This window comes from Elephas maximus, chromosome 14, assembly GCF_024166365.1.
Source record: "Elephas maximus indicus isolate mEleMax1 chromosome 14, mEleMax1 primary haplotype, whole genome shotgun sequence".
NCBI classification, from domain to species: Eukaryota; Metazoa; Chordata; class Mammalia; order Proboscidea; family Elephantidae; genus Elephas; species Elephas maximus.
Genome location: NC_064832.1, coordinates 28032147 through 28104235, shown reverse-complemented (window position 1 = coordinate 28104235; position 72089 = coordinate 28032147).

Below are 72089 nucleotides of genomic sequence, written 5' to 3'. Positions count from 1 at the left end.
GGATCACAGCAGTCTGATCTGCCACCAATCACAGGGATGGTATAGGACCAGGCAGTGTTTGGCTCTGTTGTGCATTAAGTTGCCATGAGTTGGGGGCCAACTTGATAGCAGCTAAAAATAACAACAAGCTAGGCTCTGCGGAAAGAAAACTCCATAGTCATGGTCCTTGCCCTTTAAAGGTGGGAAGCATGGAAACTCTTGTGAGCATTTGTGGTAACGTGAACCTTTTTAATTTTTTAAAATAGACTTTATATTATTATTATTTAAAATAATATTTAGTGTATCTTTGGTGGAAGTGTACACAGCAAAACAGGTCCTCATTAAATATTTTCCCCACATATTGTTCTGTGTTATTGGTTACGTTCTTCACATTGTATCGACATTGTCATTATTTCCATTCTAGTTGTTTTTCCGTTTAACCTAGTCTCACAGCCCCACAACCTTCTTATCTATGCTTTAGAGTATTTGTTGACCATTTGGTCTTTTATATATATATGTATTTTTAAGAGTTCAGTACTCAAGGGTGATAGTCCCTTCTTTATGAGCTAACCTGCTGTTTAGCTAAAAGATGACTTGAGAGGATAGTTTTGGCTCAAGGCTTAAAGAATATCTCAGGGCAATGATCTTAGAGATTCTTCCGGTCTCGGTGGGTCCAGTAAGTATGAATTTTTTGAAAACTTGAACTTCTGTTCCACATTTTTCTCCCATTCTGTCAGGATCCATATGTTGTGGTCCTGGTCAGAACATACGGTAGTGGTAGCTGGCCACCATCTAGGTCTTCTAGTCTCAGGGTAGAGGAGGCCTTGGTTCATGTAGACAGTCCTGTAGAATGCTTCCTTCTCTGTGTCTTGGGTTTTCTTCTTTCTCCTTTGCTCCAGATGTGTAGAGACCAATAATTGTATCTTAGATGGCTGCTCACAAGCTTTTAAGACTACAGATGCTACTCATCAGACCATGATGTGGAACATAAACTTTATGAACTATATTATGCCAGTTGGCTGAATTGTCCCATGGGACTATGAACCTAAGTCTTCAAACCAAGAAAATTAATCCTGTGAGGTGATTGGTTATGTCTAAGAAGTGTCAGTTTCTGCGACCCTTATTTGTTTTATTGCAGACACACACACACACGTATACATATATACATACGCACACTTATTTTGGTTGTTGTTGTTGGCACAAAATTATATATAACATAGCATTTATCAAAACATTTCTTGTGTGTGTGTGTACAAGCTAGTGGCATCAGTTACCTTGGTTAAGCTGTGCACACTTTTCCCACATTCACTACTACCTTTTCATCACCATAAAGTGGTGGCTATTATCTAGAGAGTGGTTCCCCTTCTTCCTCTCACCCCCCCCCCCCCCGGTAACCACCAATGAACGTTGGTCACTGTATATGCAGCTGCTCTTGTCACTTTATAAAAGTGCAGTCATACAATATTTATCTTTTTGTGACTGACTTATTTCATTCAGCGTAGGTTACCCATGTTTCAAAATGTTTTGGGAACTCATTTTTCTTTATGGTTGCATTGTTTGTATGTACCACATTCTGTTTATCCATTCATCCACTGATGGGCCTTAGGTTGTTCCCATCTTTTGGCTATTGTGAACAGTGCTGAAATGAACATGGATCTGCATATCTCTGTTCATGTCTCTTCTGTTAGATCTCTAGGAGTGGAATTGTTTGATCATAAGGTGGTTCTATTTCTAATTTTTTGAGGCATCCCCATGCAGTTTTCTATAATGATTGTACCATTTTACATTCCCATCAACAGTGAATAAGGGTTCCAATCTCTTCACTTCCTCACCAACATTTGTTGTTTTCTGTTTATTTTTAACCATTTCCATTTTAGCAGGGACAAGATGGTATCTCATTATACTTTTGATTTGCATCTCTCTAATGGCTAATGGTCATGAACATCTTTTCATGTGTTTGTTGGCTGCTTGAATGTCTTTAGTGAAGTGTCTGTTCATGTCCTTTGCCAATTTTTTAATTGGATTATTTGTCTTTTTGTTGAGTTGTGGAAGTTTTATATATATTTTTGAAATTAGACCCTTATCGGATATGTCATTCTTGAAGATTTTTTTCCTGGCCTGTAGGTTGTCTTTTTGCTCTTTTGATGAAGTCTTCTGATGAGCATAAATATTTAATTTTTATGGAGTCCCAGTTATCTAATTTGTCTTCTTGCTGTTCATGCATTTGTAGTCATGTTTGATAATCTATCTTTAAAAAAAATTAGGTCCCATAGTTTTGTCCTTATGTTTTCTTCCAAGAACTTGATAGTTTTAGCTTTAACATTGAGGCCTTTGATCCATCTTGAGTTAATTTGAGTACGGTGTGAGGTATAGGTCCTGTTTCATTTTTCTGCAAGTGATATCTAATTTTGCCAGCACAGTTTGTCAAAGAGACTATTTCTTCCTATTGAATGGACTTTGACCCCTTGTCAAAAATCAGTTGTCGTAAGTGGATGAATTTATTTCTGGATTCTCAATTCTATTTCACTAGTGTAGCATCTAGCATTGAATGAGTACCAGGCTGTCTTGATTACTGTAGCTGTATAGTATGTTTTGATATCAGTGAGTGTGAGGCCTCCTTTTTTTCTCTTTTTAAAAAAAAAATAAAAATAAAATAAAAATTATTTATTATTATTTTTTTTGGCTATTCTGGGCCTACCCCCCCCCCCCCCCCCACTTAAATTTGGTGATTAGTTTTTCCATTTCAGTAAAGAATGCTATTGGAATTTTGATTGGGATTGCATTGTCTGTATAGATCATTTTGGGTAGTATTGACATTTTCACAATATTGAGTCTTCCAGTCCATGAGCATGGAATGTCTTTCCACTTATGTAGATCTCTTTTAGTCTCTTATAGTAATGTTTTATAGCTTTCATTGTATAAGTCTTTTACATCCCTGCTTAGGTTTACTTCTAGGCATTTTATCTTTTGGGGGCTATTGTAAATGGTATCGTTTTCTTGATTTCCTTGTCAGATTTCTCCTTGTTAGTGTAAAGAAACTTAACTAATTTTCATGTGCTGATCCTGTATGCTACAATGTTGCTAAATTCTTCTATTAGATCCAGCTGTTTTCTTGTGGCATCTTTGTAATTTTCTATGTATAGGATCATGTCACCTGCGAATAGGGATAGTTTAATTTCTTCCTTTCCGATTTGGATATAATTTATTTCTCTTTCTTGTCTTGTTGCTCTGACCAGGACTTCTAGTACAATAGTGAATAAGCATGGTGACAGTAGGCATGCTTGTCTTATTCCTGTTCTCAAGGGAGGGCTTTCGGTCTTTCTCCATTGACTAGGATGCTGGTTGTTGGCTCTGCTGCATATGTGCCTTTAATTATGTTGAGAAATTTCCCTTCTATTCCTATTTTGCTGAGAGTTTTTATCAGGAAACAGTACTGAATTTTATCAGATGCCTTTTCTGCACCAGTGAAGACGATCATGTAGTTCTTTTCCTTTGTTTTATGTATGTGGTGAATTACATTGATTAATTTTCTATTGTTGAACTACCCCTGCATTCCTGGTATGAATCCCACTTGGTCCTAGTGTATAATTTTTTAAATATATTGTTGAATTCTGTTTGCTAGTATTTTGTTGAGAATTTTTACATCAATATTCATGAGGGATTTTGGTGTGTAATTTTCTTTTCTTGTAATGTCTTTACCAGGCTTTGGTATTAGGGTGATGCTGGCTTCATAGAATGAGTTAGGGAGTATTCTTTCCTCTTCTACGTTTTGGAAGAGTTTGAGTAGAATTGGTGTCAAGTCTTCTCTGAATGTTTGCTAAAATTCCCCAGGGAAGCCATGGGGGCCAGGGCTTTTTTTTTTCCTGTTGGGAGTTATTTGATATCATCTTCAGTCTCTTCTTTTGTTATGGGTCTGCTTAGGTTTTTCTCTGTCTGTGTTAGTTTAGATAGGTAGTGTGCTTTGCAGGAATTTGGCCATTTCTGTTAGGTTTTCAAATTTGCTGGAGTACACTTTTTCATAGTATTCTGTTACGATCCTGTTTATCTCAATTGGATCTGTAGTATTGTCTCCAATTTAATTTCTTATTTTACTTGCATCTTCTTATTTTTTTCTTTTGTCGGTTTAGCCAGTGGTTAGTTCACTTTATTGATTCTTCAAAGAACCAATTTCCAGTCTTGTTGATTCTATTATTTTTTTTGTTTTCTATTTCATTTATTTCTGCTCTGATCTTTATCATTTCTTTTCTTCTGGTAGCTTTTGGCTTCTTTTGCTCTTCCTTTTCTATTTGTTCAAGTTGTCAGGTTAAGTTATTGATTTTGGCTCTTCTTTTTAATGTAGACATGTATTGCCATGAATTTCCCTCTGAACACTGCTTTTGCTGCATCCCAGTGGTTTTGGTAGGTTAGGTTTTCATTTTTGTTTGACTCTAAGTATATTGTAATTTCATTTTTGATCTCTTCTGACCCAGTCTCCCTATTCTGGGAGGAACTGGCTTCTCTCTTCTTTGTTCCAACATTATGCCAACACACATTAAAGCTATAGCATTTATTCTGTATTACTCTTTTTTTTGGCATGACTGTGTCATCTACTGAGTATTCACTGTGGGTCAGAATTTTGTGTTTTTAATTTTTATATTCTTAGGTATAGTCCAGTGCTCTCAATAAATGTTTTTGAATGAATGAATGAAAATATAATGATTTAATTTCTGGCATAGCACTAAAGATGTAAAAAAGTTACCGTATGTGTGTCTGAAACACTCTTTGAAATGGCTTTCTGGGTAGTGATGGAAGTGGAAGGTGAGGTCAGAGGATTCCTTGTGTCCTGTGGTGAATGTCTGTAGTTAGACATGGTATGAATCATGTTGCGTTTAGTTTAAATTAACTCATCTAATTAAGAGATGCTAATTAGATTGACCTGCCAGCAAGGGGATTAGGACTGGTGTTATGGTTACTGGTCTTCTGCACCGTAAAATGGTTAGCTTGCATAGTATTTTGACAGTAATGAAGTGAAATTTGTGCAGCAGCCCGGGGATGATTGAATTGGCAAAACTTCAAGTACATTTTTAAAAATGTGGCTCTCATGGCTTCTTAGTACTTCATAAATTTTAATTGAGAAAATAATTTAATATCAGAATTAAAGAAAGATTTAGTAAAGAAATAAAATCACTGATGAATCTGTCGTCCTAAGAAACAGGTATTTTCATTGCTGCCTATTACCATCACAGGCATACGTATTTTTATATGGTTGTCATCATGGTACGTGTTCATTTTTCTGTAGGCTTCATATATATGATTATTTTGAATGGAGGACGTATAGCAATATTTACCAAAGATATTTTACAGAACGCCAGTTTATTTGGATTTTAATTGATGTCCCTTGGAGAAAATAAAACATTTCAGAGATCAAATATTGTAGAAGTAAACAAATTCCATTGCTGTAGGATTTCTGGAGGCCTATAATATTATCAAATGCTTTTTAAAAAAGGATGGAAATATGATATATTTTCTGCAATTTAATTTTAATGTGAAACTTTTTTTTTTTTTAAACCCATGTTTAGAAAATACTTTGGGAACCAGTGATGTGTAGTATTCTGTGGTGTTGCTGTGACCTGATTTACTGACCCGTTCCTCTGCTGTTTGACAAGGATTTCAGTCACGCTTAGGATAAAGCCCAAGATTCTGACCAGTCCGAAAATCACTGAGTGGTCTGGTCCCTGTTGCCCTCCGTGGACCGTTTTCTCATCACTTTTGCCCCTTGCTCACTGTACTCTCACCACTCTGGTTTCCTTCATGTTCTTGAGCTCACTGAGCTCTTTCCCATTTCAGGCAGGGCTTTTGCACGTGCTGCTTTTTGGCCCTCATAGGTTAACAGTAACCAGTAATCAATCGGTTGCTATTGAATCAATTCTGATTCATTGTGACCCATGTGTGTCAGAGTAGAACTGTGCTCCTTAGGGTTTTCAGTGGGTGATTTTTTGGGAAGTAAATTGCCAGGCCTTTCTTGCGAGGTGCCTCTGGGTGGACTTGATACTTCAGTCTTTTGGTTAGTAGCCGAGTGTATTAACCATTTGCACCACCCAGGGACTCTGTAGATAACAGTACATTGATCATATTTCCTTTTGTTAAATCATTTTCCAATCTACCACCTGTTTCAGTTTTCTAGGGCTGCCATGACAAAATACCACAAGTGGGCGGCTCTAAAGAAAGGAAATTAATTTTTCTCACAGTTCTGGAGGCTAAAAGCCCAAATCAGGATCTTGGCCATGTCAGTTCCTTCCGTGGGCTTCTCTTTAGTTTCTGGTGGCTGCTGTCAACCCTTGGCATTCCTCTGCTGCTTGGAGATGCATCTGTCTTCATTGTCATTGTCAATGGCATCTACCCCTGTGTGTCTATGTCTGTTCTTCTCTTTTTATAAGATACCACTCAGAAGTAGCTAGGTTTAGGACCTGCCTTATTCTAGCATGCCCTCATTAATGTAATAAAAAAAACCCTGTTTTCCAACAGAGTCATATTTTAGAGGCACAGGGGTGAGGACTTCAACGTAACTTTTGGAGTACACAATCCAACCCATAACGCCACCCATTTTCAGGAGACATAATTAGTAACTTAGAGAAATACACTACTACTGGTTTCCTCTTCCACAAACATTATATGCTGTGTGGATTTTCCCTGTCTTTCCAGGAACAGCCAATCACAGTTCACTACTATGGATGTTAGCCTAAGGAAAACTGAAAGAGAAGGACAGTGCCTAGTGCTAGTGACTTTGAGACCAGTTATTCTATTCCCTTGGTTAATAAGAATGATTGTCAGCCAGCTTTCTTCTTTCCGGACTTTTCAGAATATGTTTCACGTTGGAACACATCGTAGCTCACGAAGATTTTGCTCAGTGTGAAAAGGAAGTGGCAATTTGCTTGCTCTCTTCCACACTCTTGACAGCCTCTGGTCTATAAAGGAAGTGAAGGATGACTGGTGACCTACTTATAGCAGCCTCCCAAGAATGCAAAATGAGACCCTGGTACACACATGCTTCTCTGCATTTTGCTCCCAGTCAATAATTTTATCAGTAAGTTGGATGAAACCATAGAAAGGATATTTATTAAACATATAAGTGACCCCAAATCATAGAATTTTAGGTTTTGGATCAACCCACTGATTTTACAGATGAGGAACTGCAGATCCAGAGATAGGACGACTGCAGAATTTTAGGAGGCGCCAGTGAGGTGTGAATGGTGCCCCCTGAAGTTGTTCACTATGGCATCCTTGTTCAGAGAAGTTAAGGGATTTGCCCAAGGTCACTTTGTAGTGTCAAGCTTACCAGTTGCTGACGAGTTGACTCTGACTCATGTGACTCCATGTGTGTCAGAGTAGCACTGTGACTGTTTTCAATCACTGATTTTTCTGCCGAGGCATCTCTGGGTGGATTCAAGCAGCCAAGCTTGTTAACTGTTTGCAACACTGAGAGACTCCAGGCTTCAAGCTTCTAGTCTTATATGTTTAATGATAGAATTGAGAATTAAAAATCTTAACAGGCTAGAAAGATAGTCTGAAATCAATGTAAAGCAAAAAGGATAAAGTACTGAATTTAGGTTTAGAAGTCAGTTGACCCAGTCCAGGTTGGGAAAAGCTTGACTTGACAGAATTTCAATTAAAAAGGTATTGGTGAGGAGTTAGTTGACCATAAGCACAGGGTGACCCAGTAACCAGCACAGGGTTAGGTAACCTAAAGGCTGCAACTGTGAAATTGTCTGTTGGATCCTGGGCTGAGGTAATAGAGATAGAGCATCCCAAACTCCTGCATTGGCCAGAACACAACTGAAATACCGTGTTTGGTACTAAGAGTCATAATTTTCAAATGAGCATTAACAAAACTTTGATCCCCAGGGTCATGTGCCCTAGTGGCAACTCATTGAATATTTATTAAGTTAGGTTGTTGTTGAACAAACTGTACTGTATGTAAAGCATCTGGCACATAGTAGGTGCTCAGAATTGTTCTTTCTTCTCTTTTCCCAAGGAGGGCAACCAGAATGCTATAAGATATGGCAAATGTGCTCACTAATGAACTTTTGCAGAGATTGAGAAATTTAGCCTGGAGACGAGAACACTTAGTGGGGATGCTGTATAATGTCAGTCTATTCTACTTCTCTGACACCAATTAAAACGAAATAACTGAATTCCAGTTCACATCTGTTCAATTCAGTTTCAGTTCAGCTGCACATGCTGTACTTCTTCATCCGATCCTAACCACCGGAGCTAGGTCAGATCTCACAAATTAAAAGGGCACAGCCTCCAAAGAGCCTAGCCTACTCAAGTCTTCCGATGCTGGTCATTAGCTTGGGGTTACCCATGACACCCTCACTTCTGACCTGCTGTTTATGATTCTGGGGTTCCCTCTACCTCCTCAGGATACCAGCTATAAGTGTGGGAGATCCCATGACCCCCCTCATTTCTGGCCTGCTGGCTCCTATTATGCCCTCAGGTTTGATAATTCACTAGAACAATTCACAGAACTCAGGAAAGAACTATGTTTATGATTACAGTTTTATTATAGCAAAAATGATACAAACTGAGATGCATATGATGAGGTCTAGGAGGGTTCCCAATGTGAAGCTTCCAAGTCCTAAAAAAGGTGTGCACTACCCTCCCACGTCCGTGTCTTTCATCAGCCAGGAAGCTTGTGGAGCTTCTGTGTCCAGAACCTTTATTGGGGCCTCCTATGTAGGTGTGACTGATTGAGTCAGCTCCTTCCTCCCCTGAGATAAGCTGATAATGCACAGTGACTTAGTTCACCCAAGTCACCTCATTAGGATAACCTCTTAGGTTAGGTGTGGTCTGGAGCCACCATCAGACACTTCAGTCACTGGGGAATTTCCAAGGTTTTAGAGGTTATTTCTCAAAACACAGGGACAAAGATGAAATTCTTTGGGTAAAGTTAAATTCTTTACCCCACAGGTGTCAATAGTTGGCTTCACGTATCTGGAGAGCTATCTAATAGAGGAGGTAAGAAGAGTATTATTTTCTAGCACCAGAGAAGGATCATCAAGTGAATGTTTTTTCAGTTTTTAATGTTAGAGTTCTGAGACTCTAGGGAGCCAGGGTTTCCTTTTCTGAAAAATAAAATGGATGGACTAAGCATCAGTTAGTATTGCACTGGGTTGCATGTTACAGAAACTAGCCTAATGAAATTGAGAATTTATTTTTCTCACATAACAAGAAGTCTAGAGGTAGCATCTGGTGGCTCTGTGATGACGTCAGGGGCCAGGGTCTTTGTAAATTTCTGCTCTAGCATCCTCAGTATGTGACCTTTATCGCTATGATCGTAAGATGACTATGATCTAGGAAGAAAGGGAGAGGGACAAAGGGCAAAAGGCATGAGCCAGCCCATTCTGCGCTTTTTATCGGGAAAACAATTGCTTTTCCAGAATCCTTACCCAGTAAACTTCTGTTCACCTCTCTGGTCAAAACTAAATCCATGGTATCTTAGTTATCTAGTCATCTCATGCTGCTATAACAGAAATACCACAAGTGGATGGCATTAACGAAGAGAAATTTATTTTCTCACAGTCTAGTAGGATAGAAGTCCCAATTTAGGGTGTCAGCTCCAGGGGAAGGCTTTCTCTTTCTTTCAGTCCTGGAGGAAAGTCCTTGTCATCAGTCTTTCCTTGGACTGGGAGCATCTCAGCACAGGAACCTCAGGTCCAAAGGACGCACTCTGCTCCTGGCACTGCTTTCTCTGTGGTATGAGGTCCCCATGTCTCTCTGCTGACTTCTTTCTTTTATATCTCGGAAGAGATTGGCTCAAGACACTGATCTTGTAGATCTCGTCAATATAACTAACAGTAATCCATCTTATTACATCATAGAGATAGGATTTACAACACATAAGGAAATCACATCAGATGATAAAATGGTAGACAATCATGCAAGGAAATCATGACCTAGCCAAGTTGACAGATATTTTTGGGGGACACAGTTCAACCCATGACAGCTGCTATAACAGAAATACTACAAATGGATGGCTTTAACAAACAGAAATTTATTTTCTCACAGTCTAGTACTCCAAATTCAGGGTGCCAGCTCCCAGGGAAGGCTTTCTTTCTCTGTTGGTTTTGGGGAAGGTCCTTGTCATTAATCTTCCCCTGGTCAAGGAGCTTCTCAGTGCAGGGACTCTTGCTCTAGCTGTTCATGTTTGGTGGTAATGAGGTGGTTCCCCCCTTCCTTGCCACCTCTTGTCTCTCTGCTGGCTTTTCTCTTATATATCTTAAAAGATATTGACTCAAGATACAATCTAATCTTGTAGATTGAGTCCTGCCTCATTCACATAACTGCCTCTCATCCTGCCTCATTAACATCATAGAGGTAGGATTTACAACAAATAGGAAAATCATATCAGATGACAAAATGAATCACTCAATACTGGGAATCAAGGCCTAGGCAAGTTGACAGACATTTTTGGGGGACATAATTCAATCCATGATACATGGCTAGGGCTAAAACTAGTTGCAGTGGAGACTTGGAGACTGAGAAGGTGGTTTTGTTTTTTTTTTCTTTATAATTTTTATTGTGCTTTAAGTGGAAGCTTACAAATCAAGTCAGTCTCTCACACAAAAACCCATATACACCTTGCTACACACTCTCAATTACTCTCCCCCTAATGAGACAGCCCACTCTCGTCCTCCACTCTCTTTTTTCGTGTCTATTTCGCCAGCTTCTAACCCCCTCCACACTCTCATCTCTCCTCCAGGCAGGAGATGCCAACATAGTCTCAAGTGTCCACATGATGCAAGAAGCTCACTCCTCACCAGCATCCCTCTCCAACCCATTGTCCAGTCCAATCCATGTCTGAAGACTTGGCTTCGGGAATGGTTCCTGTCCTGGGCCAACAGAAGGCCTGGGGGCCATGACCACTGGGGTCCTTCTAGTCTCAGTCAGACCATTAAGTCTGGTCTTATGAGAATTTGGGATCTGCATCCCTCTGCTCTCCTGCTCCCTCAGGGGTTCTCTGTTGTGTTCCCTGTCAGGGCGGCCATCGGTTGTAGCCGGGCACCATCTAGTTCTTCTGGTCTCAGGATGATGTAGTCTCTGGTTCATGTGCCCCTTTCTCTCTCTTGGGCTAGTAATTGCCTTGTGTCCTTGGTGTTCTTCATTCTCCGTTGATCCAGGTGGGTTGAGACCAATTGATGCCTCTTAGACGGCTGCTTGCTAGCGTTTAAGACCCCAGATGCCACTCTTCAAAGAGGGATGCAGAATGTTTTCCTAATAGATTTTATTATGTCAATTGACATAGATGTCCCCTGAAACCATGGTCCCCAGACCCCTGCCCCTCCTACGATGGCCTTCAAAGCATTCAGTTTATTCAGGAAACTTCTTTGCTTTTGGTTTAGTCCAATTGTGCAGACCTCCCCTGTATTGTGTGTGGGCTGTCTTTCCCTTCACCTAAAGTAGTTCTTATCTACTATCTAATTGGTGAATGCCCCTCTCCCACCCTCCCTCCCTCCCCCTCTCGTAACCACGAAAGAATGTTTCCTTCTCAGTTTAAACTATTTCTCAAGTTCTTATAATAGTGGTCTTAGGTGGGATACAATATTTGTCCTTTTGCATCTGACTAATTTCACTCAGCATAATGTCTTCCAGGTTCCTCCAAGTTATGAAATGTTTCACAGATTCCTCACTGTTCTTTATTGATGCATAGTATTCCATTGTGTGAATATACCATAATTTATTTATCCATTCATCCATTGATGGGCACCTTGGTTGCTTCCATCTTTTTGCTATTGTAAACAGTGCTGCAATAAACATGGGTGTGCATGTATCTTTTCTTGTAAAGGCTCTCATTTCTCTAGGATATATTCCAAGGAGTGGGATTGCTGGATCGTATGGTAGTTCTATTTCTAGCTTTTTAAGGAAGCACGAAATCAATTTCCAAAGTGGTTGTACCATTTTGCATTCCCACCAGCGGTTTATAAGTGTTCCAATCTCTCTGCAGCCTCTACAACATTTATTATTTTGTGTTTTCTGGATTAATGCCAGCCTCGTTGGAGTGAGATGAAATCTCATTGTAGTTTTGATCTGCATTTCTCTAATGGCTAATGATCGCGAACATTTCCTCATATATCTGTTCGCTACCTGAATGTCCTCTTTACTGAAGTGTCTCTTCATATCTTTTGCCCATTTTTTAATTCGGTTATTTGTCTTTTTGCAGTTGAGTTTTTGCAGTATCATGTAGATTTTAGAGACCAGGCGCCAATCAGAAATGTTACAGCTAAAAACTTTTTCCAAGTCTGTAGGTAGTCTTTTTACTCTTTTGGTGAAGTCTTTGGATGAGCATAGGTGTTTGATTTTTAGGAGCTCCCAGTTATCTAGTTTTTCTTGTACATTCTTTATAATGTTTTGTATACTGTTTATGCCATGTATTAGGGTTCCTAACGTTGTCCCTATTTTTTTTTCCATGATCTTTATAGAATTAGATTTTATGTTTAGGTCTTTGATCCATTTTGAGTTAGTTTTTGTGCATGGAGTGAGGTATGGGTCTTGTTTCATTTTTTTGCAGATGGATATCCAGTTATGCCAGCACCATTCGTTAAAAAGACTCTTTTCCCCATTTAACTATTTTGGGGCCTTTGTCAAATGTCAACTGCTCATATGTGGATGGATTTATGTCTGGATTCTCAATTCTGTTCCATTGGTCCATGTATCTGTTGTTGTACCAGTACCAGGCTGTTTTGACTACTGTGGCAGTATAATAAGTTCTAAAATCAGGTAAAGTAAGGCCTCCCGCTTTGTTCTCCTTTTTCAGTAATGCCTTATTTATCCGGGGCCTCTTTCCCTTCCTATGAAGTTGGTGATTTGTTTCTCCATCTCATTAAAGAATGTCGTTGGGATTTGGATCAGGGTTGCATTAAATGTATGGATCGCTTTTGGTAGAATAGACTTTTTTACAATGTTAAGTCTTCCTATCCACGAGCAAGGTGTGTTCTTCCACTTACGTAAGTCTCTTTTGGTTTCTCGCAGAAGTGTACTCTAGTTTTCTTTGTATAAGGCTTTTACATCTCTGTTAAGATTTCTTCCTAAGTATTTTATCTTCTTGGGGGCTACTGTAAATGGCATTGATTTGGTGATTTCCTCTTCGATGTTCTTTTTGTTGGTATAGAGGAATCCAACTGATTTTTGTATGTTTATCTTGTATCCTGATACTCTGCTGAACTCTTCTATTAGTTGCAGTAGTTTTCTGGAGGATTTCTTAGGGTTTTCTGTGTATAAGATCATGTCATCTGCAAATAGAGATACTTTGACTTCTTCCTTGCCAATCTGGATGTGCCTTATTTCTTTATCTAGCCTAATTGTTCTGGCTAGGACTTCCAGCACAATGTTGAATAAGAGCGGTGATAAAGGGCATCCTTGTCTGGTTCCCAGTCTCAAGGGGAATGCTTTCAGGCTGTTGGCTTTGTATAAATGCCTTTTATTATGTTGAGGAATTTTCCTTCTATTCCTATTTTGCTGAGAGTTTTTATCATGAGTGAGTGTTGAACTTTGTCAAATGCCTTTTCTGTATCAGTTGATAAAATCATGTGATTCTTGTCTTTTGTTTTATTTATGTGATGGATTACATTAATTGTTTTAATTAATTGTTTTTCTAATGTTGAACCATCCCTGCATACCTGGTATGAATCCCACTTGGCCATGGGGAATTATTTTTTTTGATATGTTGTTGAATTCTATTGGCTAGAATTTTGTTGAGGATTTTTGCATCTACATTCATGAGGGATATAGGTCTATAATTTTCTTTTCTTGTGGTGTCTTTACCTGGTTTTGGTATCAGGGATATGGTGGCTTCATAGAATGAGTTTGGTAGTATTCCATCCTTTTCTATGCTCTGAAATACCTTTAGTAGTAGTGGTGTTAACTCTTCTCTGAAAGTTTGGTAGAACTCTGCAGTGAAGCTGTCCAGACCAGGGCTTTTTTTTTGTTGGGAGTTTTTTGATTACCTTTTCAATGTCTTCTTTTGTTATGGGCCTATTTAGTTGTTCTACCTCTGTTTGTGTTAGTTTAGGTAGGTAGTGTGTTTCTAGGAATTCATCCATTTCTTCTAGATTTTCAAATTTGTTTGAGTATAGTTTTCATAGTAATCTGATATGATTCTTTTAATTTCAGTTGGGTCTGTTGTAATATCACCCCTCTCATTTCTTATTTGGGTTATTTGCTTCCTCTCCTGTTTTTCTTTTGTCGTTTTAGCCAGTGGTTTATCAATTTTGTTGATTTTTTTCAAAAAACCAGTTTTTGATCTTGTTAATTCTTTCAATTGTTTTTCTGTTTTCTAGTTCAGCTCTACTTTGTATTCTTTGTTTTCTTCTGGTGCCTGTGTATTTCTTTTGTTGCTCTCTTTGTATTTGTTCAAGTTGTAGGGATAATTCTTTGATTTTGGCCCTTTCTTCTTTTTGGATGTGTGCATTTATTGATATAAATTGGCCTCTGAGCACCACTTTTGCTGTGTCCCTAAGGTTCTGATAGGAAGTGTTTTCATTCTCATTGGATTCTCTGAATTTCTTTATTCCATCCTTACTGTCTTCTATAATCCAGTCTTTTTTTGAGCAGGGTATTGTTCAGTTTCCAAGTGTTTGATTTCTTTTCCCTGCTTTCTCTGTTATTGATTTCCACTTTTATGGTCTTATGGTCAGAAAGGATGCTTTGTAATATTTCAATGTTTTGGATTCTGCTAAGGCTTGCTTTATGACCTAATAAGTGATCTATTCTAGAGAATGTCCCATGTGCACTAGAAAAGAAAGTATAGTTGGTTGCTCTTGGGTGGAGTGTTCTGTATATGTCTACGAGGTCAAGTTGGTTGCTTGTGGCATTTAGATCTTCCGTGTCTTTATTGAGCTTCTTTCTGGATGTCCTGCCCTTCACCAAAAGTGGTGTGTTGAAGTCTTCTACTATTATTGTCGAGTTGTCTATCTCACTTTTCAGTTCTGTTAAAATTTGATTTATGTATCTTACAGCCCTGTCATTGGGTGCATAAATATTTAATATGGTTATATCTTCCTGGTCAATTGTCCCTTTTATCATTATGTAGTGTCCTTCTTTATCCTTTGTGGTGGATTTAACTTTAAAGTCTATTTTGTCAGAAATGAATATTACCACTCCTGCTCTTTTTTGATTGTTGTTTGCTTGATATATTTTTTTCCATCCTTTGAGTTTTAGTTTGTTTGTGTCTCTAAGTCTAAGGTGTGTCTCTTGTAGGCAGCATATAGACAGATCTTGTTTTTTAATCCATTCTGTCACTCTCTGTCTCTTTATTGGTGCATTTAGTCCATTTACATTCAGGGTAATTATGGATAGGTATGAATTTAGTGCTATCATTTTGATGTCTTTTTTTATGTGTTTTCAGTTTGTTTTTCCCACTTGATTATACGTGCTGAGTAGATTTTCTTTACATACTGTCCTTTCCTCATATTTGTTGTTGATTTTGTTTCTGCCGAGTCTGTATTTTTCCCTTGTATTTTCTTTTGTTGAGTAGGATAGCTTGTCTCCTTTGTGGTTACCTTATTATTTACCCCTATTTTCCTAAATTTAAAACTAACTTTTATTTCTTTGTATCGTTGTATCTTCCTCTCCATATGGAAGGTGTATGATTACATATCTTAGTTCCTCTTTATTATTTTAATATTGTATTCTTTTATATAATAACATCACTGTTACCCTGTTTTGGGCTTTTTTTTGGTTACTATTATCTTCCTTTTTTTTTTTGGATTTCCCTTTCTGGGTTGACTTCTGGTTGCTCTGCCCAGTGTTCTAGTCTTGGGTTGATGCCTGATATTATTGGTTTTCTATCCAAAGAACTCCCTTTGGTATTTTGTGAAGTTTTGGCTTGCTTTTTATGAATTCCCTATACTTGTGTTTATCTGGAAATGTCTTAATTTTACCTTCATATTTAAGAGACAGTTTTGCTAGATATATGATTCTTGGCAGGCAATTTTTTTCCTTCAATTTTTAAAATATGTCATCCCATTGCCTTCTTTCCTGCATGGTTTCTGCTGAGTAGTCCGAGCTTATTCTTATTGGCTCTCCTTTGTAGGTGACTTTTCGTTTATCCCTTGCTGCTCTTATAATCCTCTCTTTATCTTTGGTTTTGGCAAGTTTGATTATTAACATCTACCTTATGTGGAGTTCGATGAGCACCTTGGATAGATATCTTCTTTTTTCATCTTTCACAATATCAGGGAAGTTTTCTGCCAACAAAGCTTCAACAATTTCCTCTGTATTTTCTGTTATCCCTCCCTGTTCTGGTACTCCAATCACTCGTAGGTTATTTCTCTTGATAGAGTCCCACATGATTCTTCAGGTTTCTTCATTTTTCAAAATTCTTTTTTCTGATTTTGCTTCAAATATATTAGTGCCAAGTGATTTATCTTCAGGTTCAGAAATTTTAGCTTCTACTTGCTCAATTCTGCTCCTCTGGCTTTCTATTGAGTTGTCTAATTCTGTAATTTTTATTGTTAATCTTCTGAATTTCTGATTGCTGTCTGTCTATGGATTTTTCCAGCTTATTAAACTTTTCATTATGTTCCTGAATAATCTTTCTAATTTCTTCAGTTGCTTTACCTGTGTGTTCCTTGGCTTGTTCTGCATATTGCCTCATTTCCTTCCTGATGTCTTGAAGGGTTCTGTATATTAAACTTTTGTATTCTGCATCTGGTAATTCCAGGAATGCACTTTCATCTAGAAGATCCCTGGATCCTTCTTTCTGAAAGCCTGTTGAGGTGATCATGGTCTGTTTCTTTATGTGACTTGATATGGACTGTTGTCTCCGAGCCATTCATAATTTATTGTATAAGTTTATGCTTACTTAGTGTGTCATAGCTGCTTGCTTTGTTTTGTTTTGATATACCACTGTGGGTTGCTTGAGTGAGCTAACTTGATTACTTTTGCCTTTGAAGCTCTGTGTCCTGTCCCCAGCTGGCTAGAGCTATCATCAGGTATATCAGTCTAGGAGTCCATTCAGTTTTCTTGTTTGAATTCAGCTCAGGTTTCTAGGTAGCTGATCATCAAGTGTGTGGTACAGGTTCTGTCCTACAGTGTTAGAGGGGCAGAGGTGATTGGCATATATAGCAGTATCTGATTGCAGCAGGGGGCCACTCTGTGAACAAGGCAGGGAGCTGAGAACCAACTCCCAAGTGTCTCTGAGGAAAGTGCATCTCTGTTTCCTAGATCGTGCTGGTGGGTGGGTTCTGCAGAGGGACCATGGGCACCCAAAGTTTTTGGTTTTAAGGACTGGGAGGTACCGGTTATCTCTGGACCCCTGTTGCGGGTAGCTGGTTGACCTGAGTGGAGCTACCAGTCCGCAGGTCCCCGAAGTGGGTAGGTGAGGACTTCGTTTAATAGGCAAAGCAATGTCAAACATCAAACACCCACCTTTCCACCCCACAGCTGAAATGGTTAGAGTTTGCCAGCAAATGCCTATTCTCCTGAAATAGGCCCACACAGGTCCACGCAGATGGGAAAGGTGCTCAAGGTCCATGGACGGTTTATGCCTGGACAGGAGCCGCTTCTGTCCTGAGCTCCCCCGGTTAGTGGAGCTACCAAATTATCTTTTCCCCCCATTTGCAAATTTTTTTCTTCTCCAAGGCTGGAAGGGTGGCTCTAGGTGCTCATCAGGGTCTTTCTCAGGCCCAGGGATTCAGTCACTGATGCTGGTTTGGGGGTGGGGGGGGGCGTGGTGAAATACACTCAAGTACTTAGCTTTTGCCGAGAGCGCCGTTCTCCTCAGGTTCCGGAGGTGTGAGTAGGCTGTGTGGCTGGCTGCTTCTCCAGGAGGAAACTGCGGCCGAAGGCTAGTACCAGCCCACCGCCGCCCCTGCTGCCGCTCTGGGAATGGTGTCTGAGGGTTCCCTGTGATTCAGGTCCCGTAAGTCCTCTCCACTTCTGAAGGTCTCTTTCTCCCCCTGCCCCTCAGTTCGTTGTCTGAGCTTGCCTTTGATGCTCAGGGCTTCCAGCTTGTCACAAATACACTCGTTTCACTTGTTTTTTTGGGTCTTTGTTGTAAAGAGGGCTTGCCAGAAGCATGTGTCTATTCTGCTATCTTGGCTCCTCGAGAAGGTGTTTTTAACTGGGCAGATTGCTATCTCCTATCTCATCATGTTTATATCACTAGGGGTCAGGAGAGAATGGTTGCTGGGTAGGCACCTGGTGCTTTGCAGCTCTAATCATCTCTGAATCTTTGAGTCTTTTGGTACTGAGAACCTGATTCTCCATTTTTAAAACCATTTTTGCTGAGATTCTTTATAGACGTATGGGGTTGTTGTTATTAAGACTATATTAGAATTTTAGAAATGTCAAACAATGAGACCCTCCCTCCCTCCCTCCCTCCCTCCCTCCCTCCCTCCCTCCCTCCCTCCCTCCCTCCCTCCCTCCCTCCCTCCCTCCATCCCTTTCTTCTTCCCTCCCTCCCTCCCTCCTTCCCTCTCTTTCACTGTCCCTCCCTCCAGCATTTATTGATGGCCATGGCAATGTACTAGAGTCAGGGAATGAAAAGATGAATATTTGAAGATTGCTTTTAAGGAACTTGCTTAACAGAAATAGATAGACATGGAAACAAATAAATTACGATACATGTAATGGTAGCATCAGTACAAGCACGTGGAAGGTCCAGGTATAGCAATTTCATTCAGTAAATGCTGGCTTGGAAGGTCTGTGTACAAGGCACTGTGTTAAGCCCTGGGGATACCACTGAAAATCAGACAGACAGGTCTGTTGGGGAGACAGACGTTAAACAAGTAATTACACATTTGGTGACTGCTCTGGAAGGGGAAGCATAGGATACTATGAGAGTGAGTGTCAGGAAAGGCTTGAGCTGAGGCTGAATGAAGTTGTAGGAGTTGGCCAGCATAGCTGCCAGGGGAAAGCATTCCGGGCAAATGGCACAGATGAGCTAAGTGTTCTCAGGTTTTCCTTGAAATGTACATAATATCTTTCAAAACTGGTAACATTCTTTTTCAAAGGTAGTGTGTGATAATTCCTTCAAGTTGCACTCACATTTGCTACAAAGAGAAATAACCCAAGAAGCACATGCAGTTAGCAACCTCGGAAAGTCATGCTTGTTTTGGCAGGATTGGCCTTACTGCTAGGCAGAATAGGAGGCTGTCTGTTGCTGTGAACTAAAGGGTTTGGAGCAGACCTTCCATTCTTATATGGAGATTCATTTCTTAGGGTAGAGATTTCTCTCAAGGACTTGTTACAAAGTTCACCTAGTCTAAGAAGACATAATTTTAACACATCAGCAGAAGTAAGTGTAACATTACCTTTCTAAGAAAGGGAAAGGCGAGAATGGACAGAAGTCTTGGGGCGGCGAGTGAACAAAGTAAAGGAGAGTGAAAAGTTTAAATGATTGTGAGTCCATAGACAGGGAGGCCATGAAAGTGGGCAGCAGGGTCTCCAGATTCCAAGTGTCCAGGCCAGCTTTAGGGTTGAGTTAAAAGAAAATATTTAAAATGCAGGCAATTGTACAAATGCTCTGAATATAGGAATAGGTTAAGAGAAAGTAAAAGCAAAAAACCTGCCTTGTGACTGCCTACATAATGTAACTCCTCTGACTGCCCCCAGCTAGAGGGAGTTAATCATTTCTCCTGTGTTTGTCGACTGTCGTGGCTTTCGCGTTGCTGTGATCCCGGAGGCTATCCAATATCAGCAGAGTCATCCATAGTGGACAAGCTTCAGTGGAGCTTCTAGACTAAGACAGACTAGGAAAAGAGGCCTGAAGATATACCTCTGAAAATTTGCCAATGAGAGCTTTGTGGGTCACAACTGGGCATTATCTAACACTGCTTGCTTTGAGCATGTCTTTAAGAGGGATCAATCACTGGAGGAGGGCATCATGTTTGAAGAAGTAGAGTGCCAGCAAGGGCGAGGGAGACCCTCAGTGAGTTGGACTGGCATGGTAGCTGCAAAAATGGACTCAAACATGCCGGCAGTTGTAAGGATGACACAGGATGGGGTGACATTCTGTTCTGTTGTACATAAGGTCACCACGAGTCAGTCAGTTCAGCAGCTGTCTATCTGTCTGTCTGTTCATACATCTATCCATCTACCCATCCATCCATCCACCCATCCATCCATCCATCCGTCTGGCCATCCATCTGTCCGTCTGTCCATCTGTCCATCCATCCATCCACCCATCCACCCACTTACCCACCTACCTATCTCCTGTTGTCTCCCTTCTTTTATACATTTCTATTTTTGCAGGTGTTACATACTGTTGGAAGCCCTGGTGGTTAAGTGCTACAGCTGCTAGCCAAAGGGTCAGCAGTTCGAATCCACCAGGAGCTCCTTGGAAACTCTATGGGACAGTTCTGCTCTGTCCTATAGGGTCACTATAAGTTGGCATTGACTCGACGGCACTGGGTTGGGACTGGGTTACATACTGTATTGTAAATGACTTGCATGTCTCTGCCTCCTACTCTTCTCTGAACTACTTGAGGCAGGACCATGTCTTATTCTCTCAGGATCCTCACCGCCTAGCTCACTACCTGGGAGTTGGAAGCCCTCAAATATTTTTGGATGAATTAACGAACAATTTTGGGGACTGGTAGAGTAAAGAATGATTAAGGTAGAGGTTGAACAAAAGGTAAAAATGTGGAGAATGGAAGGGGAAAATAGTCTCAAGTGAAAAGAGTTATGATAGCACCTAAAGGGCCTTACTCAGTTGGAGCAGCAGCGGAGATTTCCCTGAGGAAGTGATATGGAGTTGAGATCTGAAAGATGAACAGGCATTAACTAAAGAGAGGGGAATCTGAGCAAGCAACTTGGACAAGGCAGCTGGAAAGGGATGGAGATGGTTTAAGAGATGGATAGAAGATATAATGAATAAAAAAACCCACTGCCGTCTAGTTGATTTCGACTTATAGTGAGCCTATAGGACAGAGTAAACCTGCCCCATAGAGTTTCCAAGGAATGTCTGGTGGATTTGAACTGCTGACCTTTCAGTTAGCAGCTGTCACACTTAACCGCTATGCCACCAGGGTTTCTGATATAATGAATAGGACTTCATTATTTCACTCAACAAATTTTATATTCCAGACATTCCTCCAGGCTCAGGAGACAGAATAGTGAATGAGAGAAATTCCGGCATTCGAGGGCCTAACATTTTAGTGGAAGGAGACAGATAACAAGCATACAGATAATTTGTTGATGAATCCAGAGAGGGAAGTGGCAAGGATGCCTTTCAGGTTTCTAAGATGGGCAACTGCATGGACGCTGATGCCATTCACGGAGGTAGGGCACACTGAAGGGGGTCCAGATTTGTCCAGAAAAGGCCTGCGTTAAGTTTTGAATGTGTCATTTAAGTGCTTTTGAGATGATCAGGTGGATCTGAAGTAGTCAATTGTACATGTGGGTTTGAGTTTCAAAGGTGTTGTCTGGGCCTGAGATATGCATTTTGGAGTCAGAAGTGTAAAGATGAAATCCCTGGGTGATGCAAATGGTTAACACTCTCAGTTGCTAACCAAAAAGTTGGAGCTTTGAGTCCACCCAGAGGCACCTTGAAAGAAAAGCCTAGTGATCTATTTCCGAAAAATCAGCCATTGAAAACCCGATGGAGTTACAGTTCTACTATGACATACGTGGGTTTGGCACAAGTCAGAGTTGACTCGACAATTGCCTTTTTTTTTTAATGTGTACATGATAACTAAAGTCACAGGAGAGGATAAGAGGATAGAGCTACCCTTATGACCACATAGCCATAAACTGTACAACTCTAAACCAAAACCAAAACCAAACCAAACCCGTTGCCATCGAGTTCTTCCAACTCATAGTGACCTTGTAGGACAGAGTAGAACTGCCTCATAGGGTTTCCAAGTCTGTATGTAAATCTTTACAGAAGCAAACTGCAACATCTTTCTCCCACAGAGTGGCAGGTGTATTCGAACTGCTGACCTTTCAGTTAGCAGCTAAGCACTTAACCACCGTGCCACCAGGGCTCCTCTGTACAACTCTAGGGAAAGCCATTTCACCGTGAGGCCCAGTCGACCCAGTGGCAACTAACAACAACAGCAAGAGCAACAGCAACAAGTGTCTCCTGGAATTACGCAGTGTTGGCCACAGGTGTGGAAAAGATGACCCAGAGAAAGGGGTATAGAGTGAGAAGAAAAGTGAGCTTTCAGTACCAAATTGTGAATAACTTCAACATTTAAGGGCCAGGCCGACAGGAAAGAGCTAGTGAAGGCGAGGAAGGAGGAGCAGCAGAGAGCTTGGAAGAAAACCAAAAGAGGGATGCCACGGAAACCAGGGAAAAAGATGGTTTCGAGGGAGGGCTGGTCAACAGCATCAGCCACTGCTGAGAAGTCTCCGAAGATGAGGACTGGACCTTTACTCAGGTCCTTGGTGACCTTAGTAAAAGCTGCATTGGTAGAATAACAAGGGTGGAAATCAGATTGGAATGGGTTGAGGCGTGAGTTGGAGGCGAAGAAATGTAGACAACTGATGTGTCCTGTGGTGTGATATTTGAAAAATGTCCTCATCTAGCCATGCAGGAGAGGAAGTCTAGCCCCATGTTGAGGCAATTCAGCTCAGAGAGAGGTGGCAACTTTGCAAGAGTCCTAATTTGGAGTTGTTGGGCTTGCAAGTGGTTATGTTTCTAAGGAATTGGCTTTTCTTCTTCCTCTTCTTATGCCATTTTATTCTCTGGAATATGATATTGATTAGAATGCCAGTGTCTGGGGTGATGACGAGAGTGTTTTTGAAAAGGGGCTGGAAATTCCATCACACACATTGAGTTGATTCTACTGTAATATTTGAACAGCATTAATAAATTGAGAAAACATGCTCCAGACCACACACAACTTTTGGAAGGTGCCAGATTGATGCAAGACCATACTCCCCAAACCCTTTTATTTAAATGCACTCTTCGCCATCCTTACCCAGTTCATCCATTGTTTGTGAAGAGTATCAACCTTCTGATCACTCCTAGGCTTGCCATGTTTCTCAGCCTCTTTAGATGGAAACACATGTGGGAACTAGTGTTCCCTAGGGTGTGGATTACTTTGGCGGGGGTGAGGGGTGTCTAGAAAATGCAGGGGAGACCCTGGATGGTGCAAATGGTTAATATGCTTGACTGGTAACCGAAAGGTTGGAGGTTTGAGTCTACCCAGAGGTGCCTCAGAAGAAAGTCCGGGTGAACCACTTCCAAACACTCAGCCATTGAAAACACTGTGGAACACAGTTCTGCTCTGACAGACATGGGGTCGCCATGAGCTGCAATCAACCTGACGGCTGGCTGGTTGGCTGCTAGAAAGCTCAGGAACTTTAGGGTAACTCGTTGGGGCCACAGGCCCTCCTCCTGCCCTTGTCATTACAGTCAGTGGCATCACTAGGGAGGGCGGGGCGTGCAGATTGAACCAGGTTACAGTGTCAAAGGGGGTGACACCAGGATGAGTGTCTATAAAATATTCGTGCAGTATTTCTGCAGAAATTTATTATTTTTTATAAAAATATCCCTGTAGTTAGTTATAATAACACAGAAGTTTTTCATAAGCCCGGCTTACATGTATCGATATACCTACAAGGCAAAAACTCTGTCGTAATTTGTTCTTTGAACCTTCTAATACACTCCAGTCGAAGCTGCCATTATTACCCAGTTACAGTAACCCTTCGAATCACATGGTTTCATCAGCGTGCGCTAAAGCACGTGCTCTTGTTTTCATTGCTGCTGATATTTTTATAGTCACTGATTTTGTCAAATTTTCTGTTGTTTTAGCTACCGTATTATGGTAATTATCATGGGGTGGTGATACCATGAGTTACCACACCAGGTGACACCAACCCTAGTGATGCCACTGTTCATGGTTTCTGAATTGTTGCGTTCTGTATGGGACCAGCACTCTGGATCTGCAGCATGGAGCTGCCTTCCACAATGCTCTTTAGAAAGAACTCCCAGGATTGGGATTTATGCGAGTTCAGAAAAGGGCCTTAGAAGAGATATTTCCCAGAAAATTGAAAAATATAGAAAAAATTGTCTTGCCCTTCATGTAGACTTGAGATAACTCACTGTCAAAATTCAGTGTATATTACAGTATAATTCACTGGAAGGAAAATATGCTAGCAACAGCATTTCCAGGGAAAAAAAGGGAGCCTCATACTAATTATTGCCTTCTCTTTAATGCCTTTATCTGCCAGATCTAACATGTTTTAACCTTATACAGCATAGCTCTACCATCAAACGTCAACTTATTCATACAAAACCCATGTACTCAGGAAATTACTAAGCACATCCAAGCAATGTTAAAAGAGTGAATGGACACATGTCTACTCATCTAATGTAACTTTGCACACAGAAAGAGCGGGTAACCTGTCAAAGTGGAGGATATATGTAATGGTTTTGCAAAACAAAATATTCATCCTGAGGGGAGTGTTGTTACGCTGTCCAAAAGGAGGGTAAGGGTCAGTAGAATCTCTAATCTCACACACAGGTTCATTGGAGACAGTTCTGCCCAGCTAGCACACCCTCAATTTGGAATGAATTGGTGTTGGCAAAAGTCATCAGGGTGGGACCCCCTCTGATACTTTTAGAGCAACCGGGAGGCTCCTGAGAAAGCGATAGCTCTTGCCTTGAAGGAATTCTGTTGACAATATACCTAATAGAATAAAGATCAACATATATTTAGTCTTGAGTCTCTGAATTTCAACTTCCATCTGTTTTAGACTCTGTATTCCTATCTGCATTCTCTATTTTTAGAATGGAAATTTCTCTCAAGGGTAAAGTATTTTTTATTTTTTTAAATGAAGGTTTACAGAGCAAATTAGTTTCTCATTAAGTACTACACATATTGTTTTCTGACATACGTTGCCAACCCAGCAATGTGTCAGCACTCTCCCTTTCTTGACCTTGGGTTCCCCATTTCCATTTGTTCAGCTTTCCTGTCCCCTCCTATTTTCTCATCCTTCCCCCTGGGCTGTTGTGCCCATTTAGTCTCGTATACATGGCTAAGATATATATTATGGTTTGTTTAATGGGTCTGTCTAACCTGTGGCTGAAGGGTGGACCTCAGGAGTGACTTCAGTACAGAGTTAAAAGGGATTCTGGGGGCCATACTCTCTTGGTTTCTCCAGTCTCTGTCAGAACAGTAACTCTGGTCTTCTTTTGTGAGTTATAATTTTGTTCTACATTTTTCTCCAGCTCTGTGTGGGACCCTCTATTACGACCCCTGTCAGAGCAGTTGTTGGTGGTAGCCAGGCACCATCTAGTTGTGTTGTACTCAGTCTAGTGGAGGCTGTGGTAGTCACGATCTGTTAGTCCTTTGGACTAATCTTTAACTTGTGTCTTTTATTTTCTTCATTCTCCTTTGCTTCAGATGGGGTGGGACCAGTAGACATATCTTAGATGGCCACCCACAAGCTTTTAAGACCCCAGACACTACTCACCAAAGTAAAGTGTAGAACATTTTCTTTATAAACTGTTATGCCAGTTGAGCTAGATGTCCCCTGAGACCATGGTCCCCAGCCCTCAGCCCAGTAACTCAGTCCCTCAGGGAGCTTGGATGTGTCTACGAATCTTCTATGACTTTGCCTTGTTCAAGTGGTGCTGACTTCCCCAATGTTGTGTACTGTCTTACCCATTACCACAGTCAAGGGTAAAGTATTCTTTCAAGGAAAATATCACAATAACCAGCATGATGGACCTTATTCTTGTTCTCACTGTTATTTGTACCACTTGCTGCTCTTGCATTCTCTTTTTGAATGGTCAGATATCAAGCATTGCAGGGAGTTTCCAGGGCAGGAAGACTCAGTTTATTATGTTTGTGACAGGCAGGCCATCAGTCAGCAGAACCTGGAACAACTGTTGCTAGTAGCTGCTGCTTTAATACTTTGGGGATGACATACCACTGATACCTTTAAATGGTGTCACAGCCACTTGAAACCACTCAGGACTGATATTGTGATCAAGAGATTCACTGACCTGCTTGGTCAGAGCTATTAAGGGATTTTTTTTTCTTTTTTGGTCTTTTTTAAAAAGAGCTGAGAAGTCGAAGAAACAAAGAGGGAAGACCCATTCAAAAATTAAAAAAATTTTTTTTCTGTTTACAAAAATGATACTTGGTTATTGGAGACAACTTGGAAAAGTGTTCCTTTTATGGAAACCATGTTTTTTTTTAAAAATAGTGTGCGTATATTCTTGGGGACTTGACTGTGTGCCAACAGAGGACAACAGTGTCTCATGACACTACTGCCCTCTCTGCTTTGCACCTCTGCTCCAGTTTTCCTTCCTTTCATATTGTGATAAACAAAACCACACATTCTTTGCGTGGTCAAGTTAAAGGAAAGAATATCTCACCAAAATAAAAGAAGTACAAGTGAAATATAATAAACCCAGCCTTATTATGACTTTTCTCTTCTCTCTGTTAAGATTTCTTATAGCAAGCTTGAAGTAGCAGTGTGAGCCTGTGGTCATATCTCCAGCCATCTGTTTTCTCTGTGGCCTGCCCCCAAGGCTGACTTCCAACCCACTGAATAAAATCTATTCCCAGCAACAGGACTTGTGATTTTCTAAGCTCATTTTTAACTTCAGCTTGGCTGTATTGATGTCAAATAGATTTCCTCATAGTGTTTGCACTGTGTTGGAGCTGTCTATGTGAACAGACCTAACCACGTTTTGAATTATACATTACTCATTCTCCACAATTTCTCGATAGCCATTTTCTCTTCCTAAATCCAGTTTATAGAATGCAAGTGTACCCAACCACATCACCTGTCTTCACATATATTTAAATCTCTTCTGTGTCATGCACACACACACACACACACACACAAACACACGCTGTACCTTAGGAAGACCCTTTGGCTAATGTTTTATTACCTTTTGTATTTCCTTCTTGGGACGCAACAGAATAAAAATTATTAGTGTAAATATTTCCAGTTTTAAACCTGCTCCCCTTCTTGCTTTTCTGGATCTGGAAGTGGGGAGGCGAACTATCCAAAGAGCACCTGGGGACAAGGGCTAGAAGAGCATTTGGAGGCTGAGTTCTGGTGAGAGAGCTCAGGAAATACTCTGGCTATACAATCCAAGTAGTCACCATTCCTGCCTTCTGAGAGTTCATAGTTAATGTGTGAGCCAATGTGGCCTCCAAACACAGGGCTCCTCATTCAGTCCTGTTCATTCTTAGGTCACTTTTTGCCACCAACACCAAGATTCCAGAGGATGCGGTGACTGTCCTTAGGTGGCAGTCTCCTCCATCTTTAAATCCTTTGAGGCACCCCTCTCTTCCCTCTCCATTAGGTTCATTTGTTGAGGCATACTTAGTTAGCTGTTTAAAAGAAGAAATGATAAAAATTTCTACAAAACTTTTCAGTATGGTACACCTATACCAATGAAATCACATTTACAATTCTGTTGCATCCCCAAACTCTACTAAAATAACAAGAAAACTTTTTTTTTAAAGGCGTAAATCTGTCAGGGTAAATGTGAGAAGAGAGGGGAGGAGACAACAGCAACAAAATTTTGGGAGCTAGAAAGCTGATGAAAAAGGTAACTGACACAGTAGACCAAAGAAAGCTGAATCCTAATCTGTCATTTGGGGAAAGCCTGGAAGCAACTCAGCTTATACCTTGAAACTTCAAAAGGCTCAGCTATGTCTGGAAAAAGGAAGAAGGCCAGGCTAAAATAGGCTTATTTGGAAGTCTGATTAAAAAACTATTGGATGTGCAGGCTTTCCACATCTCCTCCTCCCCCGCCCCCAGATGGCAAAGGTTTATTCACTAGAGATAAACAGAAGGTCTCTGGATTGCAAGACAACAGGCACAACTGAGGGTGAGTGTATCATATTGAAAACATGAAGATGAAGTAAAGTACAAGATATCCGAAAGTCCTAGACTTCTTCTCTCAGCTCCCGTAACACTAGCAGTCAGACTTATACCCTCTGACAGCCGGTTGAAAGGACTTTCTCTAGGGAATCCAACTAGCCCAAGAGAAAATACCCAAGGTTATTTACAACAGAAATTCACCCATCAGAACAGCTCAGCCAGATCACCTTCAGGTGAGCCGCATGTGCACACATAGGAGTTTTCACTCTGATTTTTATGCTCCACTCTTGCATATAAGCAAACAATTAAGGATACCAGACATTTAGAAGAGCCTCAGTTATGAGAGACAAATATGAAAATAAACTAAAAGAAAAAAGCAACTTGGAAGAAACAGAGTATGCAGGAAAAAGAAAGCTTCAGAAAAAAATCTATGAGTAATAACCTCAGAGAGATAAGAGAAAATGTTGCACTTACTAAAAAAAAAAAGCATGATTTTTTTAAAACGCATTTGAAGAATAGGAAGAAAGTCTTATAGATTAAAATTGTGATAACAGAAGTGAAAATTTCATTAGAAGAGCTAGAAGTTGAAGTTCAGGTAATCTGCCCTCCCAGAAAGTATAAAAAAGATTAAAAATATGCTACAAAATTTAAGAAAAATTGAGAATTGATCAAGAAAGTTCAATATCCAAGTAATAGACAAAAAGAAGCTAAAACACAGGAGAGAAAATCATCAGCAAAATAATTCAAGAAAATCTCCCAGAAATGGAGGACATGAGTTTCGTGATTGAAAAGATCCACTGAGTGTCCAGTGCAATGGATGAAAGCCCACCCACACCAAAGCACATCACTGTGGAAATCTAAAATACCGAGGAAAAGAAAAGATCCTGAAAAACTTACAGACAGGAAAAAAAAAAATCATATAAAGAAATAAGTCAGAAGGATATCAGACTTCTCAGCAGAGACACTGGAGGCAAGTAAGCAATGGAATATTACCTTCACAATTTAGAGAAAATAATTTCTAACCTAGAATTTTATTCTGTAAGGTGTTTAACGTCTCAAAAAAAAATTTTTTTTCTTCCATGTATTCTTTCTGGGAAATCTGCAGAGGACATGTTCCATCAAAATGAAGAAATAAACTGAGAGAAAGACATGAGCTCTAGAAAACAAGTTATCCAATACAGGGGAAATTAAAAAGAAATCTCCGGAACAATGGTGAATGAAGATCCCCAAGATGACAGCCATACAGCAGACCTAGCTCAGACTGGAGCAGTTTATAGGCTCCGAAGAAACATCTTCAAGAAAATGAATTGATAGAATACTTAATATTTTTGAACATAAAAAGAGAAGATTTAAACAACTAGAGTATTTTTCGGGGGTAATTTAGTTATTGATGCATAGAAAACAAATAAATAATAAAACTGGAGAAGACAATTAACTCCAGAGAAAACACAAAGTAATTTAGGAAAGGAAATACAATCATCATGTGCTCCACGAATGTGCATTCAGCTATGAACAGCATTTACATGGACTATGACCTAAACTGGTCTTCTTTGTAGGCGTATGGATATTATTCTATCACCGATAGGGTTGTACTTCAGGATAGATCTTGAAGTATTCTTTTTGATGATGAATGTGACACTATTCCTCTTCAATTTGTTATTTCCTCTATAGTAGACCATATGATTGTCTGATTCAAAATGGCCCATACCAGTCCATTTCAACTCACCAATGCCTAGGATATCGAACTTATGTGTTTTATTTCATTTGTGATGACTTCCAATTTTTCTAGATTCATATTTTGTGAATTCCATGTTCAGATTATTAATGGGTGTTTGCAGCTGTTCTCATTTTGAGTCGTGCCACATCAGCAAATGACTCTACTTTAAGAAGGCAGCTCTTCCCCAGTTGTATTTTGAGTGCCATCCAAACTGAGGGGCTCATCTTCCGGCACTATGTCAGACAGTGTTTTGCTGCTATTCATAAAGTTTTCATTGGCCAGTTTTTTCAAAAGTAGACCACCAGGTCTCTTATTCTGGAAGGTCCTCTGAAACATGTCCATCATGGGTGATCCTGCTGCTATTTGGAATACCAGTACCATTATCTTCCATCATTACAGCAACACACAAGCCACCACAGTACAACAAACTGATAGACAAGTGGTTGGTTGTTGGTTGTGTAACAACCAACCGCTAATGCCCAAGATGAAGAAATTGAAGATTTTTACCAACTTTTGCAGTCTGAAATTGATCAAACATGCAGTCAAGATACATTGGTAATTACTGGTGATAGGAATGTGAAAATTGGAAACAAAGAAGAAGGATCAGTTGTTGGAAAATATTGCCTTGGTGATAGAAATGATGCTGGAGATTGCATGATAGAATTTTGCAAGACCAATGACTTCTTCATTGCAAATACATTTTTTTCAACAACATAAATGGCAACTATAACATGTGGACCTCACTGAATGGAATACACAGGAATCAAATTGACTACATCTGTGAAAAGAGATGATGGAAAAGCTCAATATCATCAGTCAGAACAAGGCCAGGGGCCGACTGCGAAATAGACCGTCAATTACTCATGTGCAAGTTCAAGTTGAAGCTGAAGAAAATTAGGGCAAGTCCACAAGAGCCAAAATCCAACATTGAGTATATCCCACCTGAATTTGGAGAGCATCTGAGGAATAGATCTGATGCATTGAGTGCTAATGACTGAACACCAGACAAGCTGTTCATCAAGGGCATCATACATGAAGAAAGCAAGTGGTCATTAAAAAGACAGGAAAGAAAGAAAAGACCAATGGCATGTCAGAAGACTCTGAAACTTGCTCTTGACCATAGGGTAGCTAAAGGGAATGGAAGAAATGATGAAGTAAAAGAGCTGAACAGAGGATTTCAAAGAGTGGCCCAAGAAGACAAAGTAAAATATTATAATGAAATGTGCAAATACCTGGAGTTAGAAAACCAAAAGGGAAGAACATGCTCAGCATTTCTCAAGCTGAAAGAACTGAAGAAAAAGTTCAAACCTCAAGTTGCAATTCTGGAGGATTTTGTGGCTAAAATAATGAACAACATAGGAAGCATCAAAAGAAGATGGAAGGAATACACAGTCACTGTACCAGAAAGAATTGGTTGACATTCATCCATTTCAAGGTAGCATATGATCCAGAACTGATGGTGTTGAAGGAAGAAGTCCAAGCCGCACTGAAGGCATTGGCGAAAAACAAGGCTGCATGAATTGACAGAATTCCAACTGAGATGTTTCAAGAAATGGATGCAATGCTGGAAGCACCAATGTGTCTATTCCAAAGACAATTTGGAAGACAGCTACCTGGCCAGCCAACTGGAAGAGATCCATATATGTGCCCATTCCAAAGAAAAGTGATCCAACAGAATGTGAAATTATTGAACAATGTCATTAATATCACACACAATTAAAAATTTTGCTGAAGATAATTAAAAAAATGGTTACAGCAGTACATCTACGGGGAACTGCCAGAAATTCAAGCAGGATTCAGAAGAGGATGTGGAATGAGAGATATCATTGCTTATGTCCGATGGATCTTGGCTGAAAGCAGAGAACACCAAAGATGTTTAACTGTATTTTATTGGCTATGCAAAGGCATTTGACTGCGTGGATGATAACAAATTTTGGATAAAATTGCAAAGAATGGGATTTCCAGAACACTTAATTGTGTTCATGAGGAAGCTGTCCATAGACCAAAAGACAGCCTTTCAAACAGAACAAGGGGATACTGCATGGTTTAAAATCAGGAAAGATATGCGTATCTTTATATCCTTTCACCATACTTATTCAATCTGTATGCTGAGCAAATAATCGGAGAAGATGGACTATATGAAGAAGAACGCACCATCAGGATTGAATGAAGACTCATTAACAAGCTGAGATATGCAGATGACACAATCTGCTTGCTGAAAGTGAAGAGGACTTGGAAGCACTTGCTGATGAAGATCAAAGACTACAAACTTCAGTATGGATTACACCTCGACATAAAAAAACAAAAATCCTCACAACTGGACCAAAAAAAAAAAAAAAAACATGACAAACAGAGAAAGTATTGAAGTTGTCAAGGAATTCATTTTATTTGGATCCACAATCAATGCCCATGGAAGCAGCAGTCAAGAAATCAAACGATGTATTGCCTTGGGCAAATCTGCTGCAAAAGACCTCTTTAAAGCTTTAAAAAGCAAAGGTGTCACTTTCAGGACTAAGGTGCGCCTGACCCAAGCTATGGTATTTTCAATTGCCTCATATGCATGTGAAAGCTGGACCATGAGTAAGGAAGACTGAAGAATTGATGACTTTTAATTATGTTGTAGGCAAAGAATATAGAATATACCATGGACTGTCAGAAGGATGAACAAGCCTGTCTTGGAAGAAGTACAGCCAGCATGGTCCTTGGAAGCAAAGATGGCAAGGCTTAGTCTTACGTACTTTCCAGTCCATACAAGGCTTAGTCTTACGTATTTTCCAGTTCCTGGAAAAGGACATCATGTTTGGTAATGTAGAAGGTCAGCGATAGGAAGACCCTTGATGAGGTGATTGACACAGCGGCCACAATAATGGGCTCAAACATAGCAAGGATTGTGAGGACAGCGCAGGACTGGGCACTGTTTTGTTCTGTTGTACATAGCATTGCTCTGAGTCAGAACCAACCCGACGGCACCTAGCAACAACAACATCTAAACAACATTCCAGGATGTAACTCCACACGGACATGGATCTTTGTTTTATTCACTGATAGATCCCAAGTGCCAAGAACAGTGTATGGTTCATAGTAAGTGCTCAATACTTTTAGCTTAATGAATGAATATTATAACAATTTTAGCAGGATAGGGGTATAAGAAGTATATGTCTGCATGGTGCATGCTTACATTTATTCTTTTGGGCTTACTTTAAAAAAGATCTCTTGTTATTTCAGTAGTATTTTGGGATGTCACAGAATCTTAAGTGTGAGTTAATTTTTTTTTATTGTGCTTTAAGTGAAAGTTCACAAATCAAGTCAGTCTCTCATATGAAACTTTATATACACCTTGCTATATACTCCTAGTTGCTCTCCCTCTAATGAGGCAGCACACCCCTTCTCTCCACCCTATATTCCCTGTGTCCATTTAGCCAGCTTTTGTCTCCCTCTGCCCTCTTATCTCCCCTCCAGACAGGAGCTGCCCACATAAGTCTCATGTGTCTACTTGAGCCATGAAGCTCACTCCTTACCAGTATCATTTTCTATCTTATAGTCCAGTACAATCCCTGTCTGAAGAGTTGAGTTTGGGAATGGTTCCTGTCTTGGGCTAACAGGAGGTCTGGGGACCATGAACTCTGGGGTCCTTCTAGTCTCAGTCAGACCATTAAGTCTGGTCTTTTTACAAGAATTTGAGATCTGCATCCCACTCCTCTCCTGCTCCATCAGGGATCCTGTGTTGTGTTCCCTGTTAGGGCAGTCATCGGTTGTAGCCAGGCACCATCTAGTTCTTCTACTCTCAGGCTGATGTAGTCTCTGATTTATGTGGCCCTTTCTCTTGGGGTCAAAATTACCTTTTGTCTTTGTGTTCTTCATTCTCCTTTGCTCCAGGTGGGTTGAAACTGTGTGAGTTAATTTTTACCAATTTTTTAAAACAGAAAGCCTTTATAGAATTTCTATTCCCCCCCCCCAACACTTTTTTTCTTGCGGTGACACCAGGATGTGTCCTTTAAGACAGGGATATTGATGTCGGGCCAGGCTCATGCATCTCCCTTTTACCTGAGGGTGAATTATTTTCAACTATTTTCTCAGGTCAGCTGTGTCAAACCAATACCTTCTAGTTGAGTTGCTCCTCTTATCTTTCAGACATGCCCCCCACAAGTTTGAATTCTAGCTCTGGACACAGATCAGGCTCAAACTGGAATCCCTTTCCCTCGTCATAGCCTTTTCTCTCAGTAGAGGGGTAAAGGAGTGAGCTGTTCAAATCGGTCATGCTACTACCCTCCTGGTTCATCAATAGAAGTATGTTTCTCCCTTGTGTAAGCCTTATAATCCTAGTTATGGGGCACTGCACAGATTTTACATATCAGAATAGTCCTTAAAATTGAGGATGGTGAGACTTCAATTTGCTTACGTAGGACACGTCATGAGGAAAGACCAATGCTAGAAAAGAACATCATGTTTGGTAAAGTAGGGCCGACAAAAATGAGGGAAACCCTCAGTGAGATGGATTGACGCAATAGCTGCAACGATGGACTCAGACTGGCACAGGACTGGGTGAGGTTTTGTTCTGTTGTACATAGTGTCGCCATGAGTTGGAGCCAGCTTCATGGCAACTAGCAACAACATGGGGCACTGCACAGATTTTGTGTATTTTGGGGCTCACCAGTAGATGCTAGTTGGAAACATCCTAATTTTCTAGAATGTTTGTTTCAAAAGATGCTTTGCTCTGATAGGGGCAAAAAAGGGCAAAAAAAGACATCACATTAAACATTGAATTACAAACTATGGCTGTAAGTGCAATTATTTGTTGAATTTTACTTAAAAAAAATACTTGATGAGATGAATGTTTTTCACTTGGATGGGTGATGAAATAATACAGTATTAAGAAAACCAGTAATGTGATATCTAGAGAGCTCTGAATAAGAAATTAAGAATATCAAGCCCAGTACAAGTAGCCTGCAGAATCTTGGTCCTTTGCGTGAGATGAAATCCCCGAAAAGATGTCCAGAAAATTTATATTTTAATGTTTTCACATGTACAACAGAAGGATATGAATGCTTCCAAGATGTTAGTCTGTTTCATTGAATTTCACAGCTCTGCATCCCAAGTCAGGAAGCCGCAGTGAAGCTGTGCTTATGCGCAAATGCGGAATGCCAGCACGTGCACATGCTGACACGTGTGCTGGCCCAGGAGCCAGGACTCCAGCACTCAGACGCATCCCAGACATTCCTTGTCTACATTCAGAGCCGAGGTGGCCCCTGCAGTACTTGCCTAAACCTTCCCTCTGGCTACGGTTCAAGATTGATCATTTCACAATCACAGGTTAAGAGCACTGCTTATATAGGTGAGAAATGACACTTGATTGATTTCTAAAGCCTAAGGCTACAGTCTTTATTACCAGAGTAGTAAACCCAGGACAAGTCATGTGGCGGACATGCTTTTTTGTCTGTCTGGCATCTCTGTGGGTACTGTTTCTTCCCAGTTCTAGAACTTTGTGGTTCTGAAGGGGTCAATTCCAGCCTCTGGATACAGAGGCAGCACACAGCCCAGATCTGAACTGTCAAAGTGCTCCATCCAATTGACCACAGAAATAGTTCAAGAGCAGACACCTGTCTTGGCCGGCCAATCTGAGCCTGCCCTGGGCTCTTGCTAGGGCTATCTGAGGTGAGGTTGCTGAATTCATTAGCTGTAAGGACAATATGGAGTCCCTGGTGGTGCAAACAGTTAATTGCTTGGCTGTTAACTGAAAGCTTGGAGGTTCAGGTTCACCCAGTGGCTCTTTGGAAAAAAGGTCTGGTGATCTACTTCTGAAAAATCAACCACTGAAGACCCTATGGAGTACAGTTCTACTGACACAAATGGGATCTCCATGAGTTGAAACTGACTTGACAGCACAGGTTTTTTTTTCCCTTTCCCCTAAGGACAATGTAAGTCTAAAGCTGCTAGTGGCCATCTTTGCTACTCCTGGGGAGAGATAGCCTGAGAAAGGAGTCAACACAGAGGTGGCAGAACCAAGGGATGGACAAAAAAGGGCAGAATCCTGATGATGGTATCATACTGTGGTGGCTTGCATGTTGCTATGATGCTGGAAGCTATGCCACCAGTATTTCAAATACCAGCAGAATCATCCATGGTTGACAGGTTTCAGCAGAGCTTCCAGACTAAGACAGATTGGGAAGAAAGGCCTGGTGATATACTTCTGAAAACTAGCTAATGAAAGCCCTGTGGATCACAAGAGAATATTGTCCCATATAGTGCTAGATTTGAAGGCACTCAAAACACACAGTGGCCACAGCAATGGACTTGAGCATACCAACTGTGGTGAAGATGATGCAGGACTTTCATTCTGTTTGTTGTACATGGCGTCATGACTCAATGGCAACTAACAACAACAACATTACTAAAACAGACAGGTAGAAAGAAAGACAATAAGAAAGAAAGAAAGAAGTAAGCCACATTTTAAGGAATAGTCTTCAGTTTCCTTACTGAAGTTGTCTATCTTGTCAGTTATAGAACTTTGCAAGTAGATCCCATCACTAGAATGTCGTAGGGTCACCAATCCCAGAATTGCAGCCCCAGGATCACCCAAGTCATGTCTATGTGCTTTCCTTTCCCTGAGAGGAGCCAGAACAGGACTATGAGATGGGGCAGGGCAGAGCTGATGCTTAGCTGAGAAGTACCTGATGTCTGTGCTCTTTCTTGGTCGGGTGCCCATTCTGATTGGTTGGTACTTCTACTGGTTGTTCAGTGTTTTCAGTATCTCCTCTTGGTGTACTGTTGGCAAAGAATATTGAATATACAACCAGGAGAACAAACAAATCAATCTTAGAAGAAATATAACCAGAATGCTCCTTAGAAAGTAAAGATGACAAGACTTCAACTTCCTTACTTTGGACATGTCATCAGGAAAGACCAATCCCTAGCAAAGGACATCATGGTTGATATAGTAGAGGGTCAGCAAAAATGAGGGAGAGCCTCAGTGAGATGGATTGACACAGTACCTGGAACAGTGGACTCAAACATCATGAATATGATGCAGGACCAGGCACTGTTTCATTCTGTTATACATGAAGTCACCTTGAGTTGGGGCTGATTTGACTGGCAACTAACAACAACAGGCAAAGCTACCCAAGCACATTCATTGACAGGCCAACCAACCACATATACACGCAGTTGCAGGTCCAGGATCAACTTGTACTTCAGCTGATAATTACAAAGAGAGGGAGAAAAGAAGAGAATTGTGGGTTCAAAGGGACAGTACCTTTTTTTGTGGTCAGTTAGATCAGTGTGTGTACTCAAGAATTTTAAGTTGGAAAGTGGCCCCACATGTCATGGTGCTCCTGGTGTCTGTGTGCTCAGCTCTATTCTTCCAGCATTTCGTGATGTGAGATGTGTCCCTACTTCTTGTCTCTGCTGCTTGTTTTAGACACATAGTTCAGATGAAAAAGATTTCTGAAGAGAGGAAGTAGAGAGATGATAAAACGCCCTTTAATGAATTTACCTAAATATAGAACCAGGCATCTGGAGTGGTCCTTAGAAAGCTCCCAGTCAGCGCCCTCACTAGCAGACTCCAGTCAGGCCCTGAGGGGTCGAATATCTTGCTGGGCTTCACAGCTTTCCCCTCAGTGGCAGGTCATGGCCAGTGGCCGGGTCCCCTGACTCCTATCCCTTCAGGCTTTCCATGACACCACAGTGTTTGCAGCATGTTTTACATGGAGAGAAATATGGCTTGTAAACGTTCTAATTATTATTTCATGAGTTTCATACTGCCTAATTTCAAAGCATTTACAAAGTTGTAATACCCAAAAATAAAGGAAAAAAAATAAAGAGATCAGAAACCATTTGGAGGTAAGAAGCTGGGATGAGTTGGTGTATGTTATTGAGCACTCAGTTTATTTCTGGGTATTTTTTATCCTAGTATTCAAGGCGAGTAAAAGTTGGGGTGTATCTGCATATATATATGTATGTCAAAAAATAGTGAAAACATGCAGAAATTCAAGAACAGTCAAGGCTCACTTTACCTAACAGAAATATTACTGAACAGTTGTCTAAATGTCGAAACAAATCCTGTTTTGTATGGATACATATCCAGAGTCCTCAGACTTTGAAAAGAGAATTCTTGTTTAAGTCCTCCAATCCTGGCAGTCTCAGGGTTCAGGGCACTGGGGCATCTGATAGGGAAGTCTTCGTAGTGTCTAGTGTCGTACTGTCGTGCGTGCATGGGAGACGCTGTAAGATGGAAAGAGGAAGTGCTAATTGCAGACGCTTTTCCTTTAATAGGCTAATACTAGTGGAACTGTCTGCATACCCTCCTCCCTTGTTGTGGAGACTCACTGCAAACCTGTAAGAGAAGAACATTAAGGGAGGAAACACACAGTTGACGTTTACAAGATAAAACCATGAGATGTGCTTGTAAGTGGTGGAAACTGTGATGTTTGCATATAAAGTGTTTTATTGAAGTGGTATTTGCTGTTGCACTGGGCTTCAACCTGTTTTCTGCCTTCTCTAGTGAACAAGCTAGTATAAAGGGCTAGTAGGGTTGTTGTGGTTTGCTATCGGCTGCTAACCCGAAAGTCAGTAGTTCAACCCCATTCAGCAGCTCCATGAAAGAAAGAAAGGCCTGGTGAACTGTTGCCATAAAAATTACAGCCAAGAAAATCCTATGAAGCACTTCTGCCCTGTCACATGGGGTCACTATCAATTGGGATCGACTTGACTATAGCTAACAACAGTAACAGAACTGCTGTGGGGGCAGTAGTGGTTCGGTGGTTGAAGTCTCACCTTCCATATGGGAGACCTGGGTAAATTCCCAGCCAGTGCACCTCACATGCCAACACCTATTTGTCATTGAAGGCTAGCATGCCTCCATGGTGCTGAACAGTGGAGCTTCTAGACCAAGATGGTCAAAAAACAAAGGCCTGGTAATTTATTTCTGAAAATTAGCCAGTGAAAACTCTGTGGATCACAGTTACCTGATCCACAACTAACCATGGATATGGTGCAGGACCGGGCAGCATTTTGTTCCATTGTGGGTGGGGTCACCATGAGTTGGGATGGACTTGACAACAGCTCACAACAACACAAGGCTGTTAATATAGTATATAGGGGTGCACTAACCCAGTGCCGTCAAGTTGATTCCGACTATAGCGACCCTATAGGACAGAGTACAACTGCCCCATAGAGTTTCCAAGGAGCGCCTGGCAGATTCAAACTACCAACGCTTTGGTTAGCAGCTGTAGCACTTAAACACTGTGCCACCAGGGTCTCCAGGGGTGCACTAGAACTGCTTTATTCTTAGAGTAACATTAGCCTTTTACCCCTTCTGAATCTTTGATAATCAGTGGGTCTCTTCCCTGCTTAGTAACACAACCTAATTAAATTTTTTTAATTACCTGACCTAATTAATTATTTTTTTTTTGACCTGTGTTGTAATAGACAGTATTACCTCCTTGGTCTAATTCTCCAAAGTAATGTTTACGTCTTAACGGTGACTTTTGTGAGTCTTATTCCAAACGGGAGAGTGATATAGGAATTTCAAACTGTTTCAGGATAATGGAGGAAGTATTCTATGGGAAGGAACCTTTGAGACATGCCAAGTAGTTCTTGGCTTCTTCTACTTAGGCAGAAAGCATTCTCGGGAGAGAGGCTCTGACTGTGCATGCTCCCGATAAGGTGGTCTTGTTCTCTTTACGTCTAGGTTAGTGTTCTTTGAAAATCATAGTTTCATGTTAATAGTCTTTTTATACATTTGTAGAAATCTCCAAGGTTTGGATTATGCCAAGGTGTTAGCTTCTTTACAGGCTGAAGTTGAGCTGAGTTGGGAGAGACCCCTGGAACACTATCATTACCTCTTTCTCTGTTAACATGATGTCAATGTAATGTTAACTCTATACCATGAGGTTATCAGTCTCTGATAAATCAGTCTTAGAAGAAATAAAACCAAAATGTTCCTTAAAAGCAAAAATGGTGAACTTTGACTTGCTTTTGGTCACATCATCAGGAAAGACCAATCCTAAAAAAGGCATCATGTTTGGTAAAATAGAGGGTCAGCAAAAACGAGGGAGACTCTCAATGAGATGGGTTGACACGATAGCTACAGTAATGGATTCAAACACACCAATAATCATGAAGATGGCACAGGGACAGGCAATGTTTTGTTCTGTTATACATAAGGTTCCCGTGAGTCGGAGTCAACTGGTCAGCAAGTAACAATGACCACCAGTCTGTGGACCATCGTACAGAGCCACAGGGATCTTGGAGAAGATCCACACCTTAGATGGATTTGGTTGTTCTGCTTGGGCATGCCTGGAGTCCTGCCCAGTGCTTCTTGCAGTGTGTCTGAGGTGTGCTCCCCTAAGAGGCCCTGGAGAGCAGAAATTATATTTGCAGCCAAAGAATTTGTAATTTGCTACATATGGCCAATCTTTTTCAGCAGCTTTCCTTCTTTCTTGTGCATTTTCCCACGCCCACTCCCATTTACTGCTGGCTGCCCTCCCAGTACCTTTTCACACTAGGGACTTATATTAATAGATCTGTGAGCTCTGAGATAGAGCCCCCGACTGCACTGCTTGCTCCTCTTTTTTTTTTTTTAGTTTTTACATTACTATTCCTTTACACTTGTAGATTAAAAATTAAACACAATCCGTCTGCAAAAAAATGAAACAAGACCCATACCTCGCACCATGCATGAAAACTAACTCAAAATGGATCAAAGACCTAAACATAAAGTCTAAAACGATAATAATCATGGAAGAAAAAATAGGGACAACGTTAGGAGCCCGAACACATGGCATAAACAGAATACAAAACATTACTAAAAATGCCGAAGAGAAACCAGATAACTGGGAGCTCCTAAAAATCAAACACCTATGCTCATCCAAAGACTTCACCAAAACAGTAAAAAGATTACCTACAGGCTGGGAAAAAGTTTTCAGCTATGACATTTCCAACCAGCGCCTAATCTCTAAAATTTATATGATTCTGTTAAAACTCAACCACAAAAAGACAAATAACCCAATTAAAAAATGGGCACAGGATATGAACAGGCACTTCACTAAAGAAGATATTCAGGTAGCTAATGGATACATGAGGAAATGCTTTCAATCATTAGCCATTAGAGAAATGCAAATCAAAACTACAATGAGATTCCATCTCACTCCATGAAGCTGGCATTAATCCAAAAGACACAAAATAATAAATGTTGGAGAGGTTGTGGAGAGACTGGAACATTTATACACTGCTGGTGGGAATGTAAAATGGTACAACCATTTTGGAAATCAATTTGGCACTTCCTTAAAAAGCTAGAAATAGAACTATCATATGATCTATCAATCCCACTCCTTGGAATATATCCTAGAGAAATAAGAGCCTTTACACAAACAGATATATGCACACCCATGTTCATTGCAACACTGTTTACAATAGCAAAAAGTTGGAAGCAACCAAGGTGCCCATCAATGGATGAATGGATAAATAAATTATGGTATATTCACACAATGGAATACTATGCATTGATACAGAACAATGTTGAATCCATGAAACATTTCATAACATGGAGAAACCTGGAGGACATTATGCTGAGTGAAATCAGTCATTGAAAACCACTATTATAAGAACTGGAGAAATAGTTTAACCAGAGAAGAAAATACTCTTTGATGGTTATGAGAGGGGGGAGCACAGGAGGGAAGGAGAGAGGTATTCACTAGATAGTAGATAAGTTTCGTTTTAGGTGAGGGGAAAGACGATACACAATATAGGAGAGGTCAACACAATTGGACTAAACCAAAAACAAAGAACTTTCCTTAGTAAACTGAACACTTCAAAGGCCAGCATAGCAGTGGCGGGGTTTGAGAACCATGGTTTCAGGGGACATCTAAGTCAATTGGCATAATAAAATCTATTAAGAAAACATTCTGCATTCCACTTTGGAGAGTGGCATCTGTGGTCTTAAATGCTAGCAAGCGGCCATCTAAGACACATCAATTGGTCTCAACCCACCTGGAACAGGGAGGAATGAAGAACACCAAAGATACAAAATAATTATGAGCCTAAGAGACAAAAAGGACCACATAAACCAGAGACCACATCAGCCTGAGACCAGAAGAACTACATGGTACCCAGCCACAACTGATGGCTGTCCTGACAGGGAACTCAACAGAGAACCCCTGAGGGTGCAGGAGAGCAGTGGGATGCAGACTTCAAATTCTCATAAAAGGACCAGACTTAATGGTCAGACTGGGACTGGAGGGACTCCGGAGGCCATGGACCCCAGACTTTCTATTACCCCAGGGCAGGAACCATTCCCAAAGCCAACTCTTCAGACAGGGACTGGACTGGAATAGGGGATGGAAAATGAGACTGGTGAAGAGCAAGCTTCTTGGATCAAGTGGTCACATGAGACTATGTTGGCATCTCCTGTCTGGAGGGGAGATGAGAGGGCAGAGGGGGCCAGAAGCTATCCAAATGGATACGAGGAGAGAGAGTGGAGGGAAGTACTGTGCTACCTCATCAGAGGGAGAGCAATTAGGAGTGTATAGCAAGATGTATGTAAATTTTTGTATGAGAGACTGACCTGATTTGTAAGCTTTCACTTAAAGCACAATAAAAATTAATTAAAAAAAAAAAAGAACCAATTAAAACTTTCAAACTACAAAAAAAAAAAAAAAAAAAAAAATTAAACAAAAGTCAAGGATATGCTCATGGGGCCAGGAAGACGAGCCTACATTTCTGACTGCTGTAGGATGGGATGGGTTTAGGACAGGGAAGCGAATGGTTAAGTTTGCAGTTGGTGGCGTGGACAGAGAAGCAGCGTGGAATGGAGGGCGGAGGCAAGAGGCAGAGTGATGTCCGTGAGCTGGACAGACCTGAAGCGGGATTCCAGCTCAGCCACTTTACTGGTTATGTGGTCTTGGCTGGTTACCTGACATTTTCAAGCTTTACTTTTTGCCTTATCTATAAAATGGATGAGCAGAGTTGTTAGGATAATCAAATGGGATGATGGAAATACAAGTACTTAGTGTCACATATAAGGCAGTTCATACTATTGCTTTCTCTTTCCTTCATTATGAGGGAATTGGAAAAAAAAACAAACCAAAGACATGAAAATCCCCATGTTCTATTAATTACAGCTCCCATTTTTCTTTTCAATAATATTTTCATAATACTTTAAACCGTGTGCATAATTGTTTCACCATTTAATTTTTCCACTGAGTTATTTAATTACATTTATGACAGGCATATATTTATTTTGAATATGTCAGTGGAACCATTAATTTATTCTAATGGATTTCCAACATGGCCAGATCCTTTTTCACCGTTAACTTTGTGGTGATAGAAAACTGTGCCGCCTGCCATAAATTTATCTTTATTAAATCATATTTTAATCAAAATGAATTCCTTAGAAGTCTAGATAAGGGTCCCCCTAGAGGAAAGGAGTAAAAAGATTTTCTCTGAAAACTGTATTTAAGCGTGATAGTTTATCAGCTCGGATGACTCCCACTTTTGTCCTGAAGAGTTAGCAGAGAAAGCTTGGTAGGCGTTTGGTTTTTGGAGCGGCGGGCATAGTGGTGGATGAGAAGTAGGAGATTCGAGATTCCTTTCTCTAAAGAAAACAGTCATTTTGTACATCTGGAGAATGGTACAGTCATTTGTTTGCTGCCCAGATGGGTTTGCAGCCCATGTTTCTGTGAAGACCCTCTGCCTGGAGCGCCTTCACTGGCTTCAAAGGAATTTCTTTCTGAGCGAGGTAATACTGTCCACATCCACAGCCTTTCCTGATTAATGCTTCAGTCCCGACGGGTGGACAGGTACTGAATTCCCCACTTAGTCCTCGAAGTTTTTAAGCATCCAAAATGCCAGTAGGTAACACACTTGCCTTTTGTCACCTTTATTTTCCCACCAGCTCATGGCTTGGGAGTTTAAGTTACCCCTTCAATTCTAACCAGGGTTTGAAATGAACAATTAAAGCTTCCTAACGCTTCCTTCCGTAACTTGTTTCTTGTTAAAGTTTTAAAATTTTCTTTTATTTATGAGGGGGAGTGAGGCTTGACTATGAACAAGAGTTGCTAAAGAGAATTCTAAGCATACCAACCAAAACCAAACCCACTGCCGTAGAGCCGATTCCGACTCATAGCGACCCTATAGAACAGAGTAGAACTGCCCGATAGAGTTTCCAAGGAGCGCCTGGCGGATTTGAACTGCCGGCCACTTAGTTAGCAGCCGTAGCACTTAACCACTACGCCGCCAGGGTTTCCAACTTTAGCAATTAGTGTTTTCCACCTAATGTTTAAAACTTAAGCATATATATAATCTCCAGTTGCTGTAAGATGTAACAAAATAAGGATGGGCTGATCTTGAATAAAAAAAATTCCCTCTGGATATAGCCTCACCATTCTTGTTGTTGTTCTTAGGTGCTGCCGAGTCAGTTCCCACTCCTAGTGACCCCACGTGACGGAGTAGAACTGCTCTAGAGGGTTTTCAGGCTGTAATCTTTATGCCAGGTCTTTCTCCCACGGAGCAGATGAGTGGATTCGAACCGCCAACCTTTCAGTTTTCAGTTAGCAGCCAAGAGCTTAACCATTGTGCCACAAGGGAAGGCAATAACATTTTTAATTTACATGCACAGTGACATAAATTTCTCCATGAACGTTTTTCAAAATCTGCTATGTAAACACATGGAGTGCTATGAGAATTCTAGCCTGACATATTAAACATACAATTTGGATCAATCTATCATATAAATCGAAGTTCCTGGGTGGTGCAAACTGTTAACACCCTCAGCTGCTAACCAAAAGGTTGGAGGTTCAGGTCCACCCAGAGGCACCTCAGAAAGAAGGCCTGGTGATCTACTTCTGAAAAATCAAGCACTGAAAGTCCTGTGGGCACAGCTCTACTCTGACACACATGGGGTCGCCTTAAGTCGGAGCTGACTCCATACCAACGGGTTACCATACAAATCAAACATTCCTCAGGAGAAACAGCTACATATTTATAGAGCTCGAAATGGGACTGTTTATGTTAGGATGAGATAAAGATTGACATTAAAAAAGGTTAATTAGCCAACATTTATCTCCCTTTCTATGGACCCTACCTAATAAGAATGGTTTTGACACTTAAAAATTGAAGAGGCAATATGAACGGCATGAACTCTTTTGATTATTGTTTTGCCAAAAAAAGCATCATTTTTCTTTATGTTTATGATTTCAAAAGGTTTGTCACATTCTCTAATCCAGCTGTATGTCTTATATACAAGATGGTTGTTTCCTGGGAATATAATGTAATGAAAATCAAGGGGAATATGATTTCATTCCTAGAAATGTGCTTTTTTTCCTTCAAAAACAGTGAGTTATACCTCCACATTCTTCATTCACTCCAGACTGGGGGTGAACTTTGGCTGTCTGAGTTCTGAAGGACAAAGCTGTCTGTTGTAGGGAGAATCCCCTCACTTCTCAAGCTACGGGAGATGTCCAGGACGTCTTTGTCAGCCCCAGAATACCATTCTGTGGTCCAGCTATGGAGCTACATCAGTATGTAGGACCCAACAGCACTCTTGCTAACACTGTCCCCTCAGTGAGCCATGGTCATGTGCGTGGCTTAGAGGGAAAGCAAGCTTTCCCAAGCCCTAAGGGAAAAACTCTCAGGGGATCCATGGTGAAACCACAGCCTGGAATATTAGGCTGCACCCAAAATCAAAACTAGTCTTCTCAGAGCATACTATGTCTACAGATCTGAGGGCTTAGAGTAAGAACAAAATAACAGGAAAGCTTGCAAACAGGCAGTTGTCCTTAAGCTAAAACTTCCGGATGTACTTTAAGTCAGTCTGAACTATCAAAGTTATGGGGGCCACTGCAACAGTTTCTGTCTTTATAGAAGTTTTTTGAAGAGCAAAAATTCAAAGGCCATGCCGAAGGCAGTCTAGTGAGTCTAATGATTCTGTCCACAAATTGTAAAATACTGTGAGCCGTTAGTTTAAGCGGGTAAAACAGAGTGCTTCTTTGAATTAATTCCGGGCTCTTTAAAATAGTGATTTTTGGGGTCATGGGCGGGGGAAGGAGACAAAATGCTCTTCTGCTTTGTTTCAGTAGGAGAGGAGAGAAGACATGTTCGCCCAGAGGCCAAAGGGTGGGGGATAAAGGGCGGTCGAGGGCACAGAGGGGTAACTGCCTCAAGGAGAGGGAAACTTAGAGATGGAAAAAATGAGAGTCGGCCTCCTGGAGGGAATTTATTTTGTTTTTTTTTCATCTTTGTGGGATTCTCTCCTACATATCCACCAATTTCCAAAAACGATTTGAGACTGATTGTTTGTATGCAGGCCAGAGTTGGAGCAGGGTAGGACATGAATGGCCATCAGGAGCCAGGGTCTAAAGCTGCTGTCTTCTGCCCTGAGACCAGATAATTGGAGCTGAGTGACGAGTCCTGGGGGTGGCGGGGGAGGAACTCGTGGTGGTATGGTAGAGGAGAAGGAGATGGCCCCACTTACCTGTTACTCACCAGCCCTCCGGGGTAGGGAGGAGAGAAGTGTGGGCCACATTGACACGTGGGCTATACTCTCGGTCACTTTCCACATTGTTAGACCGACCGCACATATGAAAGGACTAACTGCTTAGCATTACTAGTTTAAATGGCCAAGTTTAGTGGTGGGCTAGGTTATCTATTACTGAAAACAAAGTTATCAGACTGTCCGTTTCATGCAGAGGTAAATGTTGGTATAGAATTCAACCTACTAAATATTTACTAAGTGTAAAGGACTGCATTCAATGTCAACAGAAAACAGAACACAGATGAATTGCATCAGTTCTTACTCTCAAGAAGTGAGGGAGACAGATGTGTAAACACCTAACTGTAATATAAGGCTGAATGAAATAAGGGCTGTCATACTGGGAACTTAACAGAAAGAACAGGTGATTTCAAAGCACAGATTGAGGAAAGTTTCATAGAGGAAGTGGAAGGATGACTAAGACTCCAGTGAGGTGGGAGAGCATCACAGGGTAATGACTCTCTCATGCCCGCCCAGGCAGGATGCACCGCTGGGCTGAGCTGGCCTGAATTTGTGGCCTAACTTGACTCTTAGGGAATGTAAATGCTACCTGAGTCCCTGGGCGGTGCAAACGGTTCATACATTTGGCTGCTAAATGAAAGGTTGTGGGTTCAAGTTCACCTAGAGGTGCCTTGGAAGAAAGACCTGGTGGTCTACTTCTGAAAAAATCAGCCATTGAAAACCCTATGGAGCACAGTTCTACTCTGACACACTTGAGGTTGCCACGAGTTGGAGTCGACTCAACCACAGATGACAACTGGTTTGTTTTTTTGTTTAGGTTCAGCTGGGTCCTAGCCCTGGCTTTGCTACTATACATCTTAGCTGTGGGTCTGTCTCTTTACCTCTCCAGTTGTTCTATTGCCATCTTTGAAATGATACCATTGAACCAAATTAGAGATTCCAAAGCAATTTTGCAATCTGTTTCGGGTATAATCAGTGAAAACAAAGTAAGATTGTTATTTCCTATGCTTTGGGCTCTTGTGAGTTTATTTAGTAACACTAAGTAACCCCACCCCCCCCTTTAAAGTAGGCATTTCTCATTATCGCATTCTGGTGAGCTTCTGATTAATTAGAATTTCTAGATTATTAAAATTGAGCTGCTGTTCCTATTCTGTGATTCTGTTGTTTTCTTTTTGAGACCTAAAAAGGGGTCTTCACAATTATCCAGTTAAATTTAATCTTGTTAGTTTTAGCGTAGCATTTGGCTAGTTGTGATACATTTGAACCTTGAATATATATTCTAACATTTTAGTTATCCTGCTCATTTTCAGGTCATCTGTAGATCTGATAAATGTGCTTTGTATATTTTCATCTAAGTCATTAACTTAGAATGTTAACTGGAGCAGGTATGGAGCCCTGTTGTACTCTCTCAGAGACTTTCCTCCAGGCTGATAACAAGTGATTAATTAACGTTCTGATTATGCTTGTTTATAACTTGCTGCAGATCTTTCCTACTGAATGAATCATCATTCAACCATCCGTTTACAAAGATTTTACTTTTTACCTGGCCCTGAAGTTCCAGGGGACTTACTGGGTTGAGATGACTTTATTTATTTTATTGAACTTTAGACGAAGGTTTACAGAACAAACTAGTTTCTCATCAAACAGTACACACATTGCTGTGTGACATTGGTTAACAACCCCACAACATGTCAACATTCTCCCTTCTGTAGCCTGTGTTCCCTATTACCAGCTTTCCTTTTCCCTCCTATCTTCCAGTCCCTGCCCCAGGGCTGGTATGCCCCTTTTTATTCCATGGGCCTGTTCAATCTTTGGCTGAGGGGTGAACCTCAGGAGTGGCCTTATTACTGAGCTGAAAGGGTGTCTGGGGGCCATACTCTCAGGGTTTCTCCAGTCTCCGTCAGGCAAGAAAGTCTGGTCTTTCTTCTTGAGTTAGAATTTTGTTCTTCATTTTTCTCTAGCTCTGTCCAGGACCCTCTATTGTGATCCTTGTCAGAGCAGTCAGTGGTGGTAGCTGGGCACCATCTAGTTGTACTGGACTTAGTCTGGTGGAGGCCGTGGTAGATATGGTCCATTAGTCCTTTGGACTAATCTTTCCTTTATGTCTTTAGTTTTCTTCATTCTTCCTTGCTCCCGAAGCGGTGAGACCAGTGGAGTATCCTAGATGACCACGTACAGGCTTTTAAGACCCCAGATGCTACTCACCAAAGTAGAATGTAGAACATACTCTTTATAAACTCTTTTATGCCAATTGAGCTAGATGTTTCCTGAGACTGTGGTCCCCACAGCCCTTAGCCTAGCAATTCGGCCCCTCAGGGAGTTTGGATGTGACTATGGAGCTACCATGGCCTTGCCTTGTACAGTTTGTACGGGCTTCCCCAGTATATTGTGTCTTACCCTTCAACAAAGTTACCACTTATCTTTTGTCTGTTAAGTGTTTTTCCATCCCCACCACTCCCCTCCCTCGTAACCCTCATATATTGTTTCTTTTTGTATGTAAACCTTTTCATGGATTTTTACAGTAGTGGTCTCATACAGTATTTGTCCTTTTGTGATTGACTTATTTCACTCAGCATAATGTCCTCCAGTTGCATCCATGTTATGAGATACTTCACGGATTCATTGTTGTTTTTTAGCATTATGTAATACTCCATCATATATATGTACCACAGTTTTTCCATTCGTCTGTTGATGGGCATGTAGGTTGTTTCCATCTTTTTGCTATTGTGAACAATGCTGCAGTGAACATGGAGGTACATATATCTATTCGTGTGACTACTCATATTTCTCTAGGATATATTCCTGGGAGTGGGGTTGCTGGATCATATGGTATTTCTATTTCTAGCTTTCTAAGGAAGTGCCATATCATTTTCCAAAAAGGTTGTATCATCTTGCATTCCTATCAGCAGTGCATAAGAGTTCCGATCTCCCCACAGCCTCGCCAACATTTGTTATTTTCTGTTTTACTGATTTGTGCCAGTAATGCTGGGGTGAGATGGTATCTCATTGTGGTTTTGATTTGCATTTCTCTGATGGCTAGAGTTCGTGAGCATTTCCTCATGTGGCTGTTGGCCACCTGAATGTCTTCTTTGGTGAAATGCCTGTTCATTTCCTTTGCCCATTTTTTAATTGGATTATTTGTCTTTTTGTTGCAGAGGTATTGGATTTTCTTGTAGATTTTAGGGATTAGACCTTCATCTGATTTGTAATAGTCAAAAAATTTTTTTCCAGTCCGTAGGTTCTCCTTTTACTCATTTGGTGAAGTCTTTTGATGAGCATAAGTGTTTAATTTTTAGAAGACGCCAGTTATCTAGCTTATCCTCTGGAGCTTATGTGTTGTTGGTTGTGATTTATATCCTGTTAATGCTGTGTATTAGGGTCTCTAGTGTTGATCCTATTTTTTCTTCTATGAACTTAATAGTTTTTGGCTTTGTATTTGGATCTTTGATCCATTTTATGTTAGTTTTTGTATATGGTGTGAGGTTTGGGTCCTGTTTCATTTTTTTGCAGATGGACATCCAGTTTTGCCAGCACCATTTGTTAAAGAGACTGTCTTTTCCCCCATTTGATGGACTTTGGGCCCTTGCCAAAGATCACATGACCATAGGTGGATGGATTTACATCTGGGTTCTCAATTCTGTTCCATTGGCCACTGTACCTGTTGTTGTACCAGTACCTGGTTGTTTGGACTACCATAGCTGTATAGTAGGCTCTTAGGTCAGGTAGTGTGAGTCCTCCTACTTTCTTCTTCTTCTTCAGTAGTGCTTTACTTATCTGGGCCTTCTTCCCTTTGTATATAAAGTTAGTGATAAGTTTTTCCATCTCTTTAAAGAATGCTGTTGGTATTTGGATTGGTATTGCATTGTATTTGTAAATCATTTTGGGTAGAATTGTCATTTTCACAATGTTGAGTCTACCTATCCATGAGTGTGGTATGTTTTTCCATTTATGTAGATTTCTTTTGGTTTCTTGCAGTAGTGTTTTGCAGTTTTCCTTGTTTAGGTCTTTTACATCCCTGGTTGGATTTATTCCCAGGTATTTTATTTTTTTAGGGGCTATTATAAATGTATTGTTTTCCTGAATTCCTTTTCATTGTTCTCTTTATTGGTGTATAGGAATTCAGCTGATTTTTGTATGTTTATCTTGTATCCTACTACTGTACTGAATCTTTCTATTAGTTCCAGTAGTTTTCTCGTGGAGTCTTTTGGATTTTCTAAGTGTAGTATCATATCATCCACAAATAGGGACAGTTTAACTTCTTCATTACCAGTGTTGATATCCTTTATTTCCATTCCTTGCCTTACTGCAGAAACCCTGGTGGTGTAGTGGTTAAGTGCTACGGCTGCTAACCAAAATGCCGGCAGCTCGGATCCGCCAGGTGCTCCTTGGAAACTCTATGGGGCAGTTCTACTCTGTCCTATAGGGTCGCTATGAGTCAGAATTGACTCGACAGCAGTGGGTTTTGGTTTTTGGTTTTGCCTTACTGCTCTAGCTAAGACTTCCAACACAATATTAAATAGGAGTGGTGATAAAAAGTTAGCTAATAAGGGTATGGGAAAGGAGAGAGAAGAGAGAGAAACAGGAGCCAAAAACAAATGAGCAAACAAAGTGTGCTAAGGGAGCTTGCTATTGGAGTGGATAGATGAGAAATGGAGATATGGAGAAAAGCAGAGGGGTAAGAGAAAAAGAAAGAAAAAAATAACTAGATAAAAATTTGGAAAAGAAAAAAGAAAAGTCCCCAGGAGTCCTGGAGTGGGGGAGGGGGGGAGCTGCTAAGTCTGCGGAAGTGGCTCCCAGGCTTCACAGTATAGCCTGGCTAGAGTGGGTATAGGTGTCACACAGCACCAGGTATTCAGGAGACAGGAGAAGATACGCGTAGAGAAATGAGAAATGAAGAAAGGCAGAAAGGGAAAAAGAGAGAGAAAAGAAAAAGAAATGCCCCCAGGGATTTCACCTAGAGGCTGTACAGATTGGGGGATTGGCTCCTAAGCCATGCAATGCATCCGGCCTACAAGGGGCTCCCAAGCCGCTAAAAGAAAACAAAAGAGAACAAAGCAAAACAATTAAAAAAAAAAAAAAGCCCCAGGGATCCCATCAGCGTGGTGTTGCAGGCCGGGGGAGTGGTTCCCCAGTTAAACGTGGCTTCACAGCCTTTCAAGAAACAGCAAAGATGGCACACGGAGCCAGGTGTTCCAGAGAAATGAGGGGGAGGTGGTAGGAGGCATAGAAGAAACCAAAAGTTGGAAAGAACCAACACCAGCTCAGGGGCCCAGCCAGCGTGGTCACGGCAAATCCAAGCAGCCGGAGGCCAAAGCAGTTGCCTCCCAGGCAAGAGACTGACTGTGGGTCACAGGAAGCAGAGGAGGCTGAGGATGGAGAAAAGAGGCGGGTTAGGAAAGCGTATATAGCTTGTTACTGGGTGCTCTGTCTCCTGCTGGGAACTTCGTGAAGCTGCTTTCCCTTACTCCCTGTCGGCTGATCTCCGACGTGGGTGGGGCGAATCCAAAGGGCTGGGACGCTGCACTTCCCAGCTGGCCGAGCAGCCACAGACAGCAAGCAAGCTCAGAGGTAAAGCAGCGGAGAGGAAATGGGGGGTGGGAAAGTGTGTATCGCTGGTTACTGGGTGCCCTGTCTCCTGCTGGGAGTTCCACGAAGCTGCTTTTCTGTGCTCCCTGTCTGTCAATACCTGACAGGAGTCCAAGATGGCGGATCTTTGCTGTGTTAGGGATGGAGCCCTCAGCAGGTATCTGTCCTCGCTGTCTGTCTTCTGTCAGTTTCTTATTTCATTCAGTGCTTTGCTGAGTTCTTTATCTCTTCATTTGACACTTTAGGTTCCAGGAATGACGTTTGTCTCTGTTTTTCTTAGTTTTTCGGGTCTTTGCTGTGGAGGGACGGTGTGGTGCTTCTGTCTATGGCGCCATGTTGGCTGGAAGTTTGGGTTGAGATAATTTTAATTTGTACTGGCTGACAGTCCAAAGCGAATCTAAATGTGGACTCCTTCCACAGAGGTAACTAAGACTCCTGAGGGGGCCCTGGAGCCCCTCCCTTTGTCCCAGAAGATATTCTGTAAGATGGAAGCTGCCTTGGCTAGGGGTGTATCTTTACTGTATGTATATGTAGGTCCTTGAAAGACTCACTTCAGGTCCAGTCATGTTCATTGGAGCAAAGCTGGCTTTAGGGCAAATTAGAAAGTAGACCAAAACTACTTCATTCCAGTTTGGGGCAGCTTTACGGTCTTAATTACTTAGTCTTCCTATAGGGTCGCTATGAGTTGGAATCGACTTGATGGCACTGGGTTTGGTTTGGTTTTGGTTTACTGTAACAGAAATCGCACAAGTAGGTGGCTTTAATGGACAGAATTTTATTTTTTCAAATTGTAGGAGATTAGAAGTCCAAATTCAGGGCACCAGCTCTAGGCGAAGGCTCTCTCTGTCTCCCTCTCTCTGCTCTGGGGAAAGATTTTTGTCTCTGCTTCTGTAGCCCCGGCATGCCTCAGCTCTTGAACCAGTTACTAGTTATTCTGCTCAGTTTTAGGTCATCTGTGGATCAGATAACTGTGATTTCTATGTTTTTATCTAAATATTAACTTAAAATGTTGAATAAGACACATTTAAGGATGAATGAAGTCTCAGACTGCTTTTATTCCAGGGCATTTCCATGTTGGATGGAAAGTTAAGCCATTAGTTCACTTTGTTATCAAGGGTGCTTTGATTATGTTTCCTGTGTGCAGCACTTCACTAGGAGTTGGGTGTCATTTTAGAAGAAGTAGAAGCTGCAGTACTTACTCCTTTGATCTACTGAAGAAGTCAGAATAGAGCCAAGGAAAGGTAAATGCATCCACAAACCACAGAGATACATGCATAACCAACTACAGCTGTACATGCCCAAGGCCAAAAGGGATGTTAGAATCACTGGGGCCAGATGGCATCAGTCTACATGTGCACTGAATTTTTCTACCCTGTTTCAAGCTAACCTTCTTGTTGTTATTATTGGCAGTGAAGTTGGCTCCTGACTGATGGCCACACAGTGCACTGTTGAACGAGATGCTGCTCAGTCCTGCATGATCTCTGTGATCGGTTGGGGATTGGACTGTTGTGATCCATTGGGTTTTCACTGGCTGATTTTCAGAAGTAGATGGCCAAGCCTTTCTTACTGGTCATCTTAGTCTGGAAGCGCCACTGAAAACCATTCAGCATCATAGCAACATGCAAGCCTTCACTGACAGGTGATATCAGGGGTAGATTAACTAGTAAGCAAGGTACTCACAGTCTTAGAGTAAACAAGGTAGATATGGGCTTAATTGTGCTTACTTACTAATCTCTCATGCACAATTTCACATGGGTTTCACCACATTTGTGCCATCAACCTTAGACATTGTCTCTTGATTCCTTGTTATGTTAGACAAGGATATTCACTTTCTTTCCCTTCCTCCTGCCTCTTCTGTATTATCCCACCTCCTGTCTTCTGACCACTGAACCTTTGTATATTATCAAAGTTGTTAACATTTACACTTTATAACAATATTTAAATCTTGTGCAGTTGATTTATTCTAAAGTTTTAAAGCTATGTTTTTATTATCATGGGTATGTTTCTTGCCATTTTACCGCCAAAAATTATATTTTCTTAGATTATATTTCCACAGCCTACAATTATATTTCTTTCTCTTTATGTCTAATATCACAAGCTCTTGACCGTTAATAGAGACTGTTCCCACTGTGCAGGTCAACTATTTGAAATTATGCAGTATTTCAGTTTGTATTATATTTGGATCATGATTTTTTAAGGCAGTTTTTCCTTGGAGTTTCTAGTTGTTGAGAGAGGAAATTATGTTTTTCTTTTGCTTGTTTGTTTTGTTTTAACCATGTCACTAATATCAGGCATTTTTGTCACTTCATCCATTGCTTGAAATTTATAAAATTTTTTCCTGAAGATATTTTTTAATGAAATGTACTGTCATTCAATTCTAGTCGAGTCAATTGGTTCCTCACCCCGATGCACAACTGTTATCCTAGAATTTCTTTTTATTGGATACTTGATTTAGTTCTATCCATTTTTTTTCAGTTTCACTTCTGTGTTTACGTTTTGTTTTCCTGGAGTTCATCCTCAAATAACTTTCTCATAAAAGTTGCAAAGGAGGTAAACATTCTATATATTTCCAGTCTGAAACTGTTAAGGTGATGTATCTGGTTTGGGTAGGCCATTTTCCCATTAATGCTGTTATATATGTTAGATGGTTTTCCCTCTGTAGTTACTTGCTGTAAAGGAAGGCTAACTGGGAGGTCTGTGTATGAGGGTAGAGCATGTTAAGTGGCAGACTCCAGTTTAGGTGAGCTGGTAGAGAGCCAACATTTAGACAGAGAGGGGATTGACATTCCAGAAGGAGACCATATTACCATAATCATTTTTTTCTTGTTTGACTTGATTGAACAGTAAAATAAGCATTGGAAGCATTTTCAGATTGTTGTAAAACATCAGCCCTTGAAATTGCTTTTTTTTTTTTTAGTTTAGTTTTTTGTGGCTTTGTGACAAAATTACAAGGAAGTAGAAGTGAGTTTTTGCTTTAGAAAAAAAGAAAGTTTTATTCACATGTGCACACACTGGAAAAGCTTAGTGAGGAGAGAGAATTTAACTGAGATACTTTGCACCAAATGGTTAAACATGTTAATTGGATTAAATGGGGGACACATTTGTTTTATAATAGGGGCTGAAAAATAGACTCTATATCACCAGGATAGAAATGGGAGAATAATAGAATTGCAGTGTGCATACTGTACAGACTACCACCTGTCAGTTTGTTGTACTGTGGTGGCTTGCATATTGCTGTAATACTGGATACCAGTATTTCAAATAACAGCAGGGTCACCTATGCTGGACAGGTTTCAGCAGAGCTTCCAGACAAAGACACACTAGGAAGAAAGGCCTGATGATCTACTTCCAAAAATTAGCCAATGTAAATCTTATGGATCACAATAGAACATGGTCTGACTCCCTTGCTTTGGACAAGTCATCAGGAAGGACCGATCGCTGGAGGAAGACATCATTTTTGGTGATGTCCTTGGTGAGATGGATTGGTACAATAGCCTCCGTGATGAATTTGAACATGTCAGCAATTGTGAGGATGACGCGGGGCAGCGTTTTGTTCTGTTGTACATAAGGTCGCCATGAGTTGGAGTCAGCTTGACAGCAGGTAACATCAACAACAATGCTCAACAGGAGGAGCTTTTCATTCTGAAGAAATAAGGCAGAGCAGAGCGGGAGTTTCATTCCTGTTGTCTTAGGTGGGTGACTTCAAGGTAGAGCCAGGTATGTCTCAGTGCGTGAGAACAGCTGTCTCTGATAAAAACTAGTACTTCTGGATTTCTCCTTCCCCGCCAGTCTATGGAGACATGAACATTCTGAAAAAGTTAGATGTAGCTCTCTCTGTTTATTTCCTCAGGGACAGTTTTCTACCTCTTTCTCGCTAGGACAGAATTGAAAGGCAGTTTCTGAAAAGGATGAGTAAGGAAGAACTTTTTCTGATTTGACTTTCCAGTTCCTGGGAGCAACAGATTAAGTGGGAGTAGAGAGAATCATAGAAAACCAATGTTGGTAGTCAGTCTCCTGGTCCTCGTTTTACATGCATCTGCTCTTGTGAATTGCTTAATCTAGGATGTAATTGTGCTTTGCCTAGGTTTTATCCTGTGTGGAATTTCAAAGTAAACCTTGAATGGTAGATGTGAGTAAAACTTCATTCTTCAAATTGCACCTATTGAGCTTTCTCATTTGCATATTTTAAATTATCTCCTTTGACTCTATAGCTGGATTTGCTCTAGTTAAAATATAGCTCTAACTTGATTGTGATCAAGCCATGACTGCTAAGTTCCTCAGCAGCAGTGTATGAGCCTCTTGTGAATTGCCTCCTCTCAGTCTGCCCAGCCTCATTTCCTGCCCCTCCCTACTTCACACTTGCCATTTTATACTGTAGTGACCCCTTCATACTCTTTTCTGCTCCACATCTCACAACGATCCTTCTCTCTGGGTTGCCCTGTTTTTCTTACCTGGCTCACTTTCAGTAGATGAGTCAGCATTCCTCCAGAAAGTCTTCCCTTAACTGTTGTTGGTGGTGGTAGCTGCCATTAAGCTGGCCCCTGACTCGTGGCGACCCCATGTGTTACAGAGTAGAAATGCTCCATAGGTCTTTCTTGGCTGTAATCTTTACACAGGCCATTCACCAGGTCTTTCTTCTGTAGTCCTTTAACCTAGGGTGGGACTAAAGGCACTTTCTCTAGACTCTGCAGAATTTTGGTTTGCTACTTAAAATTTTTGTTTAGGTGTAGTTGACCTTTTGGGAAACGCTGGCGGCGTAGTGGTTAAGTGCTACAGCTGCTGCCCAAAAGGTCAGCAGTATAAATCCACCGTGTGCTCCTTGGAAACTCTATAGGGCAGTTCTACTCTGTCCTATAGGGCCACTAGGAGTTGGAATTGACTCGATGGCAACTGGTGGGGTTTTTAGTTGACTTTTTGGACTATCAGCATCTTGTGGGAGCAGACTATGCCTTACTCATTTAGCATGCGCTGGGTTCAGTGCCGGAAACCCTGGTGGTGTAGTGGTTAAGAGCTATGGCTGCTAACTAAAAGGTAGACAGTTTGAATCTACCAGGTGCTCCTTGGAGACTCTATGGGGCAGTTCTACTCTGTCCTATAGGGTCGCTATGAGTCGGAATCGACTCGATGGCAGTGGGTTGGTTTGGGTTCAGTGCCAAGAACATCATATGTGTTTAGTGTTCACTGAGCTGAACTGGATCCTGCTTCTATGCAGATAATTTCTACATAGAAAGTGAGTTTTTAGAACACAGCGCTGATACTTTTCTTTAATGAACCTCGGTCTTTTTGTTTGTTTTTTGCTTTTTATTTGTTGGCTCTGTTGCATACATACTTGTTGCCTTAGCCCCCTTAACTCTCAAGGTCTGCAACTTCTAAATATTATGTATTTAACTCAACTAATATTTCAGTTACTTTCTATTTAGTAATAAGATTGAACTGAAAACCACAAGCTAGTTTCGTAATGATAAGTGGTAAATAGCAGTTATGTCAGGAAGTGAGTAATAGATTATTATTTTTCTCCCAGTGACAGGATCACACTATTTTTAATGAGTTTAGATAAATCTGCCACCTGTATAAAGTATACGCTTACATACAGGATGTGTACTAGGGCTCACAGATAATACATGGAATCAAGGGCTCACAGATAATACATAGAATCAAGGGCTATGAGAATTGGGAAAGGCACTTAGATGCTGTTATGGATTGAATTGTGTCCCCTAAAAATATGAGTTGTAAATCCTAAACCTTACGTCTGTGGATGTAATTCCACTTGGGAATAGGGTTTTTTTTTTTGTTGTGGTTGTTGTTGTTATCTTAATGAGGCCATATCAGTGTAGGGTATGTCTTAAGCCAATCAATTTTGAGATATAAAAGGAGCTGATTAGGTATAGAAGCAAGCAAGAATCAATGGGAAAGACAGATGCCAGGTAGATCTCCAAGGAATGCCAAGAACATCAGAGAAGCTGAGACAAGGATTTTTTTCCAGAGTGAGAGAACCTTACCCGAGAGCCATGCCCAGAATTCAGACTTCCAGTCTCCTAAACTGTGAGAAAATAAATTCCTGTTTGTCAAGGCCACCTGCTTTTGGTATTTCTGTTACAGCAGCACTAAGAAACATAAAACAGATGTCTTCCAGGCCAACCATCTGTTTGGTGCAAGAATCCTTTCTATAATATTTCTGGGGGTCAAATAATTTCTACCTAAACACCTGCTGTAATGGCTCCTCTTTATTTCACTAGGCAGCTCATTCCATGTTTGGACCACTTTAATTTTCAGAAAGCTCTTTATATTAATTCAAATCTACTGTCTTATAAATTCTATCCATTGGTCCTAATTTTTCATCTTGAAGAAGTGAAGATACAATAAACTAATCTCTCTTCTTCCTTAAGCCTGGTGAGTTATCAAGTGTCCCATAAGACTTCTCCCCTCCAGGTGAAGTTTTCGTAAGTCTTGCAATTGTTCTTCATGTGTTCAGGTCTCTGTTCCCTACTCTATGCCAGTCACTCCACTCTGGCTGTGCTTCGGCTCTTCCATGCTCTTATGTCCAGAAGTGAGCCTAATGGTCCAGGTTTCCTTAGCACCACAAGTTGGGGCAGGATTCTGGCAGATGCTAGACAGAACGCTGTTTTCAGTTCCTGCAGCCTAAGATTGCATTAATTTTTTGGTAAATGTGATGCTTTGCTGACACATAGGGAATTTTCAACCAACAAAAAATCTCTAAAACTGTCCCTCTTATACCACTTCAGAACTTTTTTGGCATCTGGCTATGCTCCTTATGCCTTCTGAAGGAAGCTACACAAGAAGCTTTCAAATCAATAAACATTGACCAAGTATTGATAATATGAGTAGACCAAAACCAGAATGAGACAGTGTCCATGCTGGAGGTCTAGAAAGGACTTCCTAATAGTGGTTATTTTATTTACTTACTTTTTTCTAGACTTGGAGACAAAGTGATTGTAAAGTAATCAAATGATTGAAAGACTAAAATTTCCAGAATTCATCTATTCAGATGGGTATTCTTTGAAACAGTGACCTTGCAAGGTTATGGACTTAGTCCAGTGATGCCTCCTTTTTTGAGTGGTTAATAGAATAAAAAAAATTTTGAATGTCTATGCTGAGCTTGGCATTCAAACCATGTTTTAAACTTCAACTTTAAATTGTTTTGAGAGAGTGAATGAACCACACAGGGAAGTTATTCTCACAGTTTTCACAATCACATTTTTTACTTTTGACTCCAAAGTTCTCATTCAGTGGACTTGGCTCCATATGCCCTTTAGCAGTCTCCAAGATCAAACATATCCTTGAGAATGGCGATTTTCCTCTTTGAGGATACTAACAAATGTCCCTGAGTGGAGCCCTAGGGTGAGCTGACCTCTGGGGTAGCCTAAAGGCTTCACCAATGTCTTTTCTACATGCTATATATTTGAAAACAGGACTCCAGAAATTGTCCGGAGCCCCTAGCTCCTGTCAAAAAAAAAAAAAAAAAAAGGATTTTGTTTCCTTCTCTGTTCTTAGACCAATTACCAAAGAAAGCACTCTACAGAGAATCCAGATGAAATATTTCTCTACCCAGTCAGTAAGAAAAGTAATTAAACCCACGTGCTGCTCTGAGCGGGCCTGCAGCAATGTAACAGAACAACCGTAATAGATACAGACTCAGATGAAAGCTCATGTGTGAGACCAAACCCACTGCCATCGAGTTGATTCTGACTCATAGTGACCCTATAGGACAGAGTAGAACTGCCCGATAGAGTTTCCAAGGAGCGCCTGGCGGATTTAAACTGCCGACCTCTTGGTTAGCAGCCGTAGCACTTAACCACTGCGCCACCAGGGTTTCCCATGTGTTAGACAGGTCTGTGCATTTCATAACCACTGCAGTGGGTTGAGGCTTGGTTTTTGGTCCTTAGCAAAAGGAGGCCTGGTGGTGCAGTGGTTAAGTGCTTGGCTGTTAACCGAGAGGTTGGCAGTTCAAACCCACCAGCTACTCTACTGGAGAAAGATGTGACAATCTGCTTCTGTAGAGATTAAACCAAAAAAACCAAACCTGTTGCTATGGAGTTGATCCTCCATAAAGATCACAGCCTTGGAAACACTAAGGAGCATTTCTACTCTGTCCTATATAGTCGCTATGAGTTAGAATCAACTCAGTGGCGACGGGTTTGGGTTCGATTTTGGTTCATAGCAACGTTAGCGATGAGCCCTTTTTTAGATTCAGACAGGCAGCTCACAGTCCTCATGGGTGTGGTGTGAGGTAAAATTTATATACTTAATATTTTATTAAATATTTAAAAGTACATATTAAGTTTGTGTGGCTGTAGATATGAGGTTAGCAGAGCTTCGATAAATAAGTTGAAGGGGCTACCTAACTTAATCTAGGATTGTTTTGCTTTAAGAGTTGCAGTGGCTTCAGATAAATGGAGAAAAGATTGACGTCAAGGGTCTTATTTTACTTGAATCCACAGTCAATGCCAATGGAAGCAGTAGTCAGGAAATCAAATGATGTATTGGGCAGTCTGCTGCAAAAAACCTCGTTAAGGTGTTAAAAAGCAAAGTTGTCACCCTGAGGACTAAGGTACCCCTGACCCAAGGCATGATATTTTCAGTTGCCTCATATGCATGTGAAAGCTGGGCAATGAATAAGGAAGACTGAAGAAGAATCGATGCCTTTGAATTATGTTGTTGGTGAAGAATATTGAATATACCATGGACTGCCCAAAAAAAAAATATATTTTTTTTTCTTTTTTTTGCCAGAAGAATGAACAAGTTTATCTTGGAAGAAATACAGCCAGAGTACTCCTTTGAAGCAAGGATGGTGAGACTTCGTCTCACGTTCTTTGGACATTTTATAAGGAGGGATCAGTCCCTGGAGAAGGACACCATGTGTGGTAAAGTAGAAGCTCAGCAAAAAAGAGGAAGACCCTCAACGAGATGGATTGACACAGTGGCTGCAGCAATGTGCTCAAGCATAAAAACAATTGTGAGGATGGCGCAGGACTGGGCAGTGTTTTATTCTGTTGTACATGGGGTCACTATGAGTCAGAACCAACTTGAATGGTACCTATCAACAGCAACAACAGTGACTTGAGTACAAAGGTAGCCTTTGCTGTTATCAGCCCCTGCCCCCCAGCGCCTCCAGCCTTTGTAAGCACCATCAACTTCAGGAAGTATATGACTTACTCCTAATAATAAAAATCACCAGGTGGTCTGCAACCTACATTCCTTGTTCAGAGCAATCCAGATCTCTCTAATTTCTTTCCAGTTCCAGATCTTGCTGAAATTCTGGAAAATTATAGAATATTTTCTGTTTTTGAAAAATGAGACAAACATTTTCTTTCAAAAGGCAGGCCAAATAAATTAGATATAATTCATTGTCCTATGATATTGCATGAAACTTGATTTAAAAATCTGTTGAATCTTCTCAGATTATGAGGAAACAAACAAAAAGAAGGAAGAAATACCAAGGTGAAACAAGGTGTCCAACTGAAATTATTGACTAGGTTTCATTTAGTTAATGATAGTAAAAATCGTGCTGCTGATGATGGTAATGATACCTTGGATTTCTCTAGCTGTGAAAATTGGTGTAGTTCCATTCATCAGCAGTAATTAAGAAGTTAGTCTGAGTAATATAATTTTAAAAATTAGTGAAGCAAGAATTTTAATGATTGTAAAAAGTGTAATACTAACACCTTGCATATATGTGAAATTTATAAAGCATTTTTTCATTTCAGTATACATTATCTTATATAGACTTCAGAGCAACCTGGTGAGTTAGAGACTTTATAGGTGAGGGAGTAGGACTCAGATGGTTTAAGTGGCAGCAACTGGACTTGGCTGTTCTGTGTCATCCATTGTGAATTCAGTACAACTCAGTCAATCCAAGTGTTCCTGCTTGGATAGACTTATAAAACCCTGCGTGTTGATTTCATTTGTGGCATGTAGACCCTTGACTCTAATAGTGACAAAAATATTTGTAATAAGGATGATTATTAAAGTTTTTTTTTTTTTTAGATGTATTTCCATGTATTGCAAATCTTGGTATCCTGGGGCTTCCCATTCATTGAAATGATGAGTTTAATAGAACAATGAAAGAACATTTTCTAAATTTCCATAGCCTGCCAAGAATCTGGAAACCCTGGTGGCATAGTGGTTAAGTGCTACGGCTGCTAACCAAAGGGTCAGCAGTTCGAATCTCCCAGGTGCTCCTTGGAAGCTCTATCGGGCAGTTCTACTCTATCCAGTAGGGTCGCTATGAGTCGGAATCGACTCGACAGCACCGGGTTTGGTTTTTTGGTCTTACCAAGAATCTGGTCTGGAGGGCTCAGATCATTCTTTTACTTCCCTGTGGGTTCAGAAGATTCCTGTTCTGAGAACAAGACCCTAAGTTAAGGGTCTTGCTGCCCATGAGTAGAGAATGATGTGATATAGAAGGAAAACAACAAAGTTTACCGTTTTAGTCTGGGAGGATTATGGGAATAAGAAGAAAGAGCAGGAATCAGGAAGTCATGTGTCATGGTCCTCGCTCTTCTTCTTTTAGGGCCCACAACTTGGGATAGGGAAGGGGGGTTCGCTTTCAAAAGTAACACCCATATTGGAATGGGGAAGCTGAAGAAACATTCTTTCTTTGAGGCTAATGTGAATACTGAAGACCTGTAGGAAAACCGTAGCCGTGGGTTTGTTACAATGGCCAACGTGGAAGTGAGCAAACCAGGTGGAGCTGGAAGCACAGTTTAGCAATTCTGAACCCCCTCAGCTTGAGCGTGGTGTTCAGAGGATTTTTAAGTTACGTCATGCTCCAGTGAGGGGAAGTGTAGATGTTGAGGGTCCTGGTGAGCCAGATGAAGCCCTGATATGGGACAGAGTTTGTTTTGAGTGAGAACTTAAAGATGAGCATAAACAGTCTGGGACATAGTGGTGCCAGCATATGGCCTCTAATGGCTAGCAGGACCATTTGTACCTCTGTGGTCCTTAGTTCAGGACCTGCAACAGTCTGTGGTCACCAGTCCTGACATTGTGCAGCAGAGCCCCAGTGAGACTTCAGATGACCCCATGTGGCTCTGAGGACCCCCTTTCCTCCTCTATGACATCATCATCTTTTTTCTGTCTAACCAGCCACCATCCTGGGTTGAAGGATGGGAAGGAGAGAAGATTTTACTCCACTAGATCAAGCAATTAGTTAAAAGACTGCTGTAATTATTCCATTAGACCAATTACTTAAAGTCAACTGATTATGGACTTTAATCACATCTACAAAATACCTTCACAGCAACACCTAGATTAATGTATTTGATTGAATAATTGGGGACTGTAGCCTAGGCAAGTTGACACATAAAACTGATCATGACAGCTACCAATTAAACTATGGTATGCCATTGATTGGGTGGTACAAGTGGTTAACACACTTGGCTGCTAACCCAAAGGTTGGAGGTTTGAGTCCACAGAGACACCTTGGAGAAAGGCCTGGCAATCTACTTCTGAAAAGTCAGCCACTGAAACCCTATGGAGCTCAGTTCTACTCTTATACACGGGAGGTTGTCATGAGTTGGAGCTGACTCGACAGCAACTTGTGTTGGTGAATGCCATTGACTGTAAGAGATATCTCAACTTTAGAAGTGTTAAAATGTAACAAAAAAGTACTTCCTAGACTCTATGAGATATGGTATGTTTTTTGGATGTAGTGTGAGTAAATGTGGAACGCTACTACATAACTTCATTTTTTAATTCTGGAAATTAGTAGTGATTTTGACTACTCATTTGCAGACAGAGGTCTGAGGTAAAAAGAAAGAGGTTTTGAGGATCACTTCAGGTAAGGCTAGAATTAGGATCCAGCTCTTCCCATCACTGTTCTTTCAGTTCACATCCCTCCATTTTATCAGAACCACATGCAAAGCAGATTAGTGAAATGGCAAAACGTGAATTATGATTCCCAAAGTGGTATCCCTGAACACTTAAAGTTTTCAAAGGATATAAAAAATATCTCAAAGATCCTAATGGAAAACATACATTTAAACTGAAGTAAGGCTGCCTGGGCTAAATAAAATGTTAAGTTGCTTTGCTTTTGTTTGGAGTTTTGTCTGATCCCTTGGTCACTTTGTTGTCATAAGCTAATTAGAAGCTCTGATTACCAGTTGAATAGGTTGTATGGGCTATTTACCTGTTTGCTCTCAAATTTGTTCTCCACCTTCCCCTGCTCTGCACCGCACCAAAGGGAACACATTTCCCAGGTTTTCTTGTCAGCTGACTTCTGAGTAGGTCCATCTAATGGGAAACCCTTGAGGAAGACTGGAGGGTGGGAGTGGGGAGAAGTGAGGAATTTCTCCCTTCTTGTACTGCCTGGGGTTGTGTCTCCTTCATTGGATGTGTTCCCTCAGTGGCTCTAACTTCCACTGGGCAGTCCCTCCCTCCCTGGTCTCATCCCACCAGACAACCTCCACTGTGGTCCTGGTTCCCTCCAGAGTGTCTTTAATAGCAGCATCTCCTCTCATTGTTTCTTCAGCCATAGAGGCAGTAATGGCTTCCTGCTGTTGCTACTGTCTGGGTTGGGTCTGAACCAATGGGTCTCACCATTCCCCAGGTGCTCTTTGAGCTCTCCCATCACCTGTCGGTGTTCCTCGTACCAAATTCCCTCTGTCTGAAATACTTAGAGTGGTTTCTCTTTTTCTGTCTGGACCCTAACTGCCACATGGGATTTTTTGTTTGTTTTTACTTAATTGTAGTGGAAAAGTAAATCAGTTATTACTTGGAAAATACAACTTTGGGTAGATACCATCATTCAGAACATGACTTCCAAGAAGAAAAATATGAAAAAGAAGGACAGGGTCCTTGAGAGTGAAAGGGTTGGGAATCACTGAGCAGGAGCTACTGACTTGGTAACCACCATTTTCATATGAAGAAAACAAGTACCAAAGACATAGGGTGACTTGTCTGTGGTCACACAGTGAGTTAGTTAATGAATAACCAGGACCAGAACTCAGTTGTTTTTTCTTCCAGGAACATATTACAGAGCAGAATTGGCAGGGCATTTGGAATCAGGGAGAGCCAAGTTAGAATCCCAGCTCTACCACTACTTGCTTTGTGACTTTGGGAAAGTTGCTTAATAGTTCTGAATCTCAATTTTCTTATCTTTAAATTAGAGATAAACTTCACATGGTTTATGACACTTAAAGGAGATATTGTAAAAGTGCTCGGCAGGGGGCCTGGCCAGAGTAGTCACTGAATACGTTATCTTCCTTCCTCCCAGGCATGATTTTTCTGTAATGTTGTCCTGAACAATCAAAATTGCCAAGAAAGGAGGTTTTTTTTTTTTTGTTTTTTGTTTTTAAATGTTCTTAAAATTTCTGTGATAAAAAAAGAAGGCCCTTTAGCTAACTTGCAACAAAACAAAATAAAGGAGTGAACAAAATTCTTCAATAATATAACTGAATGTTTTTTTTAAAACTACGTGCAGTTATTTAAAAAAAAGCAGAGTTGACTGTCATTTGAAAGCTTGTAAATGTTTTGAGAGAAGGCCCAGAATTTGCTGTTTAGTGTATAGCATACTCTGAAAGCCCAATAAACAGTCTCCATGAGCCCAAGCCTTCCAGGCTTGCAAGCCATTCATGAGTTAAGACAAGCCTCCTTTGAAGTGCTTGGAACATCCTGCTGTATGGTCTCTGTAGGTGTATTTTTGCTCCTGAAGACATTAGAGTGAGAATTACATCTGTATGAAGTTATGTACGCCGTGGGCCTGTTCTATGATCCTTGGCAATCAGCGATCACTTAGGCCTGCTTTACTCCACTTTTCTTATTGGTTCCAGACGAAAAATAGATCCTTTTACCCTAAGAAATGACTCTTTCAGGGGCCTGCGCATATGGGCCCATGCTCTTGGAACCTCTGACTTTTTAGCCAAATTGAGAAACAGTCACACGGGAAGGAGACAGCCTCATGGTCAGCAGTGCTCCAGCCCCAGTCCAGTTACATTCCTCTGTCTTGGTGTAAAGAAGCAGTTATGTATCCTCCTTGATCCCGTTCTCTATTGAGAGGGTACTGGATTGGAGAAGGCTTGAAAGGTCAAGGTTGCTTTTGCTTTCGCAAGTGCGATGCCTGGAGTTCAGGGAGCCGCTTTCCCTTCTACCTTCTAACAATCCCATCTTTTTGAGATGGTGTTGCACTAATCTTTTATTACTTGCTATTGGATGTTGTGCGTTCCTCATATATTGCACGTTGGATTTTTGGCTACGGATGGAAAACATCTTCACTTTGAAGTGAGTTTGGATTTAGAAAGTTAACGCTTTTCTTGCAGATTCATTTCAAGCAGTTCCACTGTGTGTAACAATGATGTGATGCAGGCAGAGAGCTGTCCTAAGAAATGGATTCTTCTGCTCAATGCTGTAGGGTTGGTTTTGTTGAATAAATGAATGAAATAGGCTGGGGAGGTAGGTTTCGGAGTCCATACTCGCCTAGCCAGGGCCACCAGCAAAGGCGAAGCGTTTGGTTATATTCAGAGGAGTAATCAGAAGGGTTGAAATTCTGTGCAGATTTGTTTTCAATTCCTAATTTTAAAATGCTCATTTTTCTTTGCTAGCAGAGCACCAGAAACAGGGGCCTCAGGGATGAAGTTCTAAGCATGACCTGGAGTGATGAGACACCTCTATTTATGGCAAACGGCTTTGACTTCTGTGGGATTGGGTCATATTGTTACAGCTGCAAGACTAAAAAGGATTTGAATGATTATATTTTGACTAGAATTCTTCCTACACTTTTAAGGAAAAGGGAAACTTTAGTTTCTCTCTTTCTCTATACCTTCCCTCATTCCATCTCTCATCCTCATCCTTCAGATCCCAGTTTTTTGAGACTGTTGAATTAATCTTTTATTAATTATCATTAAATACTGTGTGCTGCTCAAATATTGCACTCTTGGCTACATATGGAGAATTTCTTCACTTTCAAATGAGTTTGGGTTTAAAAGGTTATTGTTTTCCTTGCCCTTTCCTTTCAGGCAGTTCCATTGTTTGTGACAATGATGCAAATCAGGCAGAGAATTGATTTAAGGCAGCTCTATGGAAATGGTTATTCTCCAATTAATGCTATACGTGTGCCTGACCTCAGTGTTATCACAGTGACATAGCTGATTGTCCTCAACAAAGAGAAATAGTAAACAAGAAAGAATAAAGGAGTAGCAAATGATTAAGGTCAAAAAGAGAAAATGTTTGTAATAATTAGATGCCAAGAACATGTCTGAGCATATCAATTTTCTATTGTAGCTATTATTTTTGTTTTCAAAACACAATCATTACAGCTCAGTGTACTTTATTATGCTCAGTAGTGGGAAAGGAAACTAATATTTACCAATGTTTTCAGTTTACCAGGCACTCGGAAACCCTGGTATTAAGTGCTACAGCTGCTAACCAAAAGGTCCTATAGGGTTGCTATGAGTAAGAATCAACTCAACGGCAGGTTTTTTTTTTTTTTTTTTTGGACCCTTATTTCCATTATCTTATTTAACCCTGTCAATAGCACTTTTGGATAAAAATTTATAGTAGCCTATTTGGAGCCCTTGTGGCGCAATGGTTAAGAGCTTGGCCAAAAGGTTGGCAGTTAGAATCTACCAGCTACTCCTTGGAAACCCTGTGGGGCAGTTCTTCTCTGTTCTGTAGAGTCACTAGGAGTTGGAATCAACTTGATGGCAATGGGTTTGGTTTTTTATGGGACATAGTTCAAGTGTTTTGTGTGTGTGTGTGTGCATGTGCGTGCACACACACACACACACGCCTGTTGCAAAACTGGGATAGCAGTGACATAGCCCCAAATTTTAGCTTAAAAAGCTGTAGGAGATTTTGATTGTGGCATGGCAGAGTAGGTCCAATACAGCCTAACTCTCCCACTGATTACGACTAAAAATGCTCAACAAAATACAAGCCAAGCCAAATACTATCTGAAGACTCTGAAAAGTAAACAAACAAAAAAAGCAGATTGTTGAAGAGAGGCAGAGCTTTCTCTTCTCTCTTGTGGCTTTACCTGAAGGTTGGTTCTCTGTCATAGAACAGGGAAGGAATGATGGAGGTATGGAGAGAGAAAATTTCAGCAGAAATCTGTTTCTTCTAACTAGAGGAGCCAGGATAAGGAGCCATTGTGGGCTTGAGAGTGAGGGAAAAATATGAGTTGAGGGAACTGGAAAAAGGTATATCATTATATGGATCTGCACAAGTCTCAGGCTCATTTCTGAAGAACAAGAGGGAGTGGTAGACCTAACCAGCATAGCACAAGCCTTGACAACTGAACTGAAGTTTGAACCACTCTCCACAGGTGGAGAGGCAGAGCTTGCAGTCTGAATCTAACCAGTTTATTGCTTGCTAAAAAAAAAAAAAAAAAAAAAAAATTTTTTTTTTTTTTTTTTTTTAAAACAAGAACATCAGTATCGTCCAGAGGATTATAACAGGACCCAGTGTCTACAAAACATAACATTCGTGATGTCCAGATCCAATAGAGAAGTTATTTTACATTAAAAAAAAAGAAAGAAAAATGTGTTCTCATATCAACAGAAAAGATAATCAGCAAATACCAAACGCAAGATGATCTGGATGTGGGAATCATCAAAGACTTTAGAGCAGCTATTGTAAATATGCACCAAGACATTAAAAAACACAATTGGACGGATAGAAGCTCCCAACAGAGCAATAGAAAAAGAATCAAGTGAAAGTTTTAAAACTGAAAAGGAATCAAATGGAAAGCTTATAACTAAAAAAATTTACTATATCTAAAAACTGGATAAGCTCAATAGGAAAATGGAAATTACAGGGAAAAGAGCCAGTGAACTTGAGGATAGATAAGTAGAAATTATCCAGTGTGAAGAACAGAGGAAAAAAGATTGGGGGGAAAAAATGGACAGAACCTCAGGAGCCTCTGGGGCAAAATCACTAGCTGTGACTGGAGTTCCAGAAGGAAAGGAGAAAGAGATCAGGTTATAAAAAATAGTTGAAGAAATAATGGCCAACCTCCCCCCTCCCAAATTTGGCGAAAGCCGTAATTTAATGATTCAAAAGTTTAAAGAGCCCCAAACAGGATAAAATAATGCATAACTACAACTTTTCAAGATCAAACTGCTGCAAACCAATGATGATCAAAAAAAAAAAATTCTTGAAAGAAGCTGTAAAAAACAGTGAATTACCTACAGGCAAACAAAAATTCAAATGACTGCAGATTTCTCATAAGAAACCATGGAGGCCAGAAGACAATGGAGCAATATCTTTAAAGTGGTGAAAGAAAATAATTGTTAGCCCAGAATTCTATATCCATTGAAAATATCCTTCAGGAATGAAGGTGAAATAAAGACATTCTCAGATTAAGGAAAATTAAGAGAATTTATTGCCAGTAGATCAGTTCTACAGAAATGCTAAAATAAATTCTTCAGGCTAAAGGGTAATGATACCAGAGGGAAACTTGGATCTTCAGGAATGAAAGAAGAGTGACAGAGTTGGTAAATATCTGGGTACATGTAAAAAAAACTTATTTTAAAAAAAATTTATTATATACGACTATTCAAAACAAAAATTATAATACTTCTGAAGAGATTTTCAATATATGTAGATGCAATATGTATGACTATAGCACAGAGGTCGGTTGAGGGAGTAAAGTAATATATACATAAAGTGGTAACCTATTAACTGCGTAGACTGTAAAGGTCAGGAATATATATTTTAATCAGTAGAGAAGTCACCCAAGAACAAAAAGCAAAACAGACTGTCATACCAAGTGTTGAGGTCACCAACAAAAGACACACCCATGCTCCAGTTGTGCATGGTCTACTGCTTTTCACACATAGAGAATGGACAGCAAGATCAGCTTCCCTACTGGGCATTAGTCTCCCATGGCAGTGGGTTCTCCTGTGTGGCTGGTACAGGGCAGATGGTCTATGTGAACCCCTCTTGTGCTATAGTTGAGAGAGATCCTGTTCCCTCCCTGCTGGGAACAGATATAGAAGTGGGGCTGGCCAGGTGCCGTATGGTGCCCATTTATGTACAAGAGACAGAGAAAGTTACTGTGTGCCCAGGACAGGGGAAAGCCTTCTCCAATAAGAAGAAGGAACTGGGAGAGAGAGTGACCCAGTTCCCAGCCTCCTTACCAGAGAATGTTCTGGGCCCAAGTCCTCTGTTTAGGCAGCCTGGATGGGAGTTGTAGAGGCAAAGCATTCCTCCACTACAAACAAAAAAACAAAACAAAGAGATACAGTCCCAAGGCCATAAATTAAAATGGAAAACTAAAAAAGGGTTAAAATAATGCAAAAGAAGGCAAAAGGGGGGAGGGAGAGGAAGAGACAAGCAAAACAAAAATTAAAAGGAGACAAACAGAAAACAATAAAATGGTAGATACGAATTCAGCCACATACAAAATTACATTAAATTTTAATGCTCTTAACACACCATGAAAAGGCAGAGATTAATAGAGTGGATAAAAAAAGGCAAGCTCCTGCCATATGCTGTTTACAAGAGATACACTTTTAAATATAAAAACACAAAAAAGTTGAAAGTAAATAGATGGAGAAAGATATACCATACAAACTGTAGGTGTGAAAAAGAATGCAGGGTCTATTTTAATATCAGATAAAGTATACTTAAAGACAAAAAATATATTCCTAGTGATAAAGAAGGGTATTTAATAATTATAAAAGGTCCAGTTAATCAGAAAGACACTACAGTTATATGTGTATATCCACCTAATAAGAGAGCCTCAAAATAAATGAAGTAAAAGTTGACCAAATTGTAGCAAAAAATATAAATTCCATAATTAGGATAGATTTTCATATCTGTCTCTCAGCAATTGACAGAACAACTAGAAAAATTAGAAAAGATACAGATAATTTGAACACTATTAACCGCCTTAATTTAATTCACATTTATCGAACATCCAACAACTGTAGAGCATATATTCCTTTCAAGTGTACATAGTACATTCACCAAGATGAAGAAGTAATGGCCAAAAAAACAGATGCTGGGCAATTAAACAGGTCTCAAAAAATTTAAACAGATTAAAGTCATGCAAAGTGTATTCTCTGACCATAGCAGAATTAAATGAGAAATGACAAAGCCTCATCCAATGAGGAACAATATGGGACTTCCTCAATTTGGTAAAGGGCATATACTGCTTAAATATTGTTCTATAATTTCCACATTCGGTTGGATCACCTTTCTTGGGAATAGGCATAAATATGGATCTCTTCCAGTCAGTTGGCCAGGAAGCTGTCTTCCATATTTCTTGGCATAGGCGAGTGAGCACCTCCAGCACTGCATCTGTTTGTTGAAACATCTCAACTGATATTGCATCAATTCCTGGAGCCTTGTTTTTCACCAGTGCCTTCAGAGCAGCTTGGGCTTCTTCCTTCAGTACCATCAGTTCCTGATCACATGCCACCTCTTGAAATGGTTGAATATTGACTAATTCTTTTTGGTATAATGACTCTGTGTGTTCCTTCCATCTTCTTTTGATGCTTCCTGCATCGTTTAATATTTTCCCCATAGAATCCTTCACTATTGCAACCCAAGGCTTGAATTTTTTCTTTAGTTCTTTCAGCTTGATAAACGCCGAGCGCGTTCTTCCCTTTTGGTTTTCCATCTCTAGCTCTTTGCACATGTCCTTATAATACTTTACTTTGTCTTCTCGAGAGGCCCTTTGAAATCTTCTGTTCAGTTCTTTTACTTCATCAATTCTTCTTTTTGCTTTAGCTGCTCAACGCTCAAACAAGTTTCAGAGTCTCCTCTGACATCCATCTTGGTCTTTTCTTTCTTTCCTGTCTTTTCAGTGACCTCTTGCTTTCTTCATGGATGATGTCCTTGATGTCATCCCACAGCTCATCTGGTCTTCAGTCACTAGTGTTCAATGTGTCAAATCTATTCTTGAGATGGTCTCTAAATTCAGGTGGGATATACTCAAGGTCATATTTTGGCTCTCGTGGACTTGCTCTGATTTTCTTCAATTTCACCTTGAACTTGGATATGAGCAATTGACGGTCTGTTCTCAGCCCCTGGCCTTGTTCTGACTGATGATATTGAGCTTTTCCATCATCTCTTTCCACAGATGTAGTCAGTTTGATTTATGTGTGTTCCATCTGGCGAGGTCCATGAGCATAGCCGCTGTTTATGTTGGTGAAAGAAGGTATTTGCAATGAAGAAGTTGTTGGTCTTGCAAAATTCTATCATTTGATCTCCGGCATTGTTTCTATCACCAAGGCCATATTTTCCAACTACTGGTCCTTCTTCTTTGGTTCCAACTTCTGCATTCCAATCGCCAGTAATCATCAATGAATCTTGATTGCATGTTCGATCAATTTCAGACTGCCTATTCCCAAGAATTCCCAAGAAAGGTGATCCAACCGAATGTGGAAATTATAGAAAAAAAAATTTTTTATCATTAATATCACACGCAAGAAAATTTTGCTGAAGATCATTCAAAAACGGCTGCAGCAGTATATCGACAGGGAACTGCCAGAAATTCAGGCCGGTTTCAGAAGAGGAACTGGAACCAGGGATATCATTGCTGATGTCAGATGGATCCTGGCTGAGAGCAGAGGATACCAG